This window comes from Rhipicephalus microplus, unplaced genomic scaffold (genome assembly GCF_043290135.1).
Source record: "Rhipicephalus microplus isolate Deutch F79 unplaced genomic scaffold, USDA_Rmic scaffold_15, whole genome shotgun sequence".
In the NCBI taxonomy this organism is placed as follows: Eukaryota; Metazoa; Arthropoda; class Arachnida; order Ixodida; family Ixodidae; genus Rhipicephalus; species Rhipicephalus microplus.
The window spans coordinates 17,271,931-17,344,019 of NW_027464588.1; the positions used below are offsets into that span (position 1 = coordinate 17,271,931).

Below are 72,089 nucleotides of genomic sequence, written 5' to 3' on the forward strand. Positions count from 1 at the left end.
TCTCTTCATGTCTCTTAAGGTTACACCTACCATTTTTTAGCATTGCTCGCTGCGTCGTCGTCAATTTGAGCTGAACCCTCTTTGTAAGTCTCCAGGTTTCTGCTCCGTAGCTAAGTACCGGAAAGATACAGCTGTTATATACCTTCCTCTTGAGGGATAGTGGCAATCTACCTGTCATAATTTGAGAGTTCTCGCGGAATGTGCTCCACCCCATTCTTATTCTTCTAGTTACTTCAATCTCGTGGTTAGGCTCTGCGGTTATTACCTGCCCTAAGTAGACATAGTCTTTTACAACTTCAAGTGCACTATTACCTATCTCGAAGCGCTACTCCTTTCCGAGGTTGTTGTACATTACTTCCGTTTTCTGCAGATTAATTTTAACCCACCTTTCTGCTCTCCTTGTCTAACTCCGTAATCATAAATTGCAATTCGTCCCCTGAGTTACTCAGCAATGCAATGTCATCGGCGAAGCGCAGGTTACAAAGGTATTCTCCATTAACTGTTATCCCTAACTGTTCCCATTCTAGGCTTCTGAAAACCTCCTGTAAGCACGCGGTAAATAGCATTGGGGATATTATGTTCCCCTGCCTTACACCCTTCTTGATTGGTAGTCTGTTGCTTTTTTATGAAGCACTATGGTAGCAGTTGATGCCCTGTAGATTTCTTCCAGAATGTTTATATATACTTCATCTACGCCCTGATTCCGCGGTGTCTGCATGACGGCTGATATTACTATTGAATCAAACGCCTTCTCGTAATCTATGAAGGCTATGTATAGTGGTTGGTTATACTCTGAGCATTTCTCTATTACCTGATTGATAGTAAGAATGTGGTCAATTGTTGAGTAGCCTGTTAAAATCCTGCATGTTCCTTTGGTTGATTGAATTCTAATGTTTTCTTTACTCTGTTAGCAATTACCTTTGTGAATAGCTTGTATACTACAGAGAGCAAGCTGATCAGCCTGTAGTTCTTCAAGTCCTTGTCATCTCCTTCCTTATGTATTAAGATGATGCTAGCGTTCTTCCCAGACTCTGGTACTCTTCCCGTCAGGAGACACCTCGTAAACAGGGTGGCTAGTTTTTCTAACACAATCTGTCCTCCATCTTTCAGCAGATCTGATGTTACCTGATCCTCACCAGCAGCTTTGCCTCTTTGCATGCTCTCCAAAGCTTTTCTGACTTCTTCTATCATTACTAGTGGGGTGTCATCTGGATTACTGCTACTTCTTATAGTATTAAGGTCGTGGTTGTCTCGGCTACTGTACAGATCTCTGTAAAACTCCTCCGCTATTTTACCTATCCTATCCATATTGGTAGTTATTTTGCCTTCTTTGTCCCTTAGTGCATACATCCGACTTTTGCCTATCCCAAGTTTCCTCTTCACTGCTTTGACGCTTCCTCCATTTTTCAGAGCGTGTTCAATTGTCTCCATGTTATACCTTCTTACATCGCATACTTTACGTCTAATAATCAACTTCGAAAGCTCTGCCAGTTCTATTTTTTCTGTTGCACTTGACACTTTCATGATTTGACGCTTCTTAATTAGGTTCTTCGTTTCCTGGGAAAGCTTGCCAGTGTCCTGTCTAACTGCCCTGCCTCCAACTTCCACTGCACACTCCGTAATGATACTTGTCAGATTATCATTCATTGTATCTACGCTAAGGATGGTTTTCTCACTAAGAGCCGGGTACCTGTTCTGCAGTGACACTCTGAGTTTCTGTACTTTCCCTCTCAGTGCTAGCTCATTGATTGGCTTCCCCAAGTATCACGGCCCATATCGTGTGCTACAAAATACATCACCAGTAAATTACCTCATTAGGCCTCTGCAACCATCTTCTGACCAACGTAGTCATGGCCAGCCAATTGTCCACGTCTCGAGACTTCAGCCCTCCTACAATCCTCCCGTGTTTACTTGTCCATAGGTCGCCAGGATGGCTCCTTATTTCGCGGGGAGTAAATGTAATGAATCTGAATAACGGACGCTCTGCTGATAATGAAGAAGACTAGGAGGATCGGTGGCTGTAGTAGTAGCTCGCGCACACTGCTCGCCATTAGCCAGACCTGCCTGATAAAGCACATTTTGCCAAGCTGCGTCTGAGCCTTTCTCGACGTACAACACCTCTATTTTAATATGACTTTCCTGCTCACGGCTGGTTCTTTTTTCATCCAATTTTCTTTCTTCTTATTTACATTCCATTGGTTCTATTAATTTTCCCTGTACATTCCTAGGCATTACTGTCTGTTAGATCTCATTAATATTGTGTCGAAACACGGAAACAACGAGCCCTTAGGTATACACTTCTTTCCTTTATTTCATCAAACGAGGGTCTCGTACTGGCAGACTTGGTGTCATTAGGTTGTATACGAGGGACTATTAATCAGCTGCCCACTCGTAATAACTTCATGTGCTACGTGACGCCAGACATGCGCATAAAATAGTGTTTCACACTCGTCGCTTGGCTTATAGATGGCGCTGACTGACACTCCTACTTCTAAATTCACATATCAACCCAAAAAAGTGGATGGAGGGGAGGCCGCTGTGATAGCTCAGTGGTTAGAGCATCGAAAGCGTTATTCAAAGGTCGTAGGTTAGTTTCCTGCTCACTGCTGGTTATTTTGTCACCCACTTTTTTTTCTTATTTACATTGCATTGGTTCTAATATCTTCCCCTATACATTTCTTGGCATTACTGTCTGTTAGATCTCATTATTATTGTGTCAAAACACGGAAAAACGACCCCTTAGGTATATACCCATTTCCTTTATATATATATATATATATATATATATATATATATATATATATATATATATATATATATATATATATATATGACTTTCCTGCTCATGGCTGGTTATTTTTCATCCACTTCTCTTTGTTCTTATTTACATTCCATTAGCTCTATTAATTTCCCGTGTACATTCCTTGGCATTACTGTCTGTTAGATCTCATTAATACTGTGTCGAAACACGTAAAAAACGAGCCCTTAGGTATACACTTTTTTCCCCTTTTATATATATATATATATATATATATATATATAGTCTAGTAGATCCTCCGTGAGCGGTCACAACGTGGTTTATTTCGACGTTTCGGCCTAGAGTCTGGCCTTCATCAGGAATAAAGATACAGTTTGTCTGTGCTCAGCTTTATACAATCTCAAATCAGAGGGCAAGGAAAGAGGGAAAAAAAGGAAAGAAAAAAAGAAAAGGAAAGAAAAAAAAAACAAAAATATTACACGGTGGACGCCCCTCGGGTGCCCCCCTTCCACTTTACCCTCCACTTCCCCCCATCTCTCTCCCCCCTCTCCCCTTCACCTTTCTGATGTCAGGGGTCTGTGTATGTTTCCGTTCACTACCGCATTCCTCCCGATCAGACGGCCCCTCCTGGCACTGGCGGTTCGGTGTGGGGCAAAAAAAAGAGCTTTTCAGGAAGTCCTAAGCCTTTGACTACTCGGGGTCCCGTAAAAAATTCGTCGTAGAAGGACGGGGGCCGCATATTGTGGCAGAGGCTGGTCAGCGGGCATTTTAGGAAGTTCTAAGCCTTTAACTACTCCGCGCCCTGTCAACATTTCGTCGTAAAAATAGGGGTGCCCCGTATTGCGGTAGGCTGTGCAAGCGCGTGCAATGCGAATTCCTGGCCCGCTTCTAAATTACGCGTGTCGTGGGGGCCTCCCGGCTGTGCACATGGTTGCTGTTGGGCATGTCGTGCATGGCACAATTGATTGGGTAGTAAAATAAAACAGAAAACAGACGACAGCTGCACTTAGGAAGAGTAGTTACACTTGGAATTGTTTTAGGTTGTCCAGTGCCCTTCGCAGCTGCAGTGCCGTGAACTCAGTTACTATTTTCATTGTTGCCGTTATTGTTTTCTAATGCTTTAATTGCTGCAAGTGTACCAGGATTCTCATTTATTCCTCTATCGAGGGTGTTAAATCGGTGGATAAGGTATGACTCTCGTTGTTCACGTTCTCGATTTGATTTAAATCCCGTCTCTAAGAGCGTTACTGATAGTTTGTCGAATGCATGGTCGGGAAGATTGAGATGTTTTGATAGAGGTAGACTTGGGGCTGATTTCGCATGGGCTCTGTGATTATTGAAGCGAATCCTAAATGGTGTTTCTGTTTGTCCGATGTACTGCATACCACACACGTTGCATTCGAGTAGGTACACCACATTAGAGGAATCGCATGTTAGGTTTCCTCGTATGTTAATCGAAAACTTGGATTGCGTGCTGGTTGCTTTGTCTGTTTCTCGCATCGCCTTACATACAAGACATCGTGGCTTTAAGCAAGGGCGGCATGAATTATTGGGGGGTGATGTGTTAATTTGGGAGTGGACAAGGGTGTCTTTGAGGTTACGTGGTCGTCGGTAAACGACGCCTGGAGCGGATGGGAATGCGCGTTTCAGACGTTCACTTTGTTCCAAAATGTTGTAATGTCGTTTAAGGATTTTGTTTACATTGGGGAAGTTTGTGCTGTAAGTCAAGCAGAGGTTTGTTCGTTGTGGGTCTTCTCGTGGTGGTCGCTTCATAAGTAAGTCTTCACGCTTTAGTTTTCTCGCTTTTTGAACAGCGTCATTAATTACATGTGGGGGGTATTTTTGTTGCTCGAGCATAAGTTTTAGCCTCTGTGAGCTCGTGTCAAAGTCAGCGTCTCTAGTGCAGATTCGCTTAAACCGGTGAGCCTGGCTGTATGGAATACTGTTTTTACAGTGGCGTGGGTGATCGCTTTGGTAATGAAGGTATTGTTGTCGATCCGTTGGTTTGCGATATAGGGTTGTAGAGAGCTTCTCTTCGTCTATCGTTATGGTAACATCAAGAAAATGTACGGTAACTTGCGAGTATGTGTGTGTGAAGTGTATGTTCGGATGTACAGCATTGTAAGTGTCTATAAAGCTGAGAAGTTCGTCCTCGCTGTGGGTCCAAATAAGAAAGATGTCGTCTATGTATCTTCTGTATAACATTGGTTTCAAGGAACTTTGTGCAAGAAATTCAGATTCTAACTTTCCCATAAATATGTTGGCATAATTAGGTGCCATTTTGGTGCCCATAGCGGTCCCGCTGATTTGTCGAAAATACTCTTGGTTAAACTCGAATGAATTTAATTCGAGGACCATCCTCGTTAATGTTGCAATGGCCGAGAAATCTGGGGTGTTAGATTGTCTATGGTTTGTGTACATTTTTTGTAATGCAGCTATGCCGTCATCGTGAGGAATATTTGTATATAATGAAGAGACATCAAGAGTAACCAAGTACGAGTTTTTCGGCACCCAGATACCCGCAATGTCTCGAAGAAAATATGTGGTGTCTTTTATGTACGACGCGAGGGTGCATGGAATGTGGCTTATTATTTTGTCCACGTACCCTGATATGGGTTCAGTTATTGTACCGATGCCTGATATGATTGGTCGACCTGGGTTACCGGGTTTATGAATTTTGGGGAGGATATAGAAGCGACCTGGACGAGGGTATGCTGCTTGCATCAGTTTGTGGTCAGTGTTGGTTATCTTTTCTGCGTCCAACAGTTTCTTTAGTTCTGTTGATACGATACGTTTGTATTCGTCTGTCGGATCACCTGGGAGGCGTTCGTAAAATCTTGAGTCGTCTAGTTGGCGGTATGCTTCTTCTAGGTAGTTGGTTGTATTAAGGACTACAATTGCTCCTCCTTTGTCAGCGGGTTTGATTGTTATGTCTGTCCTAGATGCCAAATTTTTCATACTTATTTTTTCAGATTTGGTCAAATTTTCTCGGTTTCCTTTCTGTCTGTGGTATTCGTGTACTATATCTTTCTGTACTGCGGTGATATAAAGGTCCAAGCACTTGTCTCGATTACTGTTCGGTGTCCAATCATTTGATTTACGACGGTGAATTGTTTCGTGGTTAGAAGGCCTATCCAAGAAATATTCGCGCAACCTTAAGCTTCGAGCGAAGTTGTCGAGGTCTCGGAGTAAGTGGAATTCATCGAAAAATTTTGTGGTCGGGCAGAAGCTTAGTCCCTTAGATAGCAGTTTTACTTCGTCAGGTGACAAGCTCGTGTCCGATAAGTTTACAACCACAGTGTCACACGGTGTGTTCCTAGATGGGTGCTCGTTTGTACCATTAGTGTTTTCCTGGGTGGTGGTGTTGTAATGATAAGGCACTGTATCAGGGAACGCGGGTTTGGGCACATGGTCTCTTTCGAGTTTATGAATTTTTGTGGTCCTGATGGCTTGGTATTTATTCTGCTCAAATTCTGTTAATCGCGTGATTTCTTCGTTCGATAAAGTGTTGTGGCGGAGAATGGTGTTGGTCATAGCGACCAGTTTCTTTACCTGCTTGTCACTATGATTAAGAGCAATTTCTGTTAATTTAAGAGATGCCTCAAGGAGGACGTTTTTCCATGTTATTTGGTCGTGTTTATCTAGATTTGTAGCGGAGGTTGTAGCGGAGATTTGTAGCGGAGATTTGTAGCGAACGAAGAAATCACGCGATTAACAGAATTTGAGCAGAATAAATACCAAGCCATCAGGACCACAAAAATTCATAAACTCGAAAGAGACCATGTGCCCAAACCCGCGTTCCCTGATACAGTGCCTTATCATTACAACACCACCACCCAGGAAAACACTAATGGTACAAACGAGCACCCATCTAGGAACACACCTTGTGACACTGTGGTTGTAAACTTATCGGACACGAGCTTGTCACCTGACGAAGTAAAACTGCTATCTAAGGGACTAAGCTTCTGCCCGACCACAAAATTTTTCGATGAATTCCACTTACTCCGAGACCTCGACAACTTCGCTCGAAGCTTAAGGTTGCGCGAATATTTCTTGGATAGGCCTTCTAACCACGAAACAATTCACCGTCGTAAATCAAATGATTGGACACCGAACAGTAATCGAGACAAGTGCTTGGACCTTTATATCACCGCAGTACAGAAAGATATAGTACACGAATACCACAGACAGAAAGGAAACCGAGAAAATTTGACCAAATCTGAAAAAATAAGTATGAAAAATTTGGCATCTAGGACAGACATAACAATCAAACCCGCTGACAAAGGAGGAGCAATTGTAGTCCTTAATACAACCAACTACCTAGAAGAAGCATACCGCCAACTAGACGACTCAAGATTTTACGAACGCCTCCCAGGTGATCCGACAGACGAATACAAACGTATCGTATCAACAGAACTAAAGAAACTGTTGGACGCAGAAAAGATAACCAACACTGACCACAAACTGATGCAAGCAGCATACCCTCGTCCAGGTCGCTTCTATATCCTCCCCAAAATTCATAAACCCGGTAACCCAGGTCGACCAATCATATCAGGCATCGGTACAATAACTGAACCCATATCAGGGTACGTGGACAAACTAATAAGCCACATTCCATGCACCCTCGCGTCGTACATAAAAGACACCACACATTTTCTTCGAGACATTGCGGGTATCTGGGTGCCGAAAAACTCGTACTTGGTTACTCTTGATGTCTCTTCATTATATACAAATATTCCTCACGATGACGGCATAGCTACATTACAAAAAATGTACACAAACCATAGACAATCTAACACCCCAGATTTCTCGGCCATTGCAACATTAACGAGGATGGTCCTCGAATTAAATTCATTCGAGTTTAACCAAGAGTATTTTCGACAAATCAGCGGGACCGCTATGGGCACCAAAATGGCACCTAATTATGCCAACATATTTATGGGAATGCTAGAATCTGAATTTCTTGCACAAACTTCCTTGAAACCAATGTTATACAGAAGATACATAGACGACATCTTTCTTATTTGGACCCACAGCGAGGACGAACTTCTCAGCTTTATAGACACTTACAATGCTGTACATCCGAACATACACTTCACACACACATACTCGCAAGTTACCGTAAATTTTCTTGATGTTACCATAACGATAGACGAAGAGAAGCTCTCTACAACCCTATATCGCAAACCAACGGATCGACAACAATACCTTTATTACCAAAGCGATCACCCACGCCACTGTAAAAACAGTATTCCATACAGCCAGGCTCACCGGTTAAGGCGAATCTGCACTAGAGACGCTGACATTGACACGAGCTCACAGAGGCTAAAACTTATGCTCGAGAAACAAAAATACCCCCCATATGTAATTAATGACGCTGTTCAAAAAGCGAGAAAACTAAAGCGTGAAGACTTACTTATGAAGCGACCACCACGAGAAGACCCACAACGAACAAACCTCTGCTTGACTTACAGCACAAACTTCCCCAATGTAAACAAAATCCTTAAACGACATTACAACATTCTGGAACAAAGTGAACGTCTGAAACGCGCATTCCCATCCGCTCCAGGCGTCGTTTACCGACGACCACGTAACCTCAAAGACACCCTTGTCCACTCCCAAATTAACACATCACCCCCCAATAATTCATGCCACCCTTGCTTAAAGCCACGATGTCTTGTATGTAAGGCGATGCGAGAAACAGACAAAGCAACCAGCACGCAATCCAAGTTTTCGATTAACATACGAGAAAACCTAACATGCGATTCCTCTAATGTGGTGTACCTACTCGAATGCAACGTGTGTGGTATGCAGTACATCAGACAAACAGAAACACCATTTAGGATTCGCTTCAATAATCACAGAGCCCATGCGAAATCAGCCCCAAGTCTACCTCTATCAAAACATCTCAATCTTCCCAACCATGCATTCGACAAACTATCAGTAACGCTCTTAGAGACGGGATTTAAATCAAATCGAGAACGTGAACAACGAGAGTCATACCTTATCCACCGATTTAACACCCTCGATAGAGGAATAAATGAGAATCCTGGTACACTTGCAGCAATTAAAGCATTAGAAAACAATAACGGCAACAATGAAAATAGTAACTGAGTTCACGGCACTGCAGCTGCGAAGGGCACTGGACAACCTAAAACAATTCCAAGTGTAACTACTCTTCCTAAGTGCAGCTGTCGTCTGTTTTCTGTTTTATTTTACTACCCAATCAATTGTGCCATGCACGACATGCCCAACAGCAACCATGTGCACAGCCGGGAGGCCCCCACGACACGCGTAATTTAGAAGCGGGCCAGGAATTCGCATTGCACGCGCTTGCACAGCCTACCGCAATACGGGGCACCCCTATTTTTACGACGAAATGTTGACAGGGCGCGGAGTAGTTAAAGGCTTAGAACTTCCTAAAATGCCCGCTGACCAGCCTCTGCCACAATATGCGGCCCCCGTCCTTCTACGACGAATTTTTTACGGGACCCCGAGTAGTCAAAGGCTTAGGACTTCCTGAAAAGCTCTTTTTTTGCCCCACACCGAACCGCCAGTGCCAGGAGGGGCCGTCTAATCGGGAGGAATGCGCTAGTGAACGGAAACATACACAGACCCCTGACATCAGAAAGGTGAAGGGGAGAGGGGGGAGAGAGATGGGGGGAAGTGGAGGGAAAAGTAGAAGGGGAACACCCGAGGGGCGTCCACCGTGTAATATTTTTGTTTTTTTTCTTTCCTTTTCTTTTCTTTTTTTCCTTTCCTTTTTTTCCTTCTTTCCTTGCCCTCTGATTTGAGATTGTATAAAGCTGAGCACAGACAAACTGTATCTTTATTCCTGATGAAGGCCAGACTCTAGGCCGAAACGTCGAAATAAACCACGTTGTGACCGCTCACGGAGGATCTACTAGACTATATGCAACGCTATGGCCACTCAACCACCATGCCTGCCTATATATATATATATATATATATATATATATATATATATATATATATATATATATATATACATACCGTAACAGGTAGTAACCGAAGCCTAATGCTAATCCTCAATCGACGCTACAGAGTCATTTGTAACAATGTGACAAAAACATTTGGACAGTTGTTTGTTCAGTTTTATTCAAGAAAGATCAATCAGCTGCCTAATTGATTTCAATGAAGCTGCTTCTCCTCATAGCATTTCTCGTCTAGGCAAAATCAAGCGGCCACATTCACTTTAAATGACTGACACCCAACCGTCACTCCACCGTTCCGTATTTGAAGCTCTATAGTGATTGTCGTAGGCGCCGTCTGTAAAAGAAAAAGTCGCAAGGTTACTGAGGCTGCTAATGAATGTATATTCTGAACGCGATATGAGCTCAAAGCTGTATGACTAGACTTGTGATTGTGTTATTTTTTGTGTGAACTTGCACTTTTGCAGCGTATATTCAAAACCATCTATTACCTATTGACTTCAAGAGTGACCCCTTATTCGATGTACAATACAGGGCCACGCCTCCAGAAATGACCTCCCATATACCCTGAACATGTAATTGACTTCAAGATATTAAGATCGTAATTTTTACATTGTTGTATTCAATAACAATATTTATTAGCATTATTACTTCAATTATTCTTATCTAAAATATCAAATGTAAAAGATGGTAAAATAATAAAATATACAACCACTACAAAAATATATGAGGTACTGCATACCAAATCCTGGAGTAATATTCTGACTTTTCAATGCGGGTGGACGGATGATTGATTTAGCCTCATGAGGTTATTTGAAGATATACACGGGAACACATATCCCCCCCCCAACAAATTGTGGACATCGTGATAGGAGATTTACCATGCGTTATTGTGATTGACATAGCGAACTCATACAATAACAACTAAGCTATAATATACGGGGGAGTTTAGTGTAGCTTTCTGCTACGCTCAACCGGAATGTCATGTTTCTTTTTTTTTCAGTAATACGTAGTCAGAGTTTTGGAGGCCTGTCTGGTGGTTTCCAAAAAATGATCTGGCTGGAAGGTTTTTGTTTGTAATGCCCACCTTGCCAGATTCAACAGCCACCCTGTGCCACGGGGACCAGTGCATGGCATTCAGACTGATGTTCTCTTTCCTGTAGCGACACTAATCCTTTATAGTCCACCGTGGTGGTGTAGTGGTTATGGTATTCCGCTGCTGACTTGTGCGTTCAAAACGGGCGGCGGGGTTTGCATTTTTATGAAGGCAAACTGGTAGAAGCCCATGCACTGCGCGATGTGAGTGCACGTAAAGAAACACCAGATGGTGAAAATTTCTGGTTGCTGGTGTGGCAAAACGGAGAGGCGAGCGAGTTGGTAATGCTTCATTGGGCCCTAACCGCAAGCACACGTTTTTCCAGCGACAGAGACAAAGGGTGGTGACAAGCGTCAGCGGTAAACTTGCACCATCGCACCGTCACATCGCAGTGGCTGCAACCGCATGTCCCAACGAAGTGTTATTGTTGCTTGAATGAAAACTTTCACGTGATTACTAATAAATTGCAAATTTATGGTTGCAATCACAATTGTGTACGGCAAATTTGCAAATGACAAGTTCAAAAGTTGGTTGACGACAACATGCTAGTTTATTAATATCTTCTGTGACGTAACTGCCCCGCCGCGGTGGTCTAGTGGCTAAGGTACTTGGCTGCTGACCCGCAGGTCGCGGGATCGAATCCCGGCTGTGGCAGCTGCATTTCCGACGGAGGCGGAAATGTGTTAGGCCTGTGTACTCAGATTTGGGTGCACGTTAAAGAACTCCAGGTGGTCGAAATTTCCGGAGCCCTCCACTGTGGCGTCTCTCATAATCATATAGAGGTTTTGGGGCGTTAAACCCCACATATCAATCAATCTGGGACGTAACAAAGCCGCAAAAACCGTTTCACGACCTCCTATTTTTGCAATCTTTGGTTTAAACACAATAGGCTGCCCAGAAGCGTACGCTATGATGGCTACGACGCAATGTACACGAAGATTTTGCATTGTGGCAAGTGACGAAATTGTCACAAGCCGCCATCTACACATCAAAAAAAACCAATAACAAAATTCATGACAAAATATGGCCGTTCTCTCACTCTCCGAGCGAGATGAGAATGTTAAAACGGTAATTGACAGCTTGCAATACTTGAAGTACGTGCGGATAACAAGCATTGAAAGCAAATCACAACCAAAGCGAGGTTCAAAGTCGCCCCCCTGTGCCTGGAAATCACAATGCTGGCTTCCGGTCGAAAATCGATCTTTTCTAGTGAAGCGCTCGATGCGACAAGCGGTGGTGACAAATGTGTTTCCGTGACAGCAAATCTTGTCGCACGTCGCTGTTGTTTGTCGCAGTCGTGAGGAAATCACGTGCATGCGGTTAGGGCCTTATGGCGTAAAAGTAGCGTTGAAAAAGACGAGGACAAGGAACGGAACACCCCAAGCGCTTACCCAGAACTTAAATCTTTATTTCTTGAACAGAAACTTTCACAGCGTCGAGCGTGAACAGAAAGTTTCACGCTCGACCAAACCTACGCGTGCGCATCGTGGGGACGGTAAAAACCAAAACAAACACACACCTCCTGCAGTAACCCCCACCAAACTACTACCCCCTTTCCTTAAGTAGCATCACTTCCTTTTTCAATAAAGACAAAGAATGATCACGAACACTCTCTGATGTGAGAAGCACTTGTGGAGTTCACTTTGTTGTCCTCGTCTTATTTCGCGCTACCTTTACGCCATACTAAACCTCTACAGCGTCTACCGTAGTGATATCGTGGTTTTGTGGCTTAGACCCTAGGTATAAGTAATATTACTATAGGCATTTTGTTGCGCACTCCAAGCATTTTTTGGCGTCTATCTATCTATCTATCTATCTATCTATATATCTGTATATCTATCTATCTATCTATCTATCTATATCTGGCAGCCTACATCTAGGTGCTCTCGTGATCATCCCCTTAAATTGGGAAAAACCCTACTATTAGGCGAGGGTAAGGTGTTTTGACTAATACGACCCCCTGGTCATGACAAGAATTATATGACAATCTCATCGTGTACGTTGTCGAACACTTTCCGCGAAACAGTGGCCCATATCCCCGGTGGGTATGTGCCACTTTTGTGTGGGTCTGGTTCTCAAGTGGTTGACAGTTCATATCAACTCAGGAAAGGTGGGAAGAGACAGGGGCAATTTAAACGCGTGATCGGTTAAAACAAGCTGACATCAGCAGCATTGAACCGACGAATCGAGATAATAAATGCCATGGTGCCAGTAGCATTCAAACCCCAGCATCCTGCGTGGCAACCAAGTATTCTTCCACAGAACCGCGCCAAATTTCGCTACTGCTTTGGAGTAGACTCTAATGTTCGTGAAGCGTGAATCAGGAATGCAGTGATGGCTTACCTTATTTTATAAAGTACTATATATATGTACTCTTAGGATACAGCCGTCATTCGTGTTATAGCGCAACTGTAGTTAGGCGCAATGCGCTCAAGGTGATTGGTAGTTTGTTTCAACCAAAAATGGCGCTAACCGACATTGCAATTTTACCTCGACAGAATTAAGAAAAGTCTGCGCACTTCCGTGAAGTGAATGACAACGAGCGGGCGAAGCAATAAGTCTTAAGATCAGTAATGTCTATGGTGAATAGAACTACTAATGTAAAGGACGGACAGATGGACGGATGGACAAGTAGACGAATACACGGATGCATGGACGGCAACACGCACTGGCGGACGGATGGACGGATGGCGGCGGATGGACAGATGACGGTGGTGATCGTGTACTTTATTGCCGTATATTTGATATAATTACACATAAACTCGATTGTTTACTCGTATGCTTTTGTTCTTTGTGAAACAAGTGTCAGTTTTGGTTTGGTTTTGTAGGCCGTGATTGACGCCGTGGTCGGCACTAAGGCGTTCTGCCTTTAAAAGCTGGCATCAGCAGCGTTGACCCAATGAACGCGTAGAATAAATATCATGGTCTCATCAGAACCCAGCTCAATCATTGTGCGCGGCAATCAAGTACACTACCGCCGAGCCAAGCCAGGCGTGGGAACTTCTTTTCAAGTGCATCATATTGATCGTAAAACCTGAATTGTGGTTGAAGTTCTGGCTATCCAATCTTCTAAGCAGTGCATACGAGCTCCTGTAATACAGCCGTCATGATTAGTTAATGACAATTGTAGTGAAGCGCTGTCCACTGGAGCTCATTTATCTGGCTGTGTCCAGAGCCACCATCCTGACTGGCACAGCCACTACATATCAGCTAACTGCTTCTCGTGTTGCGATTACCCATGTTGCTAATGGTATCACTACGCAACCGTAAAAATGCGACTATTTAACATATGTCTGCACGTACACTATTTGTGCAAATATTTAGCGTAATTTCATAACACTTCGCTCGATAAAAAAATTCCAACAAAGTCACTTTCGATACGTATACTCCACATGGCGTTGATTCCTAAGGTACGTTGGATATGCATGGATGAAAGAGCCTAATTAAGGTTCAATAAGCAGTGCTTGTGTCCTAGCCCGAAGCGGGCCGCTCCCACGTTGGGGCTAAAAACCATACATAGCCTTTCAGCCACTTCGCGGGCCCTTTGGACTGCCTGTACTTGTTCCTCTAATGTACGACAACACAAAGCTGTGCCCCTCCGTTCTTTAATATTCTCCTTGTCGATGTGTAAGGTGGAGCAATTCCACAGCGTATGAGCGAGATATATGGTGTCGTGATATTTATCGCATGTTGTAAGAACCCAGAACTCCGGATGAATCCTGTTAATTAACAGCGCGTTGAGATAGGTTCTTCTTTGTAATCGCCTGAGCGTAGTAGCTTGAGCTCTGTTTAGTTTACTTTGTGGAGAGAGGAAGACCCTGCGTCCTCGATAGAAAAATTCGTTAGGTCATTGTACGATAGTACGTGCTCCTTGCATTCTGAAACCTCAGCATCTTTTTGTCTTGTGGCTGTGTGGTTGGCAAGTCCTCGTGCAGCATTGTGGGCAGATTCATTGAGGTTCGCAGGAGCACCGTTGATTTCTCCCATGTGAGCAGGAGACAAATAATCGTGTGTGGCTTGATTACGTTTTCCTTGAGCATTGCTAGAGGCTGTCTAGAGTTGCTGGCTGGCCTATAGTTGCTGACCTAGAGTTGCTGTGAATCCTCGATCTATTTGGGTCTAAACGTTTCAATGAAATGGCTACTTTCTCGGCAAGTTTTCACTCTGCGGAGAAGCCGGAAGCTGAGTTCACTAGGTGACCTTTACTGTTCACAAGTACAGTTGTGAAAGCTCTTTATTGGACGCAAAATCCACGTCGATGAACGAGCATTCCACAGGCACACTTTAAGCATTTGCTAGCAGAGCTTTTGCTCTGACTTGCCTTCCGCTCACATTAAGACTAGGGTGAACATTGTTCAGAAGAGGCATAACTGTAATATTGTGTTTTCGTTCGTGGGGTATTTCTTTGTGGTGGTCATATATCGCTGTAATTGGTGCACTGATTCGTTTGAGGATGTGCCTTCCTGCTTGGGTTGAGTTAAACTGGGCTCTCTTGTGCCTCGGCGATTTTATTCAATGTGTTGTTCATCCCAAGCTCCATGAATTTTTCAGTTTCGGTGTACATAGGTAGCCTAAGAGCTGCGTTGATTGTCTTCCTCAGCAATGTATTAAGTTTGTCTCTTTCGGATCTCTGCCGCTCATGCATCGCTGCTACGTAGGCGAAGTGGCACAACTTAGTGGACTAGTCTTACGACATTGTCTTCTCCAAGCCCTTGTTGGCAGTTAATAACTATTTTGATGAGCCTGATTGCGTTGTACACTATCTTAGTGATACGCTGAATAGTTTGGTTATTGGAGCCTCTGGCTTCTATCAGCAAGCTTAGGACCCGGATAAAATCCACCCTTGTAATGACGCTTGCGCTCATAGTGTAGAGCGTTATTGATTGATACGTGGTGTTTAACGTCCCAAAACCACCAAATGATTATGAGAGACGCCGTAGTGGAGGGCTCGAGAAATTTTGACTAAATGTGGTTCTTTAGCGTGCACCCAAATCTGAGCACAAGGGCCCACAACGTTTTCGCCTCCATCGGAAATGCAGCCGCCGTGGCCCGGATTCAATCCCGTGACCTGCGGATCAGCAGTCGAGTACTTTAGACACTAGACCACCGCGGCAGGGCTTTAGAGCGTTATATCGTTGTCCTCTGTTGCAATACATCCCCTAGTTTGCGGCCTCCTCTCGGAGTTCAGACTTCTTGGGTAAGTATTGAAGTCCCGTGGGAATGAAGTACTCTTTCGTAACATTTACAGCCTCTTGTAATCTTTTTTCTATTTCTCCGTCACAGCTTCCAATAGACCATATCGTGACTTAATCTGCGTAAATATTGTGCCCAATGCCTTCGATATCTTCGAGTGTCCTCGCGAAACCTATCCTAAAGATACTGAAAAGGGTAGGCATTATAAGCGCTCCTTGGGGTGTGCCCTGGATTTCTAGCTTCACTGTATCTGATTTTAGGTCCGAAGCCATGAGCGTTACCAACTTTCCGCTAAGAAAGGCTTCGAAGTATTGATAAAAGTTGCTACCCAAACTAAGGTTCGAAATAGTGTTGAGTATGAAGGTATGATGGATGTTATCGAAGGCTTTCTCCATGTCTAGACACAGTATTGCTTACGTGTTCCTTGTCTTGTGACCGATTATTTCGTTCTTCAGTACGAGCGTGGAATCTTGCGTAGAAAGACTATGTCTGAAGCCTATCGCCTTGCGAGGGTAAACGTCGTGCTCTTCCAGTTACCTAGATAATCTATTTTGTATCGCATGTTCAGCAACCTTTCCCACGCATAATGTGATTGAAATTGGTCATAGATTCTGAAGGCCAGAAGGCTTGTCCGGTTTTTTTTTGGGTTAAAATAGTGTATGTGGCCTTCCATTCTCTAAAAATTCAGCTTTATCTCTCATCTCAAAGATTAATTGCGTTAAATATTCTGTAGAATTGTCTTCCGGATCGTGCATCATCTTGTTTGTTATCCTGTCGGGTCCTGCGTCACAACTTCTGTTGAGGTCGTATAAAGCCACTCTCACATTTGCTAACGCGAATTCAGCATCTAAAATGTATTGCTTGAGCATGTGTAGCCTTATCGAGGAGGTCGGTGCTGCTCTGTGTCTTCGACGGATAGTTACATATTCACTAGCGGCGCCATCAATGCTGCCTTTGATTAATCCTTCTGTACCACGTGCAAAATATTGCTTAACGTGCTGCGCTGATTATATTTTGTGTTGGTTTCGACTAATAGGTGTTTGTGTAGATTCCAGGTTCTTCTTTTTCTCATCTGGTCGTCTATGGGGTAGTAAGAGGTCGCCGAGTAGCGAGAGCATGCGACGGACGCGAATCACATCGGCTCCGGCTCAGGTTCAATTTCAAGAAGAATTTCTTTCTGGCGACCTGTTACAACGATAAGAACTTGTTCCTAGCATCACCACTCTCAAGCCTATACCGGATTTCAACCTGTGAGTGCGCTTTTAAACGTTTTAACGCTTTCGAAAGTTCTTGAAGAGGTCCACCTCGCTAACCCTAACAAGCCGGAGACGCGGCTTGGACAGAACGCCGCCCCGCTCTACAGCGGATGGCGAGCGTCTCTGGGAGCGTCGCAGCCGACGATAAGCACTCATTGTCCTCTCGCTCCACGGACCACATGATGGATACGCACACCAGTCAAGACGCCGATGCGCAGGTGAGCGATGAGCACAACGCAAATCCATGGATCACTGTTACCAAGAGAGCGAACAAACGCCGACAGCTGCAACCTCATACCGTACCGCCTCAACAGCTGCCCAGCACGCCGTCTGAGCCCGCTCTACGCCAGAGCCGGCCTAAGACGCGTCTACCAAGACTCCCACCACTCCCTGCCGAGGACTACAAGCTAGCAATCCGTCCCCATGGTGGATTAAATCTCAGCAAGGTTAGCCCCAAGACATTACTTCTCGCCTTAGTTCATGCCGCAAATATACGCAGTGAGAAGCCTGATATCAAGCTTAGAGTTGACGTAAATCAAAATGTGCTAACAATAAGCACCTCATCTGAACACGTCACCATGGCACTTGGACAAATCACCAAAATTACAGTGCACGCAGCAACCTACGACATAACCTCTTATGGTATTGCGCCTGATAATTCGTGCAAAGGGGTGGTCAACGGAATAGGCCATGAAATCACACCAGACGAATTCCTGACAGAAGTTGAAGTACCGGGCTACGAGGTCCTCACGTGCAGACGCCTCGGCAACTCCGGAGCAATGGTTCTCACATTTTGTGGCAAGCGAGTCCCTTTCTTTGTGAACACGTACGGACAGGCTCTCCGCTGCTACCTCTACAAACGGACTATTCCCCACTGTAGAAAGTGCAACAAAACTGGACACCGCGAAGATGTGTGCCCACAGCCTCCTGACACACCGAAATGTCGAGTGTGCGGGGATTCACTATCACCCAACAACCACGAGTGCCGCCCTTCTTGCATGCTTTGAGGTGGCGACCACCCGACGGCTGCCAAACCATGCCCAAAGCGGTTTTTGCCACCTGTCGACCGACGCAAACCAACCCGGTCAGCTACTCCCACCAAGAAGGCCCAGTCACCATCTCCCAGCCCCGGACGGCAGAGCAGTGCGTCCGGGAGTGCAGCCAGGCGAAGGAGCCATTCCAGGGATAAGTCGGGGCCCAAACGAGGAAACTCGTCATCGCGGAGTGGTTTCGCTGGCCAGCCGGGATCTCAAGGCTGGCACACGGACGGGACAACGCATCATCATGGCCAGCAAAGCGGTTCCCACAAGAAAGCACAAACGGTAAGCTGGGCAGGGCAGTTCCCTCCTCTCCCTCCCTCTCCACACCAGTCCCACTCCCTCACACAAACATCAACGCAGGAAAGAACACCACAACCAACGCCACCTAGACTACCACAACCCATGTCAGTAGACACTCAGCTTCACCCTGACATGTCGTCAACTACGGCACGATCCGACTATTGCACACAAGAGGCGTTGAACGAAATGGCTACTTCTTTAAGGAATGAATTCGCAGCTATGATGCAGGTAGAAATGCAGAAAATGAAGGATAGCATTATGGCTGAACCAACAGCTCCACTCTGACAATTGATCCAGCAGGCCCTGCAACCTGCTATCCAGCAGATTGTAACGGATGTTAAACAGCAGATATCGGCTGCACTTGGCCAACTTGATATTTCGCCATCTGCACCAAAACGAACCACGTCTCCAACACGTGAAACACAGCGACCGCATCCTTACATACGCCCCTCCCGATTCCTATCACCGTCCCGAAAAACCGTCCCAACAGCCGCAGCTGCTGCAGTCCCGCTTCCCACCACCCTCCACCAAGATTTAGCACAGTCCGAAATGCCTCCGTGTACTACCGAGGCCCCGCTATTGCAAGATCATGGCGAGAAACCATAGGTCAACGCGTGACACCCCTCAACTCCTACGTGTGTGGCAGTGGAATTGCAGGGGGTATCGTAGGAAACGCGGAGCTCTAATGCAATTCATTGCGACGCAGCAGATTACTCCCGATGTCATAGCGTTACAAGAAGTACAATGTACCCCTACGCTTCCGGGTTACACCACATACACGGACGTAACGAACAATACATCACATCGCACAGCTACATTAGTTTCTAAGCATGTCACTGTCATAGAACACACCCTTCAAAGCACCTCCATCTCACATGTACTTCTCGAATTAGTCCCGTGCTCTCGTTCCAGTAGCAGCCTGTACGTGCTTAACGTTTACAGTGCACCTAACGCCAGGAACGATGACTTCGGTAATCTATTCGCACAAATCTGCAAGTTGGGTAAACAAATAGTTATTGTAGAAGATTTCAATGCCCCCCATCTGGCTTGGGGCTACGCAACAGAAACGCCTAAAGGCCGACGACTCGCACAGGTTCTCGCGATTCATCGCATGACCCTGCTGACAGAACCTGATCAACCCACTCGCCTAGGTAACAGTGTGAGCAGGGACACATGCCCCGACCTCACGATAGTCAAGGGCGTTAGTCACCATTCCTGGTGCAACCTCATGGTGAATCTAGGCAGTGATCACCATATACTAACTACAGAGCTCCAAGTAGCAGCCACGCGTGCCCCAGAGCGCATCATAAAACTAACGAATTGGGATGCAATTAGGCGTAATCGTACAACTACCCATCAGGACTCTCCTTCCCTGAAGGCTTGGATATTAAAACTTCACTCTGATTTTCAAAGAGCTACCAAACTCATCGCTGCGACGACAGAAACGCCGGATGTGGACCAGCATCTGATACATCTCTGGGATGCCCACAGAGGCTTGACACGGCGGTGGCGGCAACAGAAACATAACCGAAAACTTCGTCTCCGAATCACCAAACTAGCTACTGAGGCACAGGACTATGCGAACATCCTCACTAGCAACAATTGGCATAACTTCTGTGATCAACTCAACGGCTCACTAAGTACACCTCGAACGTGGCGTATACTCCGTGCTCTTTTAAATCCCACGCAGACAAAATCACACACTGCTAACGCAATCCGCACCATTCTCCACAAATCAGGGCTCGACGATAACACTCTGCTGCACACCTTAAAGCAACACTATGTATCCACGGGCCCCCGTCCCGCCTACCGTGATTATCCACACGTACACGATACGCCTCTAGATGAGGACATTACAGAAGCAGAGGTTGGGGCAGCTTTGCAAAGCATTAAGCGCAACACAGCACCCGGTACAGACGGGATTACGTACACACTTCTGCGTAATTTAGATGACCAGTCCATCGAATATTTAACCGCTTTTTACAACGAACATTGGAAAAACGGCACGCTACCACAGGAGTGGCGACACGCAGAAATCATACTTATTCCAAAGCCTGGCAAGCCGCTATCCCTCCAGAATCTTCGCCCTATATCCTTAACTTCATGTGTAGATAAACTCTTTGAACGCGTTGTTCTCTCTCGACTACAATCATTTCTCGAAGACAATCACTTTTTTTCCTGATACACTATTCGGCTACCGTCCTGGTATCTCTACACAGGACGTATTATTACAGCTTAAGAGGACGTGTTGGATAGCCCCACTTCAAACCAGATCCGCGCTATTCTGGCCCTGGATCTGATGGGTGCTTTTGACAACGTCTCCCACGACCTTATTCTTGACAATCTCGTTTCATCTCAGTGTGGCTCACGTATCTACAATTACGTCAGGTCCTTTCATTCTGACCGCACGGCAACTATTGGGATTGGAGACCTCCGTTCGGATGTCATTCGTCTCGCAGGCAGAGGAACACCACAGGGCTCGGTTCTCTCGCCCACTTTGTTCAATGTGGCTATGGCTAAACTCTCTTCCCTATTACAACAGGTTCCCAACATCCAGCATGCCATCTATGCAGATGACATTACAATTTGGGCGACCAAAGGATCAGACGGAACCATTCAGGACGCCCTACAGGAAGCTGTGTCTGTAGTACAAGACTATGCTGCTGCCGGCAGCCTTACGTGCTCAGAGGATAAGTCGGAGTTGTTATTAGTATACAAGCGGCGCCGCAAAACCGCTGATTCTCCTGACATTTTGCTGTTTCTTGATGGCCATCCTATCTCTCTAGTACCACGAATTCGCATTTTAGGCCTCTACCTTCAGTCCGACGGCAAGGCCTCGTACACTACACACCTTCTGGCTCAGCAGATAACTCAAATTACACACATGATCCAACGCATCACCAATCGCAGGAGAGGCCTCTGTGAGAAAGATGTCCTCCGCTTAGTGCAAACACTCATAGTTAGTCGGCTCACCTATCATCTTCCCTTTCACAATCTCACTCTAGCTCAAATAGAAAAAATGGACATCCTTCTACGGACAGCTGTGAAGGCGGCTATCGGCTTGCCTCCACACGCATCTACACAACGCCTCCTCCAATTAGGAGTCCACAACACCATAAACGAACTCATCGAGGCGCAGCACAATGGTCAGCTTCAACGGCTCAGGCAGACCCGTCAGGGCTGCGCCATCCTGTCTCGTCTTGGCTACCCGATTCCTCAAGAACCCGCACAAGTACCGAGATATAAACTTGCTTCTACTGTCCGCGCACTCATCAAAGTGCCTCCGATTCCACGCAATATGAATCCCTCTCGCGACGCCAGTCGTCGACGCGCTTAAGTTCAGGCTATGACACGCGTCTTTGGTGATGGTACATCAGACTTACAAGTACTTTACACTGATGCAGCACGCTACCCAGAGAAGAAAGCCATGTGTTTAGCCATGACAGATGACACAGACGCCCTGGTGGCGTCTGCCACACTTCGCACTACAGACAGTGGTCTGGCAGAGGAGCGAGCTCTCGCTCTGGCAATTGTTTACGCTACGACACTGTCACATGACTCCCCTGTCACTATTGTAACAGATTCACAAGCTGCTTGCCGTGCTTTCGCTCAAGGACTTGGGGCTGCACATACACACAATATCCTCTCTTCTGTCTCACCGTCCGCATTACGTCCTGTGCGTATCGTCTGGACTCCTGGACACGCCTCTCTCCATGGTAATGAACGCGTTCATGCGGTTGCCCGAGAGCTGACCGGCCGGGCTCCATTGGAAGAGCTGTTCAATCCAGACGACGCATTGACAGAACCACTAAACTACAACGCTACGCTGCAGTACTATCGACAGAGCCGTTATACGTATCCTCCCCCTCATCCTTCACTTAACAGAGCAGATGCTGTCGCTTGGCGGCAACTACAGACCAATTCATTTCCTTGCCTTTATATGCTAAATCGCTTTCATCCGACTCTCTACCCCTCCTACTGCCCCTTCTGTGGATCCGTACCGACGGTGTACCACTCCACATGGGAATGCTCTGCCCCACAAGGCGTGCCTCCCATTCCCAATCCCACCCCTTCCTCTTGGGAGTCTGCACTGCTCAGCTTACGCCGGCAGGAACAGCAGCAGCTGGTCCAGCGGGCTCGCAGGGTCGCGCAAGGCAATGGAGCCCTAGACTGAGGGCCCCACCCAAAGAAGGCTCAGTTTCCATTTGTTATTAATAAATGTTTATTCTCTCTCTCTCTCTGGTGTAGTAAACATTATCCCACTGTTGCTTGGAAAGGGTTTTGCAGTGCTCTTCTTTCGCTCGATTGGCCTCTACAATTTTCTTTCACAGCCTATGGTTTAGCCTCTGGCCCTTTCATTACTTAAGTAGGAGTTGTTTACCTTCTAGGAGGTGCCCATTCTATGAGTCGGCTTTCATCGTTTCGACAGGGAGATCTGTTAGCACCTCTACAGTAGCGGCGCCAACGTCCTCTCTCAGCTGTGAAGGCCATTCTTCCAAGTTCGCTTCTTCAATCCTCCTTTCCTTTCTGATATAATGAAATTCTTCCCAGTCTGTGACCCGAAATTTGCGTAGTCTCTTTTGGCTGATGCTTTGGTCATTTTTAATATGTTCTGATCACTACTAAAGTTTTGGTTTTAGTTATCCCATGTGGCTCCGTAGCGTTGCTAACTAAAGTGAGGTCCGGAGTTGTGTCTCGACATGTCAATGGGCCGCATCTACTCGGCACTGATGGGTCTGTGATGAGTGTTAACTCTAGGTCTGCCGCTTCTCGCCATAGACTTTCCTTTGTTTTTGCTGAAGTGGTAACCCCATGTGTGGTAGGGAGCGTTGAAGTCTCCAGCAACAATTAGCGAAGAATCTCGAACTATTTTGATGGCTTTGGTAAGTAGGGACGTTAATCTTTGCTTTATTTTCTTCGGACTGCTGTAGAAATTGAGAATAAATATGCTTTCCCGATTGTGAATCGAAGAGTCTGGAATGATTTTCGTCAAGATGTGTTCAATTTTGCTACCTCTGATCTTCAGATTGTGGCTGCCGTATGTAGGACTTCTATAAACTAGGGTACGATACCCCTCCCGCCATCGACATTCTTTGCCTCCGAACAATGTCCGGGCAAAGTGACGTTGAGTATGAGCGTTTCTTGGAGTGAGGTAACGTGCGGTTTTTCGGGGTGAGATCAAATAACTTGCTGTTGGGCCATTTTGTCTGATTAGCCCCAGCAGGTAATTTCGTTGCCACATTTTAAATTTACTAGTTTGTGCTGCTGTGGTGCTTTGACTGGGATTGATTATTTAGTTTAGTAAGACTGTTGACTTTATGCGCTGAACAAAAGGTTTAGGGGCCGTGGGAGCCAGAGCAGGAACCACCATATTGTTCAGATATGCTTCAATCTGCAGAATTCGCTGGTTGGTGCGCTCACACATAGCTACAATACCTGACTGAAATTGTGTCTTTCGTTTATCTGCCCCACGCTATCGCTGAGTGCTGTGAGCATTTCTTTTACTTCAGACTTTGCCATCGTAGGCATTTGTTCACGTCGAATTAAGGCTCGCTTCTTAGGCACGGGTTTCTCATTGTCTCCTTTCTTATGGGCAATGAGCAAACATGGGATATGCAAAACTTTTATTACTAATCAGTTATAATTATGAACCACAAAAAAAGTTTCATATGCTTTCGGCGAAAAACATTTTTGTTTAATTTCTATAAATCACACCTCATTTGATTTAAAGGACACACTTTCCAAAAGGTTGTCCGAAAAACATGCACTATTAGTACTGCTGAAAAAAGTAAGTAAGTTTGATGTCTCAATATTTTGTTTCATCAGTAGTACATCGTCGTCAGAGAACGTCATGCTGTATTTTTGCGGGTGATTTCCTCTAAGAAGTAAAGCATTATGTTCGGGGACGGCATTATGCTCTCTCATAGTAGAGTGCCTCATACTCTAAATCATTAAAAACTTTTTCTAAACACAGCTATATTATTCAAGGGTTCTGCGTAAAGACTCCCATAGTAGGGTACCCTGGGCTCTAAATCATTACCCCCTTTTTCTAACCCCCCCCAATACATTATCGGGACGGCTCAGTGCTCTCCAAATATTTGTGTATGAAGTACTCAAAATCGTTAAACATCTTTTTCTAAACACACGCGCATCACCGACTCTCCCAGAGTGCACTACTCTAAATCGTTACCCACTTTTTCTAAACACACCAACATCAGCGACTTTTAGCGTATCTATCTATTTAGCCGCCTACGACGTTTAGCTCATCTGGCCGTTTAGATAACGGTATCAATACCAAAATTGGTATGGCATAACATGACTATATGACGAACATAAGTGAATACTCATGACATGAAAATCATTACAGGTACTTCACGAATGGCATTATTTACATTTTATGGTACTGCTGCTCTTGTGGTGGTTTCGTACACAGGACATGTAGCAAAACTGGTATAGTGTGACATGACTGCATGGCGAACATAAGCGACAGACCGTAACATAAAAATTATGAGATGCGTGTCATGAAAAACATGACTACAAACCACGCTTATGATGTACTTGCGGCTGTTTCGCTGGCTTCACATATACCAAATTTGATATTACGGGACGTGAATGGATGACGAAGGTATGTGGCTGGCGCAAATATGATAATAATGAGATGCGTATCATGTAACAACCTGACTACATGCTACGCTCTCGATGCACTAGCGGCCGTTTCGCTATAGCTTCACACGTACCGAATTCGCTATTGCGTGGCCAAAATGAACGACATACGTAAGTGACATGTCAAAACATGATAATATTAGCATGCGTGTCATGTAACAGCATGACTATATGCCACACTTCTAAGGCGCCAATACACTTTGACGTGACCCGGCACGCGTGCGTCCTGCATTAGTTTCATCGGGTCATGCCAGCGATGCCACGCCAGGCGCCGATCTGCCTGCCATATATCGCAGGCGCGCGCTGGGCTGCGTTGTGATGACGCATAAGCGTTTGAGCGCGCCCGGCGTCCCTCCACCACGAAAAGAGGCAGACGGGGTGCTGTCTGGGTAACGTCGTTGGCGCAACATGCAGCATCTTGAATTTTGCGCTGGTTGCTGCCGAGCCGCGCCAACGGACGCTGGTCTCGCCGGTCGCACTTGCGTCAGACTATAAAGTGCTCGCGTTTTGCTAGCACAGCATCGCTCTGCCCAGCGTGCGCGCGCGTCTAAGATACGTCAGAGTATATTGGGCCCTTCATGATGCACTCGACGCCGTTTCACTAGCTTCACATATACCAAATTTGGTATTACGGGACCTGAACGGACGACCAAGATGTGTGACTGGTGCAAACATGGTAATCGTGAGATGCAAGTCATGTAAGAACGTGACAACCTACCACGCTCATAATGGAATTGCGGCTGTTTCGCTGGCTCCATATATACAAAATTTCCTATGAAGTGGCGTGAATTGATAATGAAGGTACATGACAAGTCCAAACATGATAACCACGATATCGAAATCATGTACGGCATAATTTAACTCCGCCTCGTAGCGTTGTGCTTATTTTAAAGTGACATATCAACCTTCCCTCTTTGTGCTTCGCATATAATTGATTCTGACTGTACGTGGGATCCGCCAATTTTTAGGGGCGAAGCTCCTTATAACGGCACCCATTCGTCCATTGTAGCCGTAGTAGTGTGTAACCAGTTTTACATTTTGACCTCCAAGGTGGGGCCGGTGAAAGATTTCTTCTGTGCGTCGTTGAATGATAAAAGATAGTGCTCAATGTACATGCCAATGGCTACTAAGAGGGAATGAGAGACAGGAGAATTCGGCTTTTAGTTAACGGGCACGCTGCGAATTTTTTATTGTTCAACAACGCACAGAAGACCAGAAAGAGTCTAGGTTATACTCGCTGGGCGTAACTTCCTAGGTATCAGAAAGGTTTAGCGAGCGTTGGGCCGCAGTGCCATGAATACAGTGAACTAGTATATACCATGAACTCGAGGTAGTTAAAGGTGGGCAGTAGACACGAAGCGCAAGCCGTAAGAAAGTGTGCGTGTGCCTCCTCTCGTTCAGTCCTCGGAAAGTCCGCTGGATGGCAGTGCTTCTATATGAGGAATAGGGAGCCTACATGAACGGCCGTTTTTAGGGTGATATCAGCCTTTGACCCACTACATGCCGCCAACGCACCGCCGCCCGCCAAAACACAATGTTGCCAGACAGCAACGCCGCGCTGTCGCCCCATCTTGGTGCCCGCACTGCGTCTACGCCCGGTTGCATTTAGTTCTCAATAATACGGCGTCGAACGTTGCGGTAGCGTGTTAAACGCTGCCGGTGAAGCCTTATAATGCCTAGATGCTGCGTACCGCTCTGCACTAACCACAACAGAAAGGGGGTGCGAATGTTCCGCTTGCCAGCGAGCCCTGGCCGACGACAACTATGGCTGGCTCAAGTGAAGCGAGACGGCTGGGAGCCCACCAGTGCGTCTCGTATTTGCTCTGTGAGCACTGCGTATTCAGTTCACTGTTTTTTCCTGCGGCACACGTATATATGTTTCGCGGTGTTCGCGAATGAGTAGATAACCGAAGTTGTCGTTGCTGCGTCCACGCATTGCGAGTAGGAAGCCCACAAACGGGACGCGTCCGCGCGTTCGTACGGAGACGCGCTCGCTAGTCTGAGCTGTTGCAACGCTTGCGTTCGTGTCAGCGTAACCTCAGTATTATGTCGCAAGTGTTTGTGTGTGGGATGCAAATTTCTTCGTGCGCTCACTTTGAGAACTGGTGCGCTTACACGGTCGGCTCCCTTTGTTGCGCCGTACTTCGCGTAGCTGGAGGGAGCGGCGGCTGGCTCCAAAATGGTGGCGCACAGAAAACTATGCTGAATTTGGTGGAAGCTGGCAACAGCGTGCCCCGTTGCCCGCTGATTTTGGCTGAGTTTCTTGAAGGCACTTATTAAGATGTCTCCACCCTAAAAACGGCCGTTCATATAGGCTCCCTAATGAGGAATATATGATGAAAAGATGCGAGATGGTGGTGTTTGGAGTGTTGAATAGGTGGACGAGCGGACACACAGACAGATGCATGGACGGAAGCACGGATGGCTGCATGGATGAATGGACGCATGGACGAACGCAGGAGCGTATGCATGGATGAAAGCAAGGACGGACGCACAGATGACCGTGCGGACGCACGTACAGACGCACGCACGGACGGCCACACAGACGCACGCATGGATGGACAGAAGCAAGAATAAATGGGCGGACGGATGCTTCGCCCCACTATACATCATTCACTCCGTGGATATGCTGCCATTTTTTAGATGCGGAAGCATCTTATACTCGCGCCTTGTAGTGCGCCGTCCGCGCCGCTTCTCGAACATTCGACAGCTGACGCGCGCGCATGCGCCGTCGCCCACCATCTGTGCCGCGCGCGCTTCTCCTTCGAGAACATTCGACAGCTGACAGCGCATGCGCCGTCGCCATCTGTGCCGCGCGCGCGCTTCTCCTTCAAGAACATTCAACAGCTGACAGTGCATGCGCCATCGCGCTGTATATATACTCAAGGTCGGCGCTCGCTCGCTCAGTTGCCGCTCGTCGGTTGGTTTGTACGGCGCGTCGACGTCCAAGGTCGGGGTGAAATGAATTCCAACGAATCCACAAACACAATGATCGACGTCCCTTCGACCAGCGCCATCTTTTCGCATACGTGTGTACGTGTTCACTCATTTAACACCCCCTCCTACAACCACGTTAACCAATTTAGCCATCGACCCAAGTAAGACGCAATTTAACACCCCATTTCACAACCACGTTAACCAATTTAGCCATCGACCCAAGTAAGTCGCACTTTAACACCCCATTAACCAATCATATGCTCCGCATCCTCCTCAGTGTTCCCCCGAGGGAAGCTGCGGGCAATTTTTTATTCAGGTGGCACTGAGTTGATCTGTCATGCGGCACTGGGACAGCAACGTTCTCAGGTTGGCTTTGCTTTGCTTTCAGTGTCCATACGCTGTTGGCTGCTGGCACAGAGCTTCCTGTTGTACCTAGGAATTTCCCGCACGAAAGCTTGCATATATTTATTAGCTGCTCACTTTCGCCATTTGATGCCGAAAGTGCACCTTAACAGGGGCCACAGTTCATACTTCCTTCGTTTTATGCAACAGCTGTTGCATCTTCTCGTAATGTCCAGTCGACATGACCTGCACAGATGTGTTGAACAATCATATAGCTCAGACAGCTCCTGCTTTAATGTTTATTTGGTTCCCCCAGCCCACCATGCTCGCTCTGTTTGGGTGTCCTGGAGCACGTTAACGGCTTTTTTTTAATGCGAAGCATTTCTTGGCGAACTTCGGCGACTTTAAGCGTATCTATCTATCTAGCCGCCTACGACGTTCAGCTCTCCTAGCCGTTACAATAATGGTATCAATACCAAACTTGGTATGGCATAACATGACTGATGAAGAACATATTTCACTAGTCATGACATAAAAATCATGGCATGTATGTCATGAATGCCATGATTTACATTTCATAATGCTGCAGCTCTTGCAATGATTTCATTTAAATAGCATGTCACAAAACTGGTATGGTATGACATGATTGCAAAGCGAACACAAGCGGCCGACCCTAAGATGAAAATCATGACATGCGTGTCATGTAACAACAAGACTACGTGCCGTGCTCATGATGTGCTCGTGGCCATTTTCCTAGCGTCCCATATACCAAATTTGGTATTACGGAACGCGAATATCTGACGAAGGTATGTGAATGGTGCAAACATGATAATCATTATATGCGTGTCATGTAACAACATGACTACATGCCACGCTCATGATGCAGTCACGGCCGCTTCGCTGGCTTCACATATAAACTTTGTATTACGGGACGTTAATGGCTGACGAAGGTACGATACTGGTGCAAACATGATAATCATGAGATGCATGTCATGTGAGAGCATGAGTACATGCCACAGTCAAGGTGCCAATACGTTTCAACGTCAGGCGTTGCGTGTGCTCACCGGCGTTCATTTCGTCGCGTCACGCCGGCATTGTGACGACAGGCGCCAGTTTTGCCATATACTCGCAGGCGTGTGCCGCGCCGCAGTGCTCTAACGCATGCGCGTTTTAGCACGTCCGGCGTTCCTCCGTCACAATAAGAGGAAGACGCAGGGTGGTTTAGGTAACGCATCGGCGCGAATTTCCCGCCGGTTGCCGTCGGGCCACGGTGACGAACGCTGGTTGCACCACTCGCGCGTGGCGTCGGACTAAAAAGTTGTCACGTTTTTATAACGTAGCGTCGCTGTGCCCAGCGTGCGCGAACGTCAGCGCTACACATGAGTACATTGGGCCCTTAATGACACGCTCGCGGCCTCTTTGCTAGCTCTACATATACCAAATTTGGTGTTACCGGACGTAAATAGATGTCGAAATACATGACAGGTGCAAACGTGATATTACTGACACGCGTGTGATGTAGAAACATGACAACATGTAAGAACATGACAACGCGAGCGCGCTAATAGTGCGCTCACGGCCGTTTCGCTAGCTCCACTTATACTAAATTTCGTATCACGTGACGTGAATAGATGAAGGTCAACAAGACATCCAAACATGATAATCATGACATGGAAGACGTGTCACAGGTCCTGTTAATTAGGGAGGTGATCGCCGGGCTAATTCCAAAGGCCGAAGTATCGCCCCCCCCCGAACTGCACCACGAAAGCGCGGACAATTTAGAAGAGGTCCTATTTGACGTGCAAGCGGACGCCGGCTGTGGTCCAAAAAACGAGTCAGTGCCGAGAGTTCATAAACAAAACAAAATTATATTCTCAAATATGGCAGATCAAACGATACACAAATATGCACACTCGACAATAGTTGAATACGATATGTCACCAATCAAACAAAGTACTACACAGTACAATCAGCCACACTCGAAACAACAGACACAGAAACCATACGCGCTACAATGCAATCACATTCATCGAACAACCAAGACACTTAAAGTCTAAAGCGTTCGAAAACTTATTCAGTCCAAAGTCTTTGGAACAAAGTCTGAATGATATTCTTCCAAGAATCACTCACTCAAAGTCCAGCACTGTTGTCGTTCCGCTGCCCCCGAAGTTTCTCTTCCAGGAAACCTCGTGTGTTCAATTGGCCGCTCTCCAAGCACCAAGCTTCTTCGCCGGTAACACGTGAGCTTCCCACACGCTGCTGCTGCAACGCGTCTTCGCCCGCTGGCTGTAGACACACTCTTCTGCTTGTAGCACGAGTCCTTACCCCTCAGGTGGAAATGCTCTTCATTACCTGCTCTGTCACTGAGGACAGAAGCCTTCGCCGACAAGGGGTAAGCGTTTATGTTTATAAGAAGGAAAGGAAGAGAAAAGTGAGCCACGTAACAGTCTGCATCAGGGTGCGATACCTCAACAGTAGCTCACAAGGGACGGGGTGAGGAGGGATTAAAAAGATAGAAATAAAGGTGTATAGAAAGAGAAAGAGATGCGCTAAGCCAGTGAGCGAGGACATATCGAGGGGATAGGAGAGATATGAAAGATAAAAACACGGTCACAGGAGTCCGAGGACGAGGCACCACTGGCGAGAGCTCTTGTCGGCGTCAAGAGATGGTGTAGAGCAAGTCCAGTAGATCAGAGCTACGCTGTCGTCGGAGATTGGTGTCAGGAGATGACGTAGGGCGAGCCCAGTCGGCCAGAGCTACGCTGACGTCGGAGATCGCGAGGGCACAACCGGTCGGCGTGGAATCCAGCGAGCGTGTCTCGCCGACAAGGCGAAACACCCTACGCACCCTGGCGCAAACTTCCTTCTCCTGATCTCCCTTCTCCGCTGCTCGCCTAAATATCTTTCACGCTAGATTCCAGAAAATTCTAACCGTTTCGTCGGCGCGATGCACAGCCAAGGCAGGGGAAAGAGCGAGACGTTTCGAGGGCCATCCGCGACACGTGACGTAACTCTGCATTACCGCGCCCCTTTCCTTCGAGAACCTTCCAGGGCTGGTTGGCCGCCGAAGTGAGGATGTGAGGAGGTTCGTCGGTGAAACTACGCTTCCGAGAGGGGGGGGGGAGAGACGGCGCGCCCAGGGAGTCTTTGAATGCTTGTTTTTTCTTCTCTATCCTTGACCTTGCGGCGCCTCTCTGGCGCTCAGTCACCAGAATTCGGGCGCGCGCCCTTTTTTTGAGCGCTTGTTTGTGACATCATGCACCGAATCACTTTCCTCTACCTCGTACGTTGTGCTGATCTTAAGTCGTTTTCCCTTCATGTCACCCACCCATCGTAATTGTGGTAGTTTGTTTCGCCACCATGGCGCAATGCTTTAAAGTGGCATATCCACCTTTCTTATTCGTGCATCGCATATCATCGATTCCCACTGTGCGTGGGATCTGCCTGTACACTTCCGAGACTTCATGTGGCACCGAGGATGGGGTGTGCCTCCCACCCTCGACCGCCTCGAAAGGCGGCGAATGGTACAGTCAGCAACATGTACAAACTGCTCCCTTCGGGAAACGAATCATCATTTTCTGGGGCATTATGTCATTGCTCGTGTTTTCCGGTGAGCCGTACATGCTGGATTTCGCTTCCTCAGAGTGAATCACTTCGTTTCTTCTAGGCGTTGTCCTTGAGGCCGCTTCGCTTGTCTTCTCATTGTTGCTGGTTCTTTCTGCCTCTGGCACAACCGCTGCGTGGCGGTTGCAGTGGGCCGGCGAAACCGCGCGCTCTTCCCGATTCTAGAGCGATTGTACTCGGAGCTGCTGTCTGTTAGGTCGGAGGAGCTCTTCTTCCTCGGTGAAGAGGAATTCTTTCGGCACTAGTCTTGCCCTTTTGTGCCAGTCTGTGACGGATGAGTGAAACTTGTCTTTCGGCTAACATGGTATTGGTATGCTGATGTGTGGATGCGACGTCAGAAATGACATGCCAACAAGTAAATACTTAAAATGTACATATTCATGTTTACTTGTGCGTCTTGTTTTACCTTGCAATATTCATATGTGTATCTGTCCTTTTCTGACACTTTTGTGTGGCTGAGTTTTTGTGAACCATCTAAAGTGCACGTTCTTTCCACGTCATTTCATATCTGTGTTTATGTAAATGAATTATGTCTTGTCATCATCCCCATTGTATGTCTAAGAAAAAAATTTCTGTTGTAATTTCATTGACGTCTGTGACAATAAATTTTTGAAACAAATATTAAGCGTGATTTTGCCGTTTTAAGGCCCATGGGACGGTTCTGTGCTCTTCCATACTAGAGTAACAAGTACTCCAAATCGTTAACCACCATTCCTGAACACACTGCCGTGTGTTTTGCGGACGAAGCTCCTCAAGCCATGGGTCGGGCGTCTGCGATGTATGTAGTAGTAGTAGTAGTAGTGGTAGTAGTAGTTGATTGATTGATTTGTGGGGTTTAACGTCCCAAAACCACTATATGATTACGAGAGACGCCGTAGTGGAGGACTCCGGAAATTTTGACCACCTGGGGTTCTTTAACGTGCACCCAAATCTGAGTACACGGGCCTACAACATTTCCGCCTCCATCGGAAATGCAGCCGCCGCAGCCGGGAATCGAACCCGCGACTTGCGGGTCAGCAGCCGAGTACCTTAGCCACTAGACCACCGCGGCGGGGCTAGTAGTAGTAGTAGTAGTAGTAGTAGTAGTAGTAGTAGTAGTCATCGTTGTCGTTGTCGTCGTCGTCGTAGTAGTAGTAGTAGTAGTAGTAGTAGTCGGTAGTCACCTCCGCGGTCGAACAAGAGAAGCGGCATGCGAGCACTCTTTTGAATTTAGGAGGCAACCCGCGCTCGTCAATCATAAATAAAAAGATTGTTGTTTCTTATGAAATAAGCTACAGAGACGAGTATCCGTGACTTAATCTTCAATAAAATTTGCCTTGAATTTGATGCTTACTGGAAAAAAACTAGCAACACAAAGACGCACTTTGAGCACTAAAGGTTGCCACAAACTTGTTGGGTGTAATCTCCTTGGCTTCAGCAAGCTTTAGCAAGGGTTAGGCCGTCATGAACTAGCGGCGGATAATGGTGGATACTAGATACTTGACGCAGGCCTTAAGAGACTGCGTGCGTGCCGCTTCGCTAGTCCGGCCGTGCCACCTCTCGTTTAGTGCTTGAAATGTCCGCTGGATGACGGAACTACTATTTGATCAATATATGATGAAAAGTTGCGAAATGGTGGTACTTAAAGTGTTCACTAGATGAACGGACAGATGGACCGACGCACGGACGGATGGACAGACAGAGAGATGCACGGCAGGATGAATGGACACATGCACCGACTTATCCATGAACAGATAGACCGACAGATGCAGGGGCAGACGCATGGCCGGACGGACAGATGCACAGATAGACGTACGGAAGCAAAAACAACCATATGGACGGAAGCAAGAACGGACTGTCGGATACTTCACACCACTCATCATCATGCACTCCGTGTATATGCATTGATTTTTGTTATTGCTATAGCAATTATATAGACTCTCTCGAATGGATTTTGCCGCTGACGTTGGCGTCGTCGTCATTTACCATATATGTATACACAGTTATATATATGAAAATGCAAGAAAAAATTGTCCTAAAACAGACTCCGGCACGCGAAATCGAACCTCCGACCTCTGAATTGTGAGTGCGCGCGGCGTTGAGCCACGAAGCCATTGAGCCACGAAGGAGCACCTTCTGCAAGGTTCAAACGGCAAGCTATTTATATCTACCATTTCTCGCTGACGATGGGCATCTCGGGAGAACTGCAATTGTGTTCTCAGCATTACCAGCGCGAATGCGCAATGAGCGTGTGTCGCCTAGGGAGCCTTCATGTGCGCGCGTCTTCGTTTTTTTTTAACAGAGAAGCACGCACATGAAGGTTCCCTAGTGTCGCCACATTTTTCTTCCTGTGCCCATTTCGACATTCATTGTTCCATCATGGGACACGTTGTTTGCCAGACAGTCCAGATGTCTGTGGAACGGGTTGAGTTGCAGCATCAGTCAGAAAGACTGTAAAGTACTTTACAGTTTTCTTTACACTTAAGCTTCATATGTAGGTTCATTTCAAGAGAGTAATCTTACGAAACTATTCCCAATGTGTTATATCTGTGAGTCGTTTGGGAACCTGTGGAGAACATTGATTCGATACTGGCATACTCAAAACTATAGGAAGGTGTTCATATCCTAAAAGAATATTGCTTACATTCCAATGAACTAGGGGTAAAAGCAATTGGGGCGTAATGGTGGGATTTGTGTATGAGTAGGTTTTCTTGGTGAAGCTAAAGTACATTGGCTTTTTCTTATTCAATGGGCAGGCACCAGAACAAAAAGGAAATGTTCAATAAGGCAACCTCAAGCATCGCAGCGAGAATCTCCCCATGGACCGTTATGTGCATTCAGGTCCACAAGTACCAGATAAGATTCTGGTAGTTCGTCTATAAAAAAATGAAATTCATGCTTGTCAAGACTATGATGTGGAGATACGTAGAGAAAGAAGATGGTGACGATTTTGTTCATAAGAACTTTAGAATAGCCACTACCGCAACGGTTGTTTGTAGTGGTAGATGTGTGGGGCCATTTTCTTAGATATAAAGGGCGCGTACGATAGCGTCTACCATGAGGCCATTCTTGACGCACTTGAAGACATCGGCGTAGGTGGCCGACTACACGCATGGATAGGGAGCTATCTCAGAGGACGTACCATTTTTATGTCGACATCCGACGGTGACACGGCCAGGCACCTCGTAAGCCGTGGAGTTCCGCCAGGCGCCGTCCTGAGCCCCATGCTTTTTAACATAACACTCATTGACCTTGAAGCTGAGCTTCCCGACGTTGTCAGAATCAGTGCGTATGCGGACGACATATGCATATGGGCATCTGGAGCAACGCGACCAGAACTGCGAGCAAGGCTACAACAAGGCACATCAATAACATCTAAGTACTTACGTCGTCAGGGCCTGGAACTTTCAATAGCAAAATGTGCAGCATTGGCATTTACGAAGAAATCAATGTCGCGGTACCCAATCTTCGCTCACGGAGCAGTGATTCCCGTGGTTAAGCACCACCGCTATTTAGGGGTCGTCATTGATCGCAACCTGTCCTGGTCAAAGCATGTGACTGTGCTGATAAACAAACTAATCAGTTTTGTGTATGTTCTTCGTGTTATAGCAGGACTGAGATGGGGCCCTTCGGAGAAAAGTCTTCTGCAGTTATACAAGGCATTGTTTGTGGGCTATATAAGGTACAGCTCACCTGTGCTTTCCAGCATGCGGGCAACGTGCCTTCGTACTTTAGAGTGCCTTCAGGCACGAGCACTGAGAATATGCCTTGGCCTGCCACGGTGCAAATCTACCTCTGGCACTATAGAGGAGTCACGCACCTACCCTATACAGGTTTACACGTCCTGTGAGCCTCTTCGAGTGCACCTTCGTCTGCTGACCCGACATGCACAGCACACGTTATCTTCGCTACAAGTGGACCGACCAGGCTGTACCTATTCGCGATGCCTCGATACGCATAGGCACATGATCCCGTCAGGCTTTGCACCTGCCGTAATCCCTGCAGTGCCTCCATGGACGTTGACTAAACCGCTGGTGTGCCTTCACATACGTGGAATTTCGTATAAGTCGCGTGTTTCTTATATTGCCCTCAAGCAACTCACCTTGGCACATTTAGATGACCGATACAGCGACTCTGTGCACATTTACACCGATGGATCCGTAACTTCATCCGCCTCAGCTGCAGCCTTCGTGATCCCTCAACTCGGTATTTCCCGACAGTACAAATTAGATCATAGGTCATCTTCGACAGCTGCAGAACTTGTTGCTATACAAGAAGCCATAAAATTTGTGAACGACCAAGCACCGCGTAATTGGACGACTCTGTCTGATTCAAAATCAGCGCTTCAAGCTATCCATTCTTGCTTAAGAAGAGGCCAATTTTACGAGTTAACGTTAGGAATCGTCCAAGCATTTGACCTAACACACATGGGTGGTCACTTGATTACACTCCAATGGATTCCTGGACACTGCGGCCTGGTTGGCAACGAAACAGCCGATAGAGAAGCAAGAGCGGCAATATACAACGCTCCTATGTACGTCAAAGTACCCTACTCGCGAGGTGACGTCAACACATTGTTGAGATCACTCATGCGCGAATGCGCTGCCACTTACTGGTTGCTACCAGATCGCCGGAACAAGCGCCTGAGGGAAACAGACCCCAGTATGACTTTTCGTCTTCCAGATAAAATCAGCCGAAGACATGCTAATATACTGCACCGAATTCGCCTGGGCGTCGCATTCACTCGCCACTACACCCACCTAATCGGCCGCGCGGACAGCCCAAACTGTGAAAGCTGCCAAGTGCGCGAAACGATAGCTCACATATTTTGTGACTGTGCATTATACAGGGCACAAAGAGAAATGCTAACTGCAACGTTGGCAAGCATTGGACGAACACCATTAAGTGAAAGCCACATATTGTCAGCAATGCACGACCAAACAGTGTCAAAAACTGCTACAAAGGCTGTTCTAGACTTTATAAAAAGCACTGAACTATAAACTAGACTGTAGGGTACTATACTAAGTGGCTACTGTACATACGCACCACCTCTTCTTGTCCCCATCATCACCCTTCATCCCTCTTTCTTTCCCCTTTCCCTTATCCCCTGTGTAGAGTAGCAGGCTAGAGCGAACTAGCTCAGGCCGACCTCTCTGCCTTCTAATAAATTCTCACTTTCTCTCTCTCTCTCTTCCTTAATTAAAAATTTCCTACACCGTTGGATGACGTCAAAGCACCATCTTTGTCCTTTCGAAATATATTATATTCACGAAAAAAATTGGTGTTCTTCTAAGTGGGTTTCTTGTACACACAGCACTTTGTGCGAATACTTGTGTAGAGTTTTTAGACATCATCGAGATTTCTAAGCAGTACTCTGACATTGCACTGTATATTTTCTGTTTTCATATTGAGAGTAAAATATTACTGTGTGTACAAAAAGAGAGTAATTTATGTATGAAAAGAAATAATGACTTCTTTTACAGGGCCTTTGCGAGACCCTGTGGTCAACGTTTGTCTTTTTTGGAGCGGTCGAGAGGCTCTCGTCACTCCATTGGCGCTGCTTGTACCGTTTGACGGGAAGTGTCTATCGCATCTGCTGATGCGATGGGCAGTCGCTCTACCGAGCTTTGTTTACGCAATGTTGGTTTCGTCAGGGCAGACCAACCCTTCGGCCCCATTAGGCAAGAGGTAGAGTAGACCTCTTTGGCTACTGCTGTATTTCTCTTCTCTCTGTTGTGCGTTTCCAAGTTCAAAGTGCCCTATATGACATAGACGGCTTCTAAGGGCTCCGCACCTATTAAAACCAAGAAATGTATGTAACCAAACCTTTTATAGTGCACTGCTCGCGTTTCTTCATTAAGGTGTAGAGTGCGCTCCCACAATGATAAGAGAGTTTCTGAGACCGTTTTATCCACAGTCTGTGTAAATCATAAAAACTTAACTGTTCCTTCAGCGACTTTCGTTACTTAGGTGTCACATGCACTTATTATTGATGTTTCAAAGCTTAAGCGAACTAGTTTTATTACCTGTTGCGTACTTACCCCGATCACGAGTTGTACCAGTGGGTCAAGTTGGGCTGTTATTGATTGTTGCACCGTAATTGGGTTGATGGGACACTGGTTATTCCACAACACACCCAGCTGTTGTTCAACGCTTGTCGTTCCTCCGCAGAGTTTGTACGTGCTGAAGTGAAACGAAAATGTGAGCATGTGAGGCACTTTTGATGAAACTGCGAATGCTGGAGCGCCTATTTTTACAAGGTGTCCATGGCTAAGCTTTCCCTAACATTAACCCGCCGAGACTGCAAGCAGATTTCACGTTGAAACAGAAAGCACTGTGCTACTCTACTCATTTCTTATGCCACTAAATGCTAAATAATTACCACGGCGTAGTCACACAGATGACGGCTAAATGTTCTGGAATATTGCCGAACTGAACACTTTAAAAAGTTTAATGAAATGTACATATAGTCATTTTTAAGGTAACCCATTCATTTTGGCATATCTCCAGTCACACTTCTGACAAACGGACATTGTTCACTTATAGACTTTTCACTCAAGGATCCCTGGGCACCGCATAGTCTTCTCTGGGCTGTTGTTAGTGCGCGTGCCCCCCAAAAAATGCACTGCTGAGGCTGTGACGTCCACTTTCGTACTTTCGTGCAACAGCCCAGAAAAGAGGAAATTGTTTTCTTGGTAATAAAGGTCGATAGCCAGCCTTCGAATGGCATTAGTTTTCATTAAATCTCGTCATTAAATGCACTCGTCAAAATGCTCCTTGTGAGAAATTGTTAGAAAAAAGGGCCTATATTTATTGTGTTCTATAAATTCATTCTAGAGAACAGTGAACATCAAGTACAATCCAACAGAGCATCGCAATAGAACACAACAGCCACAGACACACCACAAAATGTGACAAAAAGGAATGTTTACACATGTACACGGAACACAACATATACAGACAAACCAAAAATTGATACTAAAAGATATGATTACATATTTACACTACATGGTAAATGAACAACACACAAATGAAACGTAAAGAACTATGTGTTAGTTATTTCTATATTATTTACATGATATTGGTGCGAGTACTAAATAAACATTACCCAATCCAAACCAGACAGGGCTGAGCACAAGCTTTACACGTCTCACGCATACGAACACAAAAAAGGCAAGACTAGTGTCGAAGGAATTCCTCTTCCCCGAGAAACAAGAGTTCCTCCGACAAAACAGATAGTAGTTCTTTGTACAGTCGCTCCAAAATCGGAAAGAGAGCGCGACGCCGATGACCTGCTGCAACCACCTCACAGCGAATGCGCCAAGGACGGTAGGCACCAGCAACAATTAGAAGGCAGGCGAAGTGGCCTCCAGATCAATGCCCCGAAGAAACAAAGCGATTTACTCCAAGGCCGCAAAAACCAACATGCACGGCCCTCCAAAAAGCACGAGCGACGACGCATTGTCTCAAAACACGCTTATTCGTTTCCCGTAGGGAGCAGTCGGGCATGTTGCTGACTGCACCAATCTCTACCTTTCGAGGATTTTAACGGTGAGAACTCCCCGCTCCAGCCACCACATGAAGTTCTGGCCGTGGTTAGGCAGAAATCATGGCGTCAGTGGGCACACAGATACAGCGAATGCGGCGTGCCCAAGGAACTAACGGGAGCAACAAAGTGACTATTGTGTCAACGATAGGATTGTCCAACGCATCTACTCCAGGGCAAGTCGACTGGATATCACGAAAAAACGCGACGGCTGTTGCATAAAACGAAGGAAGTACTACTGATTGTGGGCCCTGATTAACATGCACATCAGGCATTGAATACCAAAGGTGATTGTCTAGAAAATAATATGCCAGAGTTCGCGCGGGAGATTCCTCTTCTTGTACGAGGCGCAACAAGAATCGCAGGGCCAGTAGCTAGTAGCGTATTGGCACCGAAAGGAAAACAAAGCCTTCTTGGGAACGCTGGTGTCCTAATGCCGCACAAGAAACCAACTCAGTGCCGCCGAACTAAAAGAAGGAACACAAAGCAAACTGAATTGATCTAACGATGCGTAAAGATGTCTGCTCCGCGTGAAAAAGGCACCAAACGCGACCACAGAACACAGTCTGCGCAAGTTACCTCCACGACCTGAAGGACCATCCTTCGCATGATCCTTGGAGCTCGGCGATTCCGCGTCAGTCAAATCGTATACTCGTGTCAATACGTCAGCCACAATAAAACGCAAAAGGTGTTATTGTACCACCACCGACTTCTACACGAGCACCATCAACCCACTGCCAGCGTTAGGAGTCAAACTGGCAGTTTCGTGGGCACCTTTCAGAGCCGCATCCACTCACGTTATTATGGAGCACTCAAGAACACATCCGCCAAGTTATCACGGCTATAAACACGTCCCGGCGCCTTCTTCCTCCGCCACTTTGTTTATCCCAGTTCTGACCACCGGAAAAATCATCACGACCCTGTGCCCTTTCACCTTGACAACCTGAACTTCCCAAACGGACACCTTATCGATTGTCTTTCATGTAGAGCCCCGCCACGGTGGTCTAGTGGCTAAGGTACACGGCTGCTGACCCGCAGTTCGTTAGTTCGAATCCCGGCTGCGGCGGCTGCATTTCCGATGAAGGCGGAAATGGTGTAGTCCCGTGTGCTCAGATTTGGGTGCACGTTAAAGAACCCCAGGTGGTCGAAATTTTTGAAGCCCTCCACTACGGTGTCTCTCATAATCATATGGTGGATTTGGGGCGTTAAACCCCACATATCAATCAAGTCTTTTATGTAAATATCTGTCCCTCTCTTCCTTTTGTACATACCTTTTCCATCGCTCGATGCGCGAGTGGGGGGGGGGAGCCCATGTAGCGCCACGCTAGATTTGGCCAGCTGACCGCGCCAAAAACGAAGCAAGCCGCGCGGCTCGTGTGGTGTGAGCTACAAGAAATTTGAAAACCACTGAGCTCTTGGCCTGGCTGGACGTGGCAGCTGGTAACCCGTCTACACTCGCTTCCAGAGTAAAAGCTAAGACCACAGCATGGTCTCAAGCGCCGCCATCTCGCCGCTCCTTCATCTACAAGGTCCTAGAAGTACGAGGGCGACATGCTCCTTTCGGTGGAGAGGTGTGACGCGTCCACGACTTGAGCCAGGGTGGCTTTGCTGTTCACGGCAACTACATAATTCTGGCCTCCGAAGTGCTGGACACGGTATACTTCTTCGATTACTACTATTGAAGACGTCACGTCAACGACATCTTCAGGACTTGCCCCCTCAGGAACGACATCGAAGGCCAATGCCTTCTTCGGTGGCTGGCTTGCTATGATGGGCGCCCACCAGCCTAAGGATGCCCTGAAGCATGCTGCTTAGCTAGGAAAGCACCAGTCGAAGATGGCCTTGTGATTTGCATGGCTGAAACGCTTTTATACAGTCGCTAAAATGTTTTGTGCATAGACGAATCTTCTTGAAACTTCAGTATTCCCCCTGATGAATATCTGCCTCCACACACCACACCTGTATTAATCGACTAAGCAACTGCTTTTCAAGTTTTAGAATGACGTGAAGCCTTGAGTTCTTAGTATCTTGTAGTTTTCTACATGGTAGCAGCCGTATGAAATCCATTATGCTACAGTGATTCTGCTGCTTCAAGCGGCTAATCACAAACGGTTGTTTTAGATGTCTTGTACCACTTGCCTGCACGATGGAACAGCTATTCTAGGAGACATGTTATTAATACCCCAGTAGTACTCTTAAATGCCACAAATTCTTAAGGAGACAGACAATTGGCCCCATCTGTCTACCTCTGTCCGTCTGTCTGTCTGTCTGTCTGTCTGTCTGTCTGTTTATCTATCCATCTATCTATCTATTTTACTACTCTGGGTGATGTTATGTCCATCTCGTTGACATAATCTATACCGCAACCTGCACACTATAACATCAATATGTGACGACCTCGCATATTACTTCACGACACAGGGTTTATGATACGTTAGTCAAGTACGTCATGTGATGGCAAGAAGTCATCCCCGTGCCGTGGAAGTACTTTACCTCGATACATGCGAGAATGTGCATCGTCTGCGTAAGTGCGTGAGCAACATCAATGCCAGGTTATGATATCGCTTCAATGCAATCTGAATGACAATAAAATGAAATAATTTACACGGAGCATTGATAGGGTGCTTTGAGCGCGCTGTAGCAATTTCGAGCCAAACAACTGTTGTTGGCAGTGACCGAAGCGGCAACCTTCAGTTTCTGCCGGCGTCAAGTTGTCTTTTTGTTCACTCTACTTTCGTCGCGTCTATAATCACAATTTCTACGCCACACTTCAGGACAATTATCCTCCTCACTACCTTCTTTACTCTGATCTTCTAATGATTTTCATCAATTTTGTGTCGAATAAATAATGCAACAAGCCTTCAACATTTCCTCTATTCATTCAGGTCATTAAACGCACGTCAGTAATGTCGGCTACAGAGTGATACCAATGCGCAAATAACAAGAACAGCTTTCCTTGAAGAATTTCGCCAAGCTGCACATCAGAATGTGCGTGTATACACGACAAAGGCGCGCTTGTAAATGTCGCGTCTTTCATGAATAGCAAAACGTTTTTTACAGCCCTTTTGTTCGAAGTTGTAAATCAATGTGCATTATAACGCACAAATACATGACTTGCAAGCCATGACACGTACCACAATTACTCACACAATACTAACACTAGTTAAGCAAGCGCCTGATGGTTCTGTCTGATGGTGCTTAGTGATGTATAGTTTCACATAACATTGGCTTGTGGAGAGTTTGCTGTCAGCGTGTGTGGCCCTATGCGTGTATATTTTGGGAATCAGTCGTGGTTATCGCTGGTTAGCACTTTAGAATGTTTGCTAACTGTTGGCTGCAATGATGTTTCTCGCTAACTTATATGACTTTTGACCTGCAGTAGATAGCGTTGCCTGTCCGTGTCATTCATCTAGATTTTCTCGCGCTGACTAATATTATGAAATGACGCCTGTTGTTAAGTGCTGTTACTTGTGTTAGGCTTCAAAGACACTTGGGCACCAGTAGTTCCCATTACTGGTGCTTAATTGTCTCTAAATATTGGGTAACTCCCGGCTAGTGTTGGCTACAGCTTGTTAGTTTTCGCTAACTGCTGGTTAGCTAAGTACTGGTTAGTGTTGGCTGACTGTAAGTTCGAGCTTGTGCTGGCTAATATTCGCTGTTTCACATAACATTGATTACCACAGTGAATGTCATCTGCCGTTTTTTGTTATGTGAATGCCTTTATTAATCGGGCTATGTCAGGCATACACGGGGATTCGTCCACCACCTTCTACCACAGCAACAGCTGCGAGCGCATGCGTCCCTAGCAACCAAATCCCCCACCATGTCACGCTTCAGCGTCGGAAGCTTTCAGCAACAGCTGCGGACGTGTGCGCTTACGCTCGCCCCTAGCAGCAGGAGCCCCCACCTTCTTGACTTGAGCATGACTTTCCACCTCCTCTATGCAGTGCCTTTGAAACACGTTTGTTGCGTTTGTGCTGCCAGCGTTTGTGTAGCGTTTGTGTTCATAAGACGCTGACATTACGACCATCAGGTACAATGACAGTTGCAGTGCTTCGCCTCTCGTTCTCTCACCGTTCACTCTCTCTCCTCCCTGCGCCCTACTTTCCCGTCAAATCAAGTCAAGTGGGCACCTCACTCTCGACTGGAATAAATAGTCAACTTAGCGCCAAATTCATAACCACGCCGATTCCCCTGTGTGGTTGTGAATTTGGCGCTAAGTTGACCATTTAATCCAGACATGCACCATCTAGATCAACCGCAACTTTTACTAGAGTCACTCTCGACCGTTTGCTGACTGGGTGCCTCTTAAGGCGATGGCAGAAGTCAGTGAAGGCGAATGTCTGACGGCAGCGGTACCCTCTCTCAGCGCAAAAAAATGCTTTCTCATTTCCTCACGATTCTCTTCGCAGAGGTGGGACCATTTTTTTTGACATGCTAAATCTTCTTGACAGTCATGCATATGACTTACGACTTTACACTCAAGATTAAGGCCAAATACATGTTCAGGCTATGATGAGTGCATTTACACTTTTCAGAATGAATATGCAGCTTTTGATTGAGATCATACCTGACTTATTTCGCAGCAGGAAAGTAATTATTTTTTTGTCAATTCATTTGCTTTATAACAAGAATACGAAGATGTCATTTTTTATTGTGGAAGGTGCAATAAACGTATTTTGATGATTGACCTATTTGGGCCCTTGTCTTAGCGACGTTGACATCGTCTTCCATCCTATCGTATGGTATTCTTGCCCTCACTACCACTAAGCATAACGTTTACGTTTTATACTATATATTACAGCGTTTCGTTTCTAAATTACAGTGTCGTAATTGTAAGGTAGTACACGACGGTGCTTAGGAGGGCAAGTATCATTATGAACATTGGGGTCGAAGTGAAATAATGCCATGTAAAAATCATTGAATTGGTGTCTTAGCACTACTTTATGACAAAACAGCACAGACAAAGAAATGAAGACAATACTCAGCGATGTGTCCTGCATATTCATCGTCCCGTGGTCTGCGCCACTGTGTCATAAAATAGTGCTGAGACTCCAATTCAGTAGGTCTTACACCAGTATTCCTACACGCACTTCAAGTCACTATGCCGAGGTGACCAATTTGATCTGATTCGCTAACCAATCGAATCTCAATATCGCCACTGTAACAGTCTATTAACTTAGAACGGTCCAAGTAAACAAACAACAAAGGAGTACTTACCATGAGCCAACATTGTTCAGGCACGGAATTGTCAAGCCATTGCTCTTTTTCATTGTTATCTTCAGTGTCGGGTTTGATGCTAGCTGTGTGCTAATGGTGAGCGTAAAATTCACTCTCATTGTTTTTCCAATCTGGGCATCCGTTATGCTTACGTCGCTCACCTTGACGTCCTGTACACCTGAATGAAAGCCCGGGAAAACATGGCGCATGTAAAGGCTTTGGTAGCTTCTAATTATCCACCATAGTTTGAGAACGCACTCCTAATAAAAAATGCAGTCATTAGAAATGGAAAAGTCTGCTTATGACTTTGCACCAAATGGTTGTGAAAAACATGTTCACAATAAAAATCCATAACATACTAGGATAAGGAACAGGTGATGAACCATTGCCTCAATAAGATTCTTCCGATATAGGTGGAAGCTTTTAAAGCTGCTCCTATTGCTTAATCACTCTTTGAAACGAGACAGTGAATGAATGGCACAATGACAGACCACTTTGCTCAACGAGTGTCTAGTTTGCATGTGTGGATAGTGGAAAGCGTAGCAAAACATATGGGTTAACAGAAGCCGCTGTCTATAAAGGCCGCTTAACCACTGTGGACAGGCAGTTTTATCTTTGTGTCTGTTTCACTCAAATTCACAATGGAGCTGCCATGCCAGGTTATGTTTTAGAACGACCATTAAGTTATATCTTTGTTTGTACTTTATTTAGGTACGCCAAGTAAAACACTTATAAATAGAACAACGTGGTAAGTTTTAACTTTCAGTCATTGTTTCACTACAAATAACTCTTCATCGTTTGAGATAAGCTACAGCCCCGCCCACTTAATAAATTGTGCATCTAACAGCAGTCATTCATTACAGAGAAGTAAAGGCTGAAAAACCCTATATTCAATGTTTTTACTACAAGGTAAGCTGCTCCAAGTGAAGAACAGAGTATTTACTTTTTTGTGTCTTCTTGAGAATTGAAACAGCTAAGACAAGTTCTCTCATCCACGGGTGTGACCATAATTTTATAAAGTTATCTGTATACTTCTTTGCTAAACCTGATAGTACAGTATTGTAGTTCACACTTGCAGTCTGTTAAGCAATTTACCATGAAGTAACTGCATGAGTTTCATACAACAATAAAAAATAAAACTCAGCACTATTCCGCACAGCGCGAGAGACAACAAATAAAGCAGATGGGGCTTGTGTTGCTACAGCAGTAAGACTTTCACTAAAGAACGCCGCAGGTGCAGCAATTGAAACACCCCGGTTTTTTGGCGAGGAAGTTGTTATCACATTTACCTTCTTGTGCAAAGCCAACTCAGGAGGCGACCCAGCTCGGGTGCCACTACCTATAGGCCTAACAAGCTTTAGTCGATCACGCACGGGCTGCGGCCGTCGCCCCATGCGTCTCGAACAAAGGACTTCAGCCTAGCATTCGTTAGAACCAGCCCATGACGGGCTGCTCCCAGTGCACCACCTGTCGTTCGTAAACCTTATTCAAGTTTTAACCAGCATCAACGCCTTAAGGATCATAGTATTACGCTGAGGATGAGACATTCGCAACGTCCATCGTTCAATTGCAAGTGAGGCGAACACTTACGGGAATAAACACCAAGACGGAATGCTTTGCCAAATCTGTCCGGCTCGTAGTCATTTCACTATGGTTTTGGTAAGTACAATTGTCTGCTTGTACTCGTTAAAAAATATTACTGCTAGCCTGCCTGGCGTTCTATTCTTCTTTTTGTCTGTTAGCACTTTTGTTGCATATCAAATCTCGCTTTCTTCTTCTATTGCAATACTGTAATAAGGTCATCTCATACTCTCATTATTGCGGAGCGTGTCGTGTTATGTAAACACCAGCAGGTTTCCACTTCATTACTTTGCAATGAAAAGAAATAGCTGAAGGTCATGATTACATAACATTGTGAGAAACATCCAACTCTATACTCACTAGAACATGACGTTAGAGTCGGCGTCTGTACAGAAGCCGTTGCCAAGACCGAGCATCCTAACGCGATGAACAACACTATGAGGAGCATATTCATTTTCTAAAAGCAAATACTAATCTGCTTCGCGCTAGTGTAAACGTTTCAATTACTATGCGTTGCATCAATAAAGCAGATGCTTTTATATACCCGAATGATCGAGGATTAATAGGCTTTGAATGCTTTACGCACGAGAAACGCGGACAGTACTAAAGTAAGCCATTTCCGTTTCCTGTTTTACATTTTTGAAAGACCTACTTCATGTGCTTCAATGGCACGTGTGATCTATATTTGAGGGATATCCCTCAGAATAACACATGCAGTTTACACTATGCTGCGATGAATTGGGCCAAAATGTCATTGACAGCATCCGGCCCCATGGGCATGTGTGTTCCTGTTATGGATATCTCCACGTAATCTAATCAATATCTTTATATATCACTTACGATAAACAAATCAATGTCATTGTCCAGATAGATATGTGGGATTTTATGTCCCAAAACCACCATATGATGATGAGAGATGCCGTAGTGGGGGGCTCCGAAAATTTTGACCATCTGGGGTTGTTTAACGGGCACTCAAATCGGAGCAGAAGATTCTACAGCATTTTCACGTCCATCGAAAATGCAGCCACCGCAGCCGGTATTCCATCTCGCGACCCACGCGTCAGCAACCGAGTACCTTAATCACTAAACCACCGAAGCGGGGCAGCAGCTGAACCTTGAGGCCACTTTTTTCAACTGATTGAATATGTCGTGGAGGTATGGGATACTTGCAAATGTAGCTTTAGGTTTGCTTTTCAACCTGATTTTTACCCCTCAAATGAATCTTCACCTTCTGTGAAAATCTTTTGGTTAGGGCGGCTAGATGGCGCTCAGCGAACCATGACTGCTTCAGTCGTTCTGCTTGCCTAGCAAAAGTTTCGTACATGCGATGCGGGCAAGATTTCTTGAGCGAACCTTTCACACAGGACATCGCAATATCATTCTTTATTATTTTCAAAGAATGAATTTACTGGGGCACGCCTATGGCCTACTCAAATCATTTCTTTTTTGCATCAACTCAGTTGCGCGCACGTATTAGTATTCAAAAATCAAACATCACTCTAACAATCACACGTCACGCATAACTCTAAACACATCACTCGAATGAGTTATGTGTTTACACCTTGGTTCGCTGTACTCGTAATATAACCAGTATCTTTTTTAGTGTTATCGTTTGCTCTGAACTTGATGATTGGCCCGCGTTTTTTAATCACCAACACTGTAATGACAGCGGAGTTCATATTTTTGCGCACTCTACTCATAATTCTGCCTATTCTTGTAACCGATGAAGAAGATGCGTTCAATTGCAAATTATTGAATTCTGTGTTATTAATAATCGCTGATGGGCTTCTTATGTTTTACTGCCAGGGTGGTACGACCTACAGTCACGCGATTAGCTGTGTCCCCCGAAGCGATCTTTAGCAACTCCTCTTTCAATAATCCACATAAACCGATAAACCAAACATGTTCAGTGTTATTTTTGTGTTTTTTTTCAATATCGTGACGCGCTAATTTCATACGGGCAGTGTGCCTCATTCTCTTGTAAGCAGCTCAATTGCTTGTCACAAACTTCCATTCAAATTTGAAAGCTGGAGATCTTGATGACTTGAGCTTCTGAACCAGTTCCAACAAAATATCCAGCAAAACATGACATCAGCGTAGGCGTCCGCAGTGAAGTGTGACCAAGTTTTAACACTCTGACGCAAATGATAGAACTACGAGCAAATTATTCTGTTTTCAGATTTCGACCACCACTAGGTTTTTTAAGAGTACAGTTCAATGCTTTCAGATTTTCGAACTATCAGTATTTCACTGGCTTTTTCAACGGCCTTATAAAATAATAATGCGCAATAAAGGCTAAGTGTTGCCGAGTAGCTGGAAGGATTCACCTTTGAATGTTCACAGTTCCTGGATGGAATTACTGTATTCAAATAGTTATGCACTATGCAGACACGTTGATCTAAATTTGTGTTCTGCGCAACAGATTAGCGGGTGGAGTTTAAATTGTGCTGTGACGACTCAGGCTGAAATGGCATTGAGCATCACCCGCCTTGTTTCGTACGTGTTTTTTTATTACTATTGGCTTCAATATTACCTTTTAAAGCATTAACAATTATTTGAAAAGCAAACACCTTACTAGTGTTTACTAATCTATTGAACTTTAAAAGTGTACTCATGAAAAAAAATCGTGATTCGCTTCACTGCAAAGGCAGTTTTCTTCTTCCATCTGTAAGTGGAACCGCTACGTGGTTGCACTGTTAGATTGCACTGCAGACAAAAAAGGAAAGACGTTGAATTGTACGTTTTACGGCACTCCCTCTGCCTTCATGTGATAATTTATATACGTACTTTGACTCGAAATATCCCCCCTTGTTCCCATCTGATGCATTTTACCGCCAAATGGCTTTGACATTAGGAGCATTTCACGGTCAATCACTACTGAGCAGTTAAATAGCCTGTCAAAAATTGTCCAATTTAGAAAATGTACAATAGCTGCGACGAACTAAATAATTCTAAGAGAGTGAAATTTGCAAAATTTACAGGAAACGAATGTTGCCTAATATGCTGACAGAATAAGTACGTTTATCTATTAGGTCGATAAAAATAAATGCACAATGAGAGGAGCATTCTCCATTCATGTTCAATCTGTATTTATAAAGCATTACTTCATTGTGTTTCCATTGTCAAGAGTATAGGTAAATGGCCTACCACAACCCTTAGTAGTTTGTAATATCGGCCACTAAGTAGTTTTAGATGAGCTACGTCACCATTTTTGGAAAGCTTGAGCTTATTTCCCTCTCAGCGTCTCATTTACCTCAGTAGTTCCGTTACCCAAGGACTAGTTCTCTCGCCTGATGCCTGCTTTGCACTTGTTTTAATGTGACAGCGCTAAGAAACCTCTGTCGCCAAAAGTACGACCTCAGCATTGAAGACGTTCTCCATCAGGTAGAAATCTCGGTGGACGCAAAAAATAGACGCAGAGATAAAGCCGGAATGCAACACAAATATTTTGTGTCGTTTTCATGCCAGTTCTCTAGACTGGTCCAGAAATAGGCCTTTTAAAGGGGTCATACGTCGGGTGCAAAACCAAGTAGACAGGTGTTAAACAGAAGCATATTACAACACGAGGCATAACACCCTGTGAATTGCTCTCAATCCCATTACGAAAGACTCAGCTGTGACTAAACATCATCATGAGCAACCTTAGCATGGAAGAAGTGTGCAGGTACGTAAGTGCACTTATTGCTATACGTAAAGGTAGTGGGTACATCACAGCGATTTTTTCCGCAGCGCCGCAGGAGAGTTTACAACACTCGCAGACGTTACTTCCCTCTTAGACAGCAATTATCTTTACTCAAAAGGGAGCTGACGACGGAGTTGTTCAATGGGATGCAGTGTCAAGTTTAGGATGCCACGGTCCTGATCTGAGATTTTGGTCCGGCTCACCTCACGCTGCTAGTCTCTGATGCTCAAGTTTGTTAGCTGAGTCTTCCACAGTTCTAGGTGTTCTAGATTTTGTGACAGGAAGTATTGATGGGGTCACCATCGCCCACCCATACTATGTGGTAGTGTCTATTTCTTGCTGAGCAGAAGTTATATTTTCCTCGGTAGCTTGCGCAACGCTTGCACTAAAAGAGGGAACCTTGAGGGTATCTCACAGTCGGAAGTTTTTGTAACAACACCGTTTGTTTTCCGGTGGGCCTAAGGTGTGCGGTGGACATGTCCTTTTGCTAATTTTGTAATGACCAAAAATGGCGCAAACTTTTTACAGCGAAGGCTGTTATGATATCAAAACTTAAGTCGCGCGAGGAGCCATAGTTGTCCGCCGTCACTGGTGTCTGTAATCAAATCGCACGAAATTAGAAAAAAAACGTTGAGTACTAATGACACAGTGGCGCTTGAATCCGGACCCACTGGGTTCCAGTCCAGTAATATATCACTGAACCACGCTGGTGCTTAGGGCCTGTTGACAAACTTGCCTTAGGCAGGCTTGATGCCGGGAAATCGATCGGGTAATTCGACTAATAAAGTGTTTTACAGTAGCGAAAGAACAACCACTCGTCGCACAATGCGAATAGCGTAACGTGTGGATCGTCCAATGCTCCAACCCATTTCAAAAGATTCTTCTTGTTCACCTATTAACAGTGGCGCATACCCACTGCAGGCATAAATGCAATCGTCACAACCATGCAACCCACTGCAATCATTGTCGTCAGCCACTACATGAACTATTCTCACAAAATTTCGTGCAAGTGTTTAGCGGATACCAAACTTCTCAAAAGTGCGACGAAAAATGGCATAGCGAATGCCGGCTTTAAAACCAAAATTTTCATTATTATTTCGTAGCGGTTATAAAGCAAGTGCGCTTGCAGAAGTTACCCAATCAGTGTTGAGAAAAGGCTCTGAAAGGCCGCTCTTCTAGCTTTCGTTGTGACTGTGCTGCGCCTTCTGCGCAGACCTGACGTTTTTGTACAGATTGATTATAGGTTGACTAAGGCCCGCAAAACACGTGGATAATCTATTCTCTTTTCTTAACAGCATGGTTGAGTTACGCACCCCGAACGCACGACCTCCAGTGAGATCGGCTTTTTCAGGCTGTTTTACTGCATACTGCAAATGTTCCACTAGCGAAAGGTGTGGCACGGCACAAAATGACCAAGTAACCAGTTTTCATCAATAAAACTGCTAAGACTCTCTCACTCTTTTCTGCCGATTACCCAACGAAGCATTTGCAAAAGAGTTTCACAACCAAATTTGTACAAATCATGAAGAAACTCCGCGAAGAGTTTCTCTTTACAGTCTGATCTCTGGCCATCTTACACAACAGTCTTTTTGGCGGTATTATTGGTTGCAGCCATTGTCTGCCGCAGCTAATGTGCGGAATGAGAAAGGTATACACGTCATATAAGACACAACGTGAATGGCATAAATCAAAATATGTCACTGTATTCACTTAAACAGCTCTGATAACTCAAAATGCATGACATATAAAAAACACCATGGTGTTCCATGCATCGTTTGATGGGCACTGCATTTACAAACATGGAACCATAACTAGTTGGCGAAATTTCGACTAAGGTTGTCCACCATACCGAAATGTGTATGCGTATTTTACAAACATAGCACAATGAATGACATCATATCAATGGTAAGCTATGTCGCGAGTGCCAAGAGAATAATTGCACAAGTCACATGTTGCCATGGTCACTTTTTAGTTGGCAGAGGCCTGTGATAACGTGAGCGGTAGAAAATGACGTTCACGCCAGAGCATGTGCTCTGCTTTCTCAAATGAAACCTTAGTGAGGTGGTCAACTCGTGACTTGCGTTCTGTAATGGTGTCTAGAGTCGGCTAAATCTGTTGGCCATCAGCGTCTAATATTGACCAGTGCTTCCAAGTGTTGACAAGTCGTGTCCAGCTGTGGGCTATTGCTTGAACGCGAATGCTGGCCTTCTGAACTTTAAGCGCCCGTCATTCAGATTAATGCACCACGAAACAATATATTTGTCGCCTCAGCGCATAGCTTCCTTCAGCCGCCATGGGCAACAAAAAAATAAGACGTTCCTAGAACACATCGGCACGCTCAAGTATTTCCTTTCTGCGCTCTTCTCCAACAAACGCTCCCTGGATTCGACCATAATCTCCGGTGTCATCTTGTAATTATGCGCGGCCTTCCCGAAAAGCACTGGCTGATCCGATTTTGCAGCTAAATATTTTATGCGCAAAATAAATAAATAAAACAGTGTAAATTTCCGATTTCTTAATCTCTTTGATCAACGTGAGGAGACGTTTTACGAGCAGTGCTCGAGGGAATGTCACAAGTTCACTAGCGTGTCATTTGCATTACAGGATTGAAACAACCATGTATCTTTTTTTTCTTCTAGATAATTTCTAATATAATTTCGAGAACTTGACATATTCTTGAAGCTTATTTCATATGATACGCTTCGTACATAACCTAGGAGGCAATTATTTATAGCATTCAGCATATTTAGGCACAGAAAATGCTATTTTAGACTACTTCTGTCCTATAGTAAACAACAAGAATCTTCAGCGTATAGCTATGAGTTCTGATTCAACGAGCCATCGTTTATTTGCCCCGTAACGACTGTGTATGCTGGGACACACTGAAGATTTATTCTATTGCTAATTTTTACTGATTTTACACTAACATCTACAATGTCGTGAATGGAATATTCAAAAAGTTGATTGTTGAATTTTATTGTGAGACAAAAGGTCAGCTTCGAAATCTACTTCAATCAAGCGGTGCAACTTGATTTTTGTTCTTTTTGATGAAAATCAAGCAGCAGCTATATTCACTTTAAAGGACTGACATCCAACCGTAACTCCTCCGTTCAGTATTGCAATCTGAATAGTGAGTGTTGTTGGCGCCGTCTGTAAAAGATAATTGACAGGTTAGTACAGCGAGGTACAAATGCAACAACAGAGTGTGACCAAAATGCACAACAATGTCATAAACCAAAATTTCATTCCTCTGTATGTTTGGTTTTAAATTTTTTTCTCTAGATTGGAAACCTTCGTGCTTACAACGGGATTTCAATTCACTTGTTGAATCTATATTATTCTTTGAAATTATGTCATATTCTCCAATTTCATTCATTGAAAGCCTAATATGATTACCGGACTTGTTGTTTTGGAAGCACCTGGGATTAATTTTGACATGGATTCCATAACGTTAACGGCAATCAAGCTACACTAAAATATATGCCTCTTTCCATTATTAAAATGAGTCCGCCAAGCTTTCAGTCAGAACTGCGTCCTTGTGGTTTGCATGGCAACGCTATTTTAGCTTATATATCTACGAAATTTTTATTCTCTGTTACATCATGAAAGTTTCATTTGTCACTAAGTTCTCCAGGAATAACTGAAGTTTTTTATGGGATGACTTTTGAATGCGTCGCCCACCTGATTGCCTAATTTTAATTACATGTGTTCTGTTTTCTTTGCAGACCCAATGCTTCATACTTAACGAAGACCTGCTTAGGCAGCTTTGGTGGACTCATTCCTTCACTATAGGTCTTTCATCGACATTATTCTTCGTCAAAATTGTGCTGGTCTCGGTGTTTTATGCAATATATATGCTGTGTGCGCAATGGGATTGGTGATACACGAGAAACAAAACAGTAATGTAGGCAGGTCGTACTGTGTGCAATAAATCGTACAACTAAGTATGTATAATAAGTGGATGCGGTTAATAGGCGCAAATAGTGAATCCGGTAGAAAAAAACATAAACGAAGATAGGCAAAGTTGTAAAATAACATGAACGTAGAAAACGTTGTGGAGGAGGTGGTTGCCACTTGTACTTTAGCTTTGTTAGAGAAAATTTAGGACACAAATTGACTAAGGCATAGACGCTGAGGTCCCTTCCGAACATAAACTTTCTAGAATGCGAGACATTGACTTTATTTGTGTGCCTTGTTGACTAGAAAGGGTGATGGCATCTTGTCGAACAATAATCTGTCTTTCAAATGCGGAACATCTCTTAGTCGCACGATGTCACGAGGCGTGCATCGGCGTTGTCTAATTATCGCGATAACTGGCGTCATCGCCAGCTACAAGAAGTCCCCCCCCCTAGACCGGCCCACCTCATGGACTAACTCGCACATTTGCTCGTTTTTTTCCCCAGGCTCCGCGGTCTTGGGGGGGACCCCTTGTAGTGGGTCATGACGCCGGTGATCGCGATAATTTTATTTGTGTGCGCATACCAATTCGTATGCCGAGGCGCATGGCGAAGACGCGGCCAACATGCCTCACGTTTTCTCCGGAGGGCCGCGCAAGATACGCAGCCATCCCTTTTGGTTGTCGCTTTCGAAGCCTGTTTTTCTGGGAAAATAAAGTAGTCTTGTCCGAAACTTCAAGGAGTGTAGGTGCCTTCTTTTCGCGCCTCCATGGGGCGAGTACGCTACATCTACACCACCACTGCACATGCTATCTATCTATCTATCCGCCTACGACTTTTATCTCTCCTGGCCGTTTCATTAATGGTATCGATACCAAACTTGGTATGACATAACATGATTGTATGAAGAACATATTTGACTACTTAAAACATCAAAATTATGACATATATGTAAAGAATGACATGATTTACATTTCAAGGTCCTGCAGCTCTTCCGGTGATTTCGTTCATATGGCATGTTGGAAAACTGGTATGGTATGGCATTATCGCATGGCAAACACAAGCGACCGAACCAAACATGAAAATCAAAACATGCTTGTTATGTAACAACATGACTACATTATGCACTCACGGCCGTTTCGCAAGCGTCACATATACCAAATTTGATAATACAATACGTGAGTGGATGATGAAGGTACGTGACTACTGCAAACATGATAATCATAGGATGCGTGTCATGTAACAACATGACTACATGCTACGCTCATGATGCGCTCGCGGCTGTTTCGTTAGCTTCAGATGTACCAAACTCGGTATTAGGTGACGCGAACGGACGACATAAGTAAAGGACGCATCCAAACATGATAATCACGACATGCATGTCATGTAACAACATGACCACGTGCAACACTGATGATGCGCTCGCGGCCGTTTCGCTAGCTTCACATATGCCAAATTTGGTATTACGTGACGCCAATGGATGACGGAGGTATGTTACTGGTGCAAACATGATAATCATGAGAGGCTTGTCATATGAGAACATTACTACATGCCACAGTCAAGGCGCCAATGCATTTCGACTTGACGCGGTGCGCGTGCTCGCCGGCTCTGATTTCGTCGCATCACGCCGGCGTTGCCACGCCAGGCGCCGGTCCTGCCTTATACTCGCAGGCGCGCGCCGCACTGCGTTGCTTTGACGAATGCGCCTTTCAGCGCGTCCGGCGTCCCTCCGTCACGAAAAGAGGGAGACGTAGTGTTGTCTGGGTATTGCATTGGTGCGAAATGCAGCATGTCGCATTTCGCGCTGGTTATTGTGGGGCCGCGCCGACGGACGCTGGTCGCACCTGGCATCAGACTACAGAGTGCTCGCGTTTTGCAAACGTAGCGTCGCTGTGCCCAGCGTGCGCACGTGTCAACGTTAAAATGGAGTATATTGGGCCCTTTATAATGCACTAGCGGCTGTTTTGCTAGCTCAATATATACCCAATTTGGTAGCACGTGACGTCAATGAATGACAAAATATATGACTGGTGCAAACATGATAATCCGGACACGCATCTCATGTAAGAAGATGACAACTTACCACGCTCATAGCGCGATCATGGCCGTTTCATCAGCTCCACATATACTAAATTTGGTATCACGTGACGTGAATAGATGACGAACGTAAACAACACATCCAAACATAGTAATTATAACACTGAACTCATGTGCGGCATCATTTACCTCCACCTCGTAACGTTCTGCTTATTTTAGAGTGGCATATCAACATTTCTCATTCGTGCTTCGCATATTGTCACGTTACAACGTAACTGTAACCTACTGATAATGGCACACAAGGACGTCAAACTGATTCGAATAACGGCAGTACTATTGTTTTTCTCTGCACGCGCATCTTTGTCCTCTTCAGAACAGCGGCACATACAAGCATGCTAGCATCCGTGGAAATACTAGTTTCAGAACTTGTACTAGTGGCATTACCCCCCTTCCCAAAGGACATCGTCCCGATGTCATAACATCATTGCCAGATGAAAACACGCACAATAAACAGTACACAAGGGGGTGTTCACAATCACTCTAAGTCTACTCGAGGGAGTGTGACGAATAGTCAGCGTTGGTAAAATGGTTTCATCCTCGAAACATGGACGACGTGTCGCTGTTGTGAACGGCGGGATTGACGAGCCATGTCCTCGTCAAGAACCTCGTAGTTCACTTCGCTGAGACGACGGAGAACTCTATAGGGACCAAAATAGCGGCGTAACAACTTTTCCGACCGGCCGCGTTGTCGAATGGGAGTCCACAACCATACTCGTTCTCCAGGTTGGTAAGAGACATCGCGACGACGAGCGTTGTACCGCAGCGAGTCGATGCATTGTTGCTTATGGATTCGTTCGACTGCAAGCTTACGAGCCGCGTCTGCAAGTCTGATAAATTCATTCGTCTTGACACTAATCTGGTGTCTGTCTGGTAGAAGCATGGCATCCAGCATTTTAGTGACCTCCCTGCCATGAAGCAATCGAAATGGTGTGAATCCAGTTGTTTCTTGCACAGCGGTGTTGTAAGCGAACATGACGTAAGGGAGGATGTCATCCCAGTTTTTGTGGTCTTGGTCAACGTACATGGATAGCATGTCGGTGATCGTCTTGTTTAGTCGCTCTGTAAGGCCGTTGCTTTGTGGGTGGTATGCAGTAGTTTTTCGATATACTGTGCCGCTAAGCTGCATGACGTCTTGTATCATCCGGGCGGTAAAAGCTGTGCCACGATCAGTTATGACAACTGCTGGTGCTCCATTTCGGAGGACGATGTTTTTCATAAAAAAGTGGGCAGTCTCAATGGCGGTGCCACGTTGTAATGCCTTCGTTTCGCAGTAGCGCGTCATGTAATCAGTAGCGACTACAATCCAGCGGTTGCCGTACCGAGACTTGGGAAAAGGTCCGAGTAGATCCATGCCTATTTGTTGGAACGGTTGTGTCGGAGGAGCGATGGGCTTCAAAAAGCCGGCTGGGCGCTGATGTGGTGCTTTACGGCGCTGGCACTCGTGACACGTCTTCACGTAATGCTTCACGTCTCGACTGAGCTTAGGCCGGTAGTAGTGTTGGCGAATCCGGGCCAAGGTACGTGTGTATCCCAAGTGGCCTGAGGAAGGCTCATCGTGACAGGCGGAAAACACATCGGCTCGTAACGCTGGCGGGACAACAAGCAGGTACGCAGTCGCGTAAGGGTCGAAGTTTCTTTTATAGAGGATATTTCTGCGGACACAGAACGATGATGACGAGCGGGCGAATGCTGGTGGTGGATGCGGCGTACGGCCTTCAAGATATTCGATGAATTGTCGAAGCTCGGAATCGTTCTTCTGCTGTTCGGCCAAGTCGGATACACTAACGGCGCAGAGAAAACGGCCGTCGAGATCGTGATCAAGTGCACCTGACACTGTCTTAAGAGGAGCTCGGGAAAGGCAGTCCGCGTCAGTATGCTTCCGGCCAGACTTGTACACGACTGTCAAATCGAACTCCTGAAGGCGTAATCTGCACCTGGCCAGACGTCCGGAAGGGTCTTTAAGGTTCGCCAACCAGCAGAGCGCATGATGATCGGTAACAACTCTGAACGGGCGACCATACAGGTACGGTCTGAATTTAGCTATTGCCTAGACAACAGCTAGGCACTCCTTTTCAGTTGTGTAATTCGCCTCCGCAGATGATAAAATCCGACTCGCATAAGCAATAGGGCGTTCGACGCCGCCTTGCCACTGGACGAGGACTGCACCAAGGCCGATGTTACTGGCGTCTGTGTGTGATTCAGTGTCGGCATATTCGTCGTAGTGTCCGAGTAAGGGCTCAGATTGGAGACGCTGCTGGAGCTCGGAGAAAGCGCGTGTTTACTCAAGGCCCCACACGAAGGGAACGTCGTCTCTTGTCAGACGAGTGAGGGGTTCGGCAATGTTTGCGAAATTTTGCACAAAGCGTCTGTAGTATGCACAGAGGCCTAAAAATCGACGCACATCACGTTTGTTGGTAGGTGGTGGAAAATCTGCGACAGCCAATGTTTTGTCTGGGTCCGGCCGAATACCATCAGGGCTAACAAGGTGACCGAGGAACTTTAATTCGTTGTAACCAAAATGACATTTTTCTGGTTTCAGTGATAGGCCTGCCGTGCGAATTGCAGCAAACACAGATCTAAGTCGCTGCAAATGCTGCTCAAACGTTTGCGAGAAGACAACGACGTCGTCTAAGTAAACAAGGCATGATTCCCACTTGAGACCGGAGAGCACTGTATCCATCATCCTCTGGAATGTCGCAGGGGCAGAACACAGACCGAAGGGCAGCACCTTGAATTCGTACAGACCATCAGGCGTTATGAATGCTGTTTTCTCTCGGTCGCGTTCATCAACTTCGATCTGCCAGTAGCCACTGCGTAAATCCATAGAGGAGAAGTATCGGGCGCGTCGGAGGCGGTCTAGTGAGTCGTCGATGCGCGGAAGCGGATAAACGTCTTTCTTTGTGACTTTGTTGAGTTTGCGGTAATCGACGCAAAATCGGAGAGTGCCGTCCTTCTTTTTTACCAGTACGACGGGGGACGACCATGGACTGTTCGATCGAGGGTTGGATTACGCCATATTCGAGCATCTGCTTCACTTGAGAACGTATAGCCTCTTGTTCCTTTTGTGATACCCGGTAGGCGTGTTGACGTATGGGTCGCTCAGCATGGTCAGTGACAATGCGGTGCTTTACGGTTGGCGTTTGTTTTATCTTGAATGTAGACGCGAAACAGTCGCTAAACATGTGGAGGATACAGCGGATTTGCTCTTTCTGTGCACACGACAGCTTCGGATTGACATCGACTGCATCGGCTACCGCGGTGTCACTTTCAACGGCTGCAGAAATCGGGGCTATCGTCGTACACGCTTCATCGTCAATGGATTCGAAATGAGCGATAGTTGTTCGCTTGGCCAAATGTTGGTATGATCCACTAAAATTGGTGACCAACAACTCAGTCATCCCACGTTTAAATTGAATTATGCCGCGGGCAACACAGATTTGCTGAGACAAGAGCACCGAAAGGTTGGCTTCAGCGATGCCACTACTGTCATGGTCTATGTCGCCCTGTACTGTAACGAACATACTGGTGCGTGGCGGAAGTGTGACGGTGTCGTCGACAATGCGAAGCGCAGTCTTCTGCGGATTGGTATCTCTAGGCTTCGGGCCATAGTCGTCAGCAAGCGTTACGAGGCAGTCTCGAAGATTTATAACAGCGCCGTGCTCACGAAGGAAATCCATGCCAAGGATAACTTTCCGGGAGCATTCGGGAAGCACAACGAAAGAAGCAACGAACGTAGACTCACAGATTTGCAGCCTTGCGGTGCATCTCCCGATTGGTGTCAAGAGATGACCACCGGCTGTCCGAAGGTTTGTTCCATGCCCCCAAGGAGTCGTGACTTTCCTGAGTTGAGCCACAAGTTCAGCGCTGATAACTGAGTAGTCGGCGCCGGTGTCGACCAGAGCAGTCACTGGGCGGTTGTCGACACGAACGGCAATGACAGCAGAAACGGGTTCGTCAGCGATGTGAGGTGTCGGCTGAAAGGAATCGTCGAAGGTCGGTGGAAGGGTCGGAGGAGGCAGTTTTGACGATAGCTTAACAGCGGTCCCACCCCCGGAGGCCGCTGATTCTAGTTTCCCCGGCGTGGACTTGGGGACCTAGCAGATCGTCCCGCAACAACATTGGCGAAAGTGGAGTATTGATTTGCGGACGTAGAGCGTCGAGGAGACGGAGAGCGTGATTGGCGTCGCTGAAGATTCGGAGACGGTAGACTTGCCAAGTATTCTGCGATGGCGCGGGGTCGTTCGCCGTCCCTGGGCTGACGAGCGTCTGGCCGAAATCCAGGTAGGCCCATCTGTCTGTACGAGCACTCCCGGTACAAGTGACCTGGCTCACCACAGTGGTAGCATAGTGGCCGATTGTCAGAAGCGCGCCACACGCTAGATTTCCGCAAATTTGGTCGCGGATTCTCATAGTGTGGTGGGCCCGAGAAGTACTGCGGCATCTGTAGGCAAGTCGGTCGTTGGTTTTCATAGCGTGGCCCGCCCGAGAAGTGCTGTGGCGTCTGCAGGCTAGTCGGTCGGGGGAAATAGCTGGCTGCCGGTGCAGGAGTACGTACAGCTTCCGCATACGTTAGCAGAGGAGCTTCGGTTGGAGGTGGCGCTAATGGTCGTACCAGCTGCCGCACCTCTTCACGGACGACGTCTGTCAGAGCAGCCACTTGAGGCTGTGAAGGCACTGCGTGAAGCTTTTGCAGCTCGTCGCGTACAATGCTACGGACTAGCTCAGCAAGGCCTCTCACGCTCGTGACATCGGGTGTTACCAAGGGTGCTGACAGACATGCAAGGTTGTCGGACCGGTCATACTGCGAAGACCGCTGTCTCAGCATCCGCTCCATTGTCGTCGCTTCACGGAGGAATTCTGCCACGGTAGCTGGTGGGTTTCGTACAAGTCCTGCAAACAGCTGCTCCTTGACACCCCGCATCAGAATGCGCACCTTTTTGTCTTCCGTCATTGCAGAATCCGCTCGACGGAACAGACGAGACATCTCCTCAACGAACATGGCCACGCTTTCATTGGGTCGTTGATTGCGAGAATTGAGGAGACGTTCGGCTTGTTCTTTCCGGTCAGCGCTACCATACGTGTTCTGCAGCTGAGTGCGAAACACCGGCCAGGTTGTCAAGGCGGCCTCGTGATTCTCGAACCAAATACGTGCCGAATCCTCCAGGTAGAAAAAGACATACCGCAGTTTCCGGTGCTCGTCCCACTTGTTGGCGACGGCGACTCGATCGTATTGGTCCAGCCAGTCTTCAACGTTTCCGTAGGGCTCCCCATGGAAGGGCTTTGGCGTTCGAGAGGCTGGTTGCCATGGTGCTGGCGGAGTCGTGGTCTGTTCAGTCTGGCTTACAGTTGTCGCATATGCCATGGTTCTGGAGCGTTCCGGAAGAGGGCTGAACTGGGGTGGTAGGCCTAGTTGCCGCCGACTGCGTCGAAGGTTGGCTGTTTCTACTAAGGCGTCAATGTTGGGACCGAGATCTTCCTCGTGGTAACAGTGCATAGACTATTACCCCGCACCTCCACCAGTGTCAAGCTACAACGAAACTGTAACCTGCTGGTAATGGCACACAAGGACGTCAAACTGATTCGAATAACGGCAGTACTATTGTTTTTCTCTCCACTCGCATCTTTGTCCTCTTCAGAACAGCGGCGCATACAAGCATGCTAGCATCCGTGGAAATACTAGTTTCAGAACTTGTACTAGTGGCAATATTATCGATTGCTACAGTACATGGGATCTGCCATTTTTTTATTCATTGAGTAAGAATAATTAAGTCAAAATAACAATTGAGCGTTCATTGATAATTTTGACGAAGCAGAGGAACAAACCGCAATGTACTTACCCCAATAAGTAGCTGTATCGACGGGTCAAGATTTGCTGTTATCGACTGCTGAACAGTGATTGGGTTTATGGGACACTGGTTATTCCACGGCATACCAAACTCTGGTTCAAGGCTAGTTGTACCTCCACATAGCTTGTACGTGCTGAATAAAGCCATTTTTTTAATGAAAGGGTGGGTGGGCTCACATAAAGTCATAAACACTGCGCCAGTGTTTCTTAGGCATAGTTGCCAACAACTTACATGCTCGCTACTTCAGCGCGCCAAGCCAGCAAGCAGGTTTCCAAGCTTCAAAATAGATACTGAGGTGCCCAGTTTATGCACCATCAATAGCAATAAAAATCTAATAATCGTCATAGTGTAGCCTTTGAAATGAGCGTGAGTTATCTTTACCAATCGGCTATTCAGGCAGGTTACTAGATCACTGCATAGTTTGCACAGTACTGTGCAATACGAGAGCGAGAAAGGGAAGCGAGTGTGAGGAGGAGAGATAGAAGAATCAGAGAGAGTATAACGTAGCAATTAAAAGTTTAGGAAGGAATAAATAAATAGAAATAAACGCTGAAAGACAGAAATTAAGAATGGTGAAAGAGAGACATATTAAGACAAAGAAAAACAAAGCCAGCATTGTGAGCAGATACCACACCCCTGGATAAGCCGGACATGCACAATAGCTAAGTCACGCTCCCCAACAGAAACATCGAGCGCAACCTCCGCTTCATTAAAGACTATAGTCATTCTTTGGGACCTTCGAGGAAAAAATTCTGGTCTGTCTGTCTGTCTGTCTGTACATTTGTCTGTTTGTCCACCCTAACGATACTTCAAACGGCACCGAACGGCCAAACCCATTCGCAGCACCCACCAATATTGCTCAAGGTTTATCGTTCACAGTTGTTCGATTATCAGTTAAAAAGCAATTGTTGCGCATAACTGAGGCGCCATAACAACACTTCGAAGTTTTGTATGTCTGCATTTATACAAGAAGAGGCACACACAAGTAACTCTAAGGAATGTAGCGTTTATCGCGCTGCGTTGACAGTGCAACGCGATGCTCAAGAAGGTGTTTCCCACGCTTTGCTACGACGTCACGGTGGTGGCACCTACCCGTCGCTTTGCGTTCTACACCTTATCACCTCCGAGACTGGCGCGCATCTTTCTCCACGGGATGCACGCCTTCTTTTTCGAAGATAACTGCCAGATGGCGCTTTTGTGTAACGTGCCTTCGAGTTACTATATATGCTACCTTTAGGTAGCAGAGATGCGCCAATATACGCCATCTTGGGTTAAAATGTCTTGCGGAAAAGGCACTCACCACCCACATAAAAGCAACGCTCGCGCTTCAGAGTGATACATAGTGCCTCAATATTCAGGGATTCTGGTACAAGCGTTGCTTTATTTATTTTTTCGCTTTCTTTAATTCTTTAAAGTATGAGAGGAACTCGGTTGCTCTGGTCACACCTAGAAGCCTTGATTTGATGCTTACATTCTTGGTATGTAATAATAAAGCAAAGTGCGTAGCTCGTTGAACCAGTGAGATACATATTTATGGTTGGTTACACTAGCTTCGCCTTTTCCGCTGTTTTTCCCATTCGAAAGAATGAAATTAATTTTGCACTTTTGAATGCAGTCAAACCAGTTAGGGAAGAAATTTTGTCATCTTGTTGGACTCATTCGGAAACTGCGCGAGGGAGCCAGGTGTTGTTGTATCGCCTTCAACTGAATCGAGCTGAACAGCGATCCAGAGTGCCCATGCGCCGCCCATATTACGCACGGCTCTCTATTGCGCTCCTATTACAAACGCGGTTCACGACAGCTGATGTGAAACAACAGCCGATGTCAACCACGCTTGATGTCAACTGGAATCATCCTAGCGTAGGCTTCTCCGCAGTGCATTTTAACTACTTATGACCACGTGATGGCGCTCGGCGAATAGGGGCACTAAATTTCTGTAGGCAGAGTGAACGGCGCCCGGAAAACAGTGGCGCAACTCTGCTACCTAAAGGTAGCATATACTGTAACTCTAACGTGCCTCGATGCGCTCGTTCACCTCCGCTAGAAGCTCGCGGCACTCTGACGCAGCATCTCCAGAATACTCTTCACCGATTTTCTTGTGCGGAACATCAAATAAACGTTTTGTTCACTCTCTCCAGACGCAAGACTATCATCTTTAGACTACACTTGCGGTGTACATGCAGATTTGGAACCAATTTTATCCTCGATGTCTTGGAGTAGCACCGTCGCACGCGTGACGTCAGCGCGGGGTCCCCGCTTTCAACAGTGCTACAGCAGCCGCTACTCCTATGCGCGGATTGGCTGGTTCTGGCGGGGACTTAGTCAAACGAACAGCCTCGTGAGGGTAAATACCAACGAATGCTTTTGAGTGCAGTTATGAGCTTGTTTTAGTTGCGGCCCAATCGACAAGGCCAAGAAATTTCGCAGATGGCCGACGAGTGTTCTTGCTCGTCATCTGCAATTCTCATCATGGTATACAAACTGTTCGAATGTTTCTTTCAACGCTTCAATAAGCGTACCTTTCTTCAGCATCTACAAGTACGTAGATACAGCTTGCGAAACGCCCTTTGAGCATGTGCACTCCACAGCAACAGCAGGTTTCCATTATGAGTTTATGTGAAGCAGTGTGCTATGAACACGCCTGTCTTTATCAGTGAACTACGTATACGTAGAGACATAGTTTCATATATCCTGCGCCCTTTGGGGGCCACGTCTTCAGCTCTCTGTCCAGAGGCCTAGCGGTAGGTTTCGTGACGGCACTACACCTGCTATAATTCGCTTATGCTTGTAGCCTCCTTGCAATAAATGACTGAAACACTGGCGAGGCACTCAAACGTGGTCACAAGCTTTACAGAAGAATGGCGCGTACGGCGGATATAGCAGAACTCACTGTCAGCGAAGTGCTTGCTTCACACAGTCGATGAAGGCATCGGGTGCTTTCCCTTTTCGAGTTTGACTATCCACTGCTTCCCCAGCTTGGGGTCGTTAGGATAGTTTTGAAAGCTAACACCCTTTTCATGGGTGAGTGATCATATAGAGGCACAGAGCAGTACCTCACCATTGCACGGCACTCGCCGCGGATGCAAGTGGCCAAAGTTCTAATAAACAAAGCGTTGTGATTTTCAAATGAGCCTTAAAAGCGGTGTCCCATGCTTGTCAGAACAGCTTCGATAGCCACTACATACAAGACAACCAACTGAACTGCTTCTCTGTCGAGTTTTACCACGATGGTAGTTTCTGTACGGTGCTGTGCCTCGAAAGCACGTGAATCCCCCACTAACGTCATACAGGCGCGGTGTGCGCTGCAGGCGGGACACAAGGAAGGGTCGCAACTGTGCACTCGTCTTTCTAGTTTCGTTCACCCTTGTGTCCCGTCTGCTGCGTAGTTTGCTGGATGATAGAAAATGATATTTTCATGTTCAATATGTCTTTGTCACAACGGTGTATTCACATTATGCTCTCTATAACGTAAACCCGAGCGTCTGGCTTGTCAACAATGATTAGGCATTCATGGTAGCACGGCTTAGCGTAGCAGAGTGAAGGCCGTTATTCTGCGCACTGCTGGTTCGTGAAATGGCGATTCGTGGCTCTACGCCTCTCTTTGCAGGATATATATGACGGTCATGCACTGTGCCGCGATGCGTGGTGAAGGCAGCTAGCCCAAATTAACAATGTTCGTACCGAAGTGTCTTTTTGGCTGGGCAAAAGAACTCTAGAGAAGTCCGTTTAATTTCAGGCTGCATTGGTCAGCGTTGCGCGAAAGTATGGAAAACAATCAAGAAAGGGGAAGGGGGGAGGCGGTAGCCCTATCATCACCCTCTCACCCTTATCTGGCTGCGCCACGGCATGGGGCGTCTTATGAAAGTGCGTATTGCGGAGACTGCAAGTGGTCTACAGCAAGAAACGCCCGGTCACTTCATTTATCCTTCTCTAACAACTGAAGCAGGAACCGTATTTTTACGTTACCTCGTCGTAAAGAAACACTCTTTTTGCGTTTTTGAATATACGAAAGGCGCATAAGTTTCCAGTGTACCTGTTATAAGCTTGTGCATAGCACAGGAAAGAGTATCTATTGAAAGTATTTGTCAAAAGACACAAAGACGTTTGTGTATGTGGGCTGCTCCTCAAGACTTTGATTTCCTGCTAATGCAAGTATTCTACGTCGGTGGGCAAACCGGAAGCCTTCCAGGACATGAGCCTAGAACACTAAAACTGTCATTGCATGCAGTGGTCTAAATTACTGACACTATACTGTAGCTTCGTACACTGTATATGTAGACGGAAAAAAATTTTAACGCAGAAATTATAGCTATAGAAGCATATTTCCAGACTCTACACCAGTTAACAGCATTTGTAGGTTAAAAAGATAAGTGTGCAAATGTCATCGATTTGTATGCGCATGTCATGTGTCAGAACGGACAAAGCAAGAGCGAAAAAATTGGTTCCAAATCTGCATGTTACACCGCAAATGTAGTCGAAAGACGATAATCTTGCGTGTGGAGAGAGTGAACAAAACATTTGTTTGATGTTCTGCGCAAGAAAATTGGTGAATGGTATTTTGGAGGCGCTGCGTTAGAGTGCCTCAAGCGTATGCGGAGGCGAATGAGCGCATCGAGGCATGTTAGACACAACCGCCATCTGGCAGTTATCTTCGAAAACGAAGGCGTGCAGCCCGCAGAGAAAGATGCGCGCCAGTCTCGGAGGTGATAACGTGAAGGACGCAAAACGATGGGCAGGTGCCACCACCACGACGTGTCTCTGTGTCGTCGTTTTGTTCTCGCGCTATAACTATCGTCATGCCATACCAACTAGCCCAAGCTGCCACACATTTAAGTCGTAGTAAAGCGTTAGAAACACTTTCTTGAGCATCGTGTTGCACTGTCAGCGCAGCGCAATAAACGCTACATTCCTTAGAGTTACTTGCGTGTGCCACTTCTAATATTTTTTATTTATTTTTATTTATGAATACTGTAACCCTCACTTGAGGGTCAATACAGGGAGGAATATAATTACAAAACAAAAACAATACACAATGACAAAACAGACATTACGTTTCATGTTGCCGGTAGTACAATTCTAGCGAACACTCAAACGCTTTGACATTTGCGCTAGTAACAGCGTACTCTGGAAGTCTATTCCACACTTCTATACTATACGGAAAAAAAGAATTTTTAAAGCCATCCAGACGCGCCCAAAAAGGCCTTATTGGGTGACTATGGTTCAACTGAGCTCCTCGTTTGGGTGCAGGTTGTATGTATGTGTCTTTATTTATTTTCATTTCGCCTCTTATAATTTGAAACAGGAGTTTTTACCTTTGCTTTTCGCGGCGCACTTGTAGGGGTTCTAGCGCACATGATTTTAACAAATTTGTAATGGATTTTGTCCTCCGGTACCGCGAGCAAATGAAGCGCACTGCTAGCCTTTGAATTTTCTATTTTATCTCTCAGTGACTGCTGATGAGGACTCCATACAGAAGACGCATACTCCAAAATAGGATGAACAAATGTCTTATATGAAAGTAATTTGACATCTCTAGGGGCATGTTCGAATTTTTTCCTCAAGTAAAACAACTTCCTGTAGGCCTTTGAACACACCTCCTCAACATAAGTGTGCCACCCCAAATCGCTGGTAATAGTCACCCCCAGGTATTTAAAGCTGCGTGTTCTGGTCAGAAGGCTATTTCCGATTTTATAATCATATGCGTGTACGGATTTTTTCTTGGTTATATGGGTGAACGTAGTCTTTTAAAAGTTAATTTCCATCCCCCACTGGGCACACCAATTATGCAAGGCTTGCAGACAGCGATTAATTTTGATTTGGTCGTTTGCAGTAGTTACAGGAGCGTAAATTAAACAATCGTCTTAAAAAAAGTTTGATTTTAACCGGGCTTTCGACAACTGCAGAAATATCATTTATAAAAATTAAAAACAACAAAGGACCCAGCACAGATCCCTGTGGGACACCAGACAGTACTTTCAATGAACTAGATGTGCAATCATCTATACGTACTTTTTGTTGATGGTGCTCTAAATACGCGGCTATCCAATTTAGTCTATTTGAGCTAAGTCCTAGTTACTGAAGCCTAAAAATTAATTTGCTATGAGGAACTTTATCAAATGCTTTGGCGAAATCTACACAAATGACGTCTATTTGTTGTTGACCTTGAAAAGGTAAATAAAAATCATGAACTGTTTCTACCAGTTGAGTAACAGTTGACAACGCCTTCCTGAATCCGTGTTGATGGGGATAAAAAAACTCTTTTGACTCAAGAAAAATAATAATGTGCCTTCCTATGAAATGTTCTATGATTTTGCAACACACAGAGGTCAGTGAAACGGGGCGATAATTGTTCACATGAAGCCGGTTGCCAGCTTTGTATATAGGCTTTACAATTGCAGTGCGCCAGTCTTGCGGTAATGAGGACGTTTCAAGAGATTTGCTGAAAATGATTTTAAATAAAAGGACGACCATTCGGCATACCGTCGTAAGAATTCACTGGGAATTTCGTCTGGTCCGGTTGCCTTTTTAGTGTCAAGCCCTAGCAAGTGACTGAACACCCCTTCCTGCATGATAGCAAAGGGCTCCGTTGCGCAGGCGCGCGGGCAGGCCTGGTCAGCAACCAACTAATCAGTTTCATCTCTAGTGAAGACCGACTGAAAGAACTGGTTGAAAGAATTTGCTATCTGCAGTTTTTGCCTCACTGTCTCGGGTCCAATTTTTATCTGTTCAATTTCTTCTTTTTTATTCCTCAAGTGAAGCCAAAATTTTTTAGGGAAAGACTTAATGAAGTCAGCAAGGGTTTCGGTATAAAACTTTCGTTTGGATTCTTTTAATGCTGTCTTTAACTGTTCACGTAATTGTACGATTGCTACCAAGTTGGTTTTGTTTTTCCGCATGCGTTTTATTTTTCGTATGATATGGACGATTTCCCGGGTTATCCACGGACTGCGCTGTTTCGTTTTCTTTTTACGAGTTGGAACAAATTTATCCGTACAATGCTTTATAATGATTTTGGAACGTTGCCATAACTCTTCTACAGATTCTGAGACAGAAGCAAGTTCAAACTCCTGAAGGGACAATTCTAGATAATCAAGTATAGACACGTCATCGGCCCGTGCAAAATGTTTAATCTGAACCGGGATAAATGGCCACTTCTGCGGCTTTGCGTCTAGTTGGATATTAACAGTTATCATCTTGTGGTCCGATATTCCTTTTTCGACCGATAAAGTGCTATGTGTCACTCTGCGTGATAGGAACACTAAATCAAGCAATGTTTCTGAATTAGCAGTTACTCGCGTATTTTCTTTTATAAAATATAAAGGCAGTCATACAAAACTTCGAAGTGTCTTTATGGCGCCTCAGATATGCGCAATAATTGCTTTTTAATTTTACAATCGCACAACTATGAACGCTAATTGCAGTAGGGTTGACAGGCGGGCTAGTTGGTACAAATTCATAATGGAATAATTGGAAGCGCAAACCAACGGGACACAAGAGAAGAGCAAACAAGTTTGTTTGTTTGTCTCTTCTCTTGTGTCCCGTTGGTTTGCGCTTCCAATTATTCTATTATCAATATGAACGCTAAACCTTGAGTATTATTGGTGGGTGCTGTGAATGGGATTGGTCTTTTGCTGGCGTTTGAGATATCGTTAGGGCGGACAAACAGACAATTGTACAGACAGACAGACCAAAATTTTAGGAGCGAAGCTCCTTATGGCGTGGCCTGGGCGTCCCTCGTATGTAACCACCAGTGGCACATACCCGAAATAGGTATAACACTTGACCTCCAAGGTGGTGCCAGTGAGAGATTTCTTCTGTGCGTTGTTTAGCAATAAAAAAAATAGTGCTCAATGTACATTCCAATGGCTGCTAATGGGGAACGAGAGACATGAGCATTCGGCTTTTAGCCAACGCGCACGCTGCGATCCCCATTAGCAGCCATCGGCATGTACATTGAGCACTATCGGACAAGAAAGGGATGCTACATTATACTCGCTGGGTGTAACCTCCTTAGCTTTAGAAAGGTTTAGCAAGCGTTGAGCCGCAGTGCCATGAATACAATGAACTTGTATATACCATTCATGAATGAACTCAAGGTGGTTAAAAATGAGAAGTAGATACGAAGCGCAAGCCGTAAGAAAGTAAAAGCCGAATTCTCCTGTCTCTCATTTCTCATTAGCAGCCATTGGCATGTAAATTGAGTCCTATCTGACAGGGAAAGGTTGCTACGTTATACTCGCTGGGCGTAACCTCCTTGGTTTTCGAAAGGTTTAGCGAGTGTTTGGTCGCAGTGCCATGAATACAGTGAACTAGAATATACCATGAACTGGAGGTGGTTAAAGGTGGGAAGTGGAGCCAAAGCGCAGGCCGTCAGAAAGTGTGCGTGTGCCACCTCTCGTTTAGTCCTTGGAATGTCCAGCGGTCCGCTGGATGGCGGTGCTTCTATATGGGGAATATATGATAAAAAGATGCGAGATGGTGGGACTTGGAGTGTTGAATAGATGAACGAACGGACACACAAACAGATGCATGGATGGACGCATGAACGGACGCAGGGGTGGATGCACGAAAGAACGCAGGGATGGGCGCACAAACAGACGCAAGGACGGTCACACAGACGGACGCATGGATGGACGAATGCTTCGCCCCACTCTCCATCATTCACTCCGTGGATATGCTGCCATTTTCTTCTATAGAAGGTGCCCAAGACCGACTGTCGTATTTAAAAGTCGTGCCATATGTGAGGAATGGCTCTTGTCAGAACGTAAAATATGTGTACGGAAGATGTAACTTTAGTTGGAGGCACTGCTGTAAATATATTCAACATAGATCAGTGAACTATCTACATAAGCACAGAGGAAATTACCCAAACGCATCGCTGCAAGTACAATAGTCATTTCTAGCTTGACGCCGTCTCACGGGGAGTACTCCTTTCAGTGTGTAATTGGGGTGGTAATGGCTAACCTGTATAAGATCCTAACTACACACTCCTCAATCAATGCTGTGAGCTAAGGGGCAACAAAACAGAAAAGAATACTTCTTAAGATCCACGAAAAGCTGGGCGAGTTGGTAATTCATCTTAACTGAGTGCGCGAAAAAGAATTGAATCGCAAAAGGAAGCCACATGGACACAGCGCACAGTCCAGATGTCTTCCTTTTGTACTTTAATTTTTTTTCGCGCACTCAGTTAAGATGAAGCATTTCTTACCTGCATATTTAGTAAGTATTGTAACATATTTTTTTGAGTTCGTGTTCAACCACATTGAAAATTTCAGCGTTCTGCGCGAAAATGGCATCCACCAATGTCATCTCTTTAACAGTCTTTCAGAACTGAGCATTCTCTAGGTCAACAGCAATAATAATATTAATAATAATAATAATAATAATAATAATGTTATTAACAATGAAGGGGCATTTACCACGAACCAACGTTGTTGATGCATGGAACTGTAGAACCACTGCTTGTTTTAATTGTTATCTTCAAGGTTGGGCTCGATGCTAGTTGCATGGTGATGATCATAGAAAAATCCACTTTCATTTTTTTTCAATCTGGCCCCGCCGCGGTGGTCTAGTGGCTAAGGTACTCGGCTGCTGACCCGCAGGGCGCGGGTTCGAATCCCGGCTGCGGCGGCTGCATTTCCGATGGAGGCGGAAATGTTGTAGGCCCGTGTGCTCAGATTTGGGTCACGTTAAAGAATCCCAGGTGGTCTAAATTTCCGGAGCCCTCCACTACGGCGTCTCTCATAATCATATAGTGGTTTTGGGACGTTAAACCCCACAAATCAATCAATTTTTTCCAATCTGAGCGTCCGTTATGCTTACGTCACTCAGCTTGACGCTCTGGGCACCTGAATGAGAGGGGAGAACATGGTGGCGTATATCAGGGTACATATAGCTGTTCATTCCTACATGGCGTTTCTTGCGCCTGTACGATCAAAAAATACAGTTACTCAAGGTGGATAAGTTGGCTTCTTACTTTATACCAAATGGTTAGTCATTTTTATGCTTTTCACCCCTTCATTTCACACAAACGTGTATTTTGTGAAGGACAAAAGGCGTATGTGTTTTCCCAGACTCAAA

The 72,089-nt window shown here is 45.8% G+C and overlaps 1 protein-coding gene across 1 annotated transcript; it reads right to left on the bottom strand.

Annotated features, from left to right (window-relative positions):
- Positions 1–9,858: 9,858 nt before the first annotated feature.
- Positions 9,859–45,079, bottom strand: LOC119183990 (uncharacterized). The gene is made up of 3 exons (XM_075883072.1): positions 44,908–45,079; positions 38,183–38,324; positions 9,859–10,048 (listed from the first exon to the last, which is right to left on the bottom strand). Exons 1-3 carry the CDS (start codon positions 45,024–45,026, stop codon positions 9,956–9,958), a joined length of 354 nt encoding a protein of 117 aa, XP_075739187.1. The 5' UTR covers positions 45,027–45,079; the 3' UTR covers positions 9,859–9,955.
- Positions 45,080–72,089: the final 27,010 nt, after the last annotated feature.

Bases quoted from the DNA above. Each gene is read 5' to 3' on its own strand.
- LOC119183990 (XM_075883072.1), bottom strand. From the start codon at position 45,026: ATGAGAGTGAATTTTACGCTCACCATTAGCACACAGCTAGCATCAAAC. The intron at 38,325-44,907 runs GTAAGTACTCCT...GTTTCACTTCAG, and splicing joins CTGAACAATGTTGGCTCATG to CACGTACAAACTCTGCGGAG. The intron at 10,049-38,182 runs GTAAGTACGCAA...TTTCTTTTACAG, and splicing joins TGGTACAACTCGTGATCGGG to ACGGCGCCTACGACAATCAC.